Source organism: Poecile atricapillus, chromosome 1 (assembly GCF_030490865.1).
Source record: "Poecile atricapillus isolate bPoeAtr1 chromosome 1, bPoeAtr1.hap1, whole genome shotgun sequence".
In the NCBI taxonomy this organism is placed as follows: domain Eukaryota; kingdom Metazoa; phylum Chordata; class Aves; order Passeriformes; family Paridae; genus Poecile; species Poecile atricapillus.
Genome location: NC_081249.1, coordinates 159459496 through 159521300, shown reverse-complemented (window position 1 = coordinate 159521300; position 61805 = coordinate 159459496). Strand labels below are relative to the sequence as shown.

Below are 61805 nucleotides of genomic sequence, written 5' to 3'. Positions count from 1 at the left end.
AACTTCTCACTGCCCCTAAAGGAAGAATGGCTTCTTTCTGCAGGTGAGTGATCTCACGTGGGTGAACAGTGGTGACTGATTCCAATTTGCAGTTGAACGTACCAGATTTGTAGGCCTCTAGATTCCAGCCATCACCCCGTTACCTGTTCCTCAACAAGAATGAGGCTTTTTTACAACCTGGTGTTTTAATACAGATTTTGTGCTTTGTCTTAAAGCTGCTTCTTAATCTTCTATTTTCTAACCAGTGCAAGTTGCTTCATTTGGCCTTCAATCTCCCATGACTTCCTTTTTATTTTCTTTGGTTTACCCATAAGGTTTCCCAGTCTGTACCATGTCTTCCAACATCAGTCTCCCGAGGTCCATATGCTGAAATCATATGGATTTCATCTTCACTACCTACATCACACCTACCACTGCTGCCTGGTTTACATCTGAGGATTGTGGTTGTACACTTTGGAGTTGTTTTCTAATACACCACCACTAACTGTAACTCTGGCCCATGTAATGCATGCTTTGGGAGTAGAAAGTTTGTGCTTTATAGAATGTGTGTAAGTCTGACAAGCATTATAATTGTCGTAAATTGCTTTTCTATTTTTTTCCTTCTTGCAGTCATTGCTTTATCTCTATATTGCATCCAAAGCCTGTCATCTTGTGCAGCTGACAAAATGTAGTCTTAAGACTTCATTCACCTGACCTATTTTATTCACCATTTATTTTAGGATGAGGTGATTTTGAAGTACCTGGGTTTCTCCATTGACCAGAATGGGAGTTTAGATTATGTGCCTTTATGAAAGCATCTGTGTTGGATCAGCTGTATCACAGCCTGGCAGTGTGCTGGTGCCTTGCAGTGCTTTAGGGACTGTAACTGTTCCTTTACAAGGCAGAGAATAAAAGCAGCTGAGAAGTGGGGAGAATCAGTTAAGATGAGAATGTGAACATGCATTAAGATGATACTTAAGATGATGACAGAAGCAGTGTGGCCAAACAGGACCAAGGCAATGATTGTCCCCTTCTCAGCCCTCACACTTCAAATCCTGTGTTCATTCTCTTGGGATCCCTCACTTCAAGAAAGACATTGAGGTGCTGGAGTGTGTCCAGAGGAGGGCAACAGAGCTGGTGGAGGGTCTGGAGTGCAGCTCTGATTAGAAGCAGCTGATGGAGTTGGGGATGTTTAGCCTGGAGAAGAAGCTCAGGGGGGACTTTATCTTTCTCTACATCTACCTAAAAGGAGGTTGTAGCAAGCTGGGGCTCAGTCTCTGAAGTAACAAGTGACAGATAAGAGGAAATGGCCTCAAGTTGTACCATGCCAGGTTTAGATTGAATATGAGGAAAAATTTCTTCACTCAGAGGGTGGCCAGGCATTGGAACAGGCTGCCCAGCAAAGTGGTGGAATTACCATACCTTAAAGTGTACAAAAAACACTTTAGAACACATAGATGTGACTCCTGGGGACATGGTTTAGTGGTTAACTTAGCAATGCAGTTTGCAGGTGAAAAATTCCTCACTGAACAGGAGAATTATTTTTGACAAAGCCCCAAAGCTGTGATGGCTTAGATGAGGAGGAGAAGGTGTCAAACCAGAAGTGTCCCACACATAGAAGGAATAATATGAGGTTTGCTTTGCTGCCAGATGGCTGAATGGAAAGCTGAAATGGGGGAATGCTGGCACACACCTAACATGAAGGAATGGGTGCAGTAAAATACAAAACCTTTGTTTTAATAAATCATATCGAAAATGCTATTCCTGGGGACAACTGCTGTAGGTGAAACATTTATAAGAGATGGCCTAATCAATAGTGTCAATTTAAATTGCAAGGGGGGAGTGAACAAAGAGAGTTGAGATCAGAGAGAAGAAAATCAATGACCACTTGAGAGACCAGCAGTGCTTCTGAGCATGAAGTCCAGGGGGGAAAGTACAGAGGAGACTCCACAATAAATAAACCATTCTTTTACAAGCTTTCGCCATGATATTTCAGCAGCTGAAGGATGAGCCAGTCCAGAAGCATAAGGACAATTGGAGGAAGATCCGAGATCATGTGCATCACCCCTAGGTAGGACAGAAGCCAGGTAACTCTGCTCACACAATGCTTGCCTCAATGCCAGGCATATTAGCTAGAGTACCATGTAGAGCTAATGGGGCTGGAGAGATTTTTGCTTGCATCCCACCAGATTGTGGTGCACACACCTCCATAGCTGTGTCTTACGACCAAATTCAGCTTGGGTGTCAAGACTGACGTGGTCTTGAACTCACTTTAGTAGCGTGACTTACTGAAGGCAGAGGTTGCTTCTTGGAAGATCAGCCTGCTGGTGTTGGGTTATCGTTGTGCTAGGGAGCCCAAGGTGAATAACATCTGGGGTAAGGTCTGAGCATCTGCAAGTGCCAGACCTGGTTCAACAGCTCCGTGTGATCCCCTTTGACTTTTCTCACCACTTCATGTCCGGTCATCCTAGGACTGTTTTCACCTGCCTGTACAAATGTTCCCTAGCTGGCCACAGGATATTCAAGATAAACGTAGGGATGTCTAGCAAACTGAATTCAAAAGGAGATTTAATTTTGTTCTACTGTTGAATCTTCCCTCTGCCCATCCCTCTCCCCTTAGTCCAGATCCCCACCATGGAGGGTGGTAGTGCTGCCCTGCTCTCTCCACAGTCATGGTGACAGCAAGCAAGCTCTGCAGCTCATTTTAATCATTTTATGGACAAGATTATTACCTCCTTCATCACTTTTGATTCCTGTTATGCAACCGTATTTCGTGACTTGCCTTGCTACTGAGCTGTGCCGCACCATGGCCTGAGGGGGTAGCTTCAGAAGAATTTTGGAAACGTTGTATTTCTGCACCCACCTGAGGATGGGTTGGGAGGGGATGGGAGTCTGGGAATAATCTGTCATAATCTGTGGTTTTGAGACTGGGGACAAGGGGAAACAAAGGGGATTAGCCAAGCCCAGGAGTCTGTATCCTAAGTGAGCAGGCAGCCTGAAGCAGATAGATCAGAGTGTCATTATTCATGAAGACTCACAGATGCAGAATTGTAAATGAGCAGGAGTTCAAAGGGAGATATGGTTTTGTTAGTGCAGCAGCTGGGATGAAAACTGACAGTGCCACAGCAGCATGGGCAAAGCAGTCATCCCTGGGCCAGGCAGATAGTGCCTCCCTGGGCAGGGAGAGTTGTTCTCCAGGTGCTGTGATCCCTGAGTGCTGAGCTGAGCACTGGCATTTGTGAGCTTATTCCTACTTCTGTCACACTGTTTTATGAGATTGGGCAATTTTCTTTCCATGTGGGTAAACTAAGGCACTGAACAAGTAAAGCTGACACTTGGCAAGAGAAGTTAAGAGTGTTGGTACTGCAACTTGAAGTGGATGTAGATTACAATAATGAAATCCACTGCAAACTAAAAACATTATAAAATTGTGTTATCCCACAGTACAAAAGAGCATTATCATCCTCTTTGAATGTCAGTGGATTTCTCTGAAAACCTCCCTTCCCTTTCTTCAAGTGGTCTATAGATTATTTTGGAGCAATCTGTGCTGCTGACCTGGTTGTTCTTCACTCCTGAGAGCTCCAGGGACAGTCTTGCAGAAATCCAAGAGCAGCTCAGAAAAGAGTTGAACTGCCAGGTTAGGTACATGGAGCCAAGGGAGCTGGGAGCCATCACAGGAAACCCTCAGACCATGGAAACTTTTGCAGTGCTCAATCTCTTGCTGAGATTCTCATGCTTGAAGGCTCACAAAACATTTGGAACAAGGAGACAGGTTTTCTTGTTTGCCTCCTTGTACTTTAAATCCTCTCTGGACTTGACTTGTGCTCTCAGCACCTCAGTGCTGACAGCAGGAGAAACTCTGACAACCACATAACTGCAAGGGAGAAGCTGCTTTGCACAAAGACAAGAGCAGAGTCTCTCCCAAACGCTCAGTCTTTTAAATCATTGGCATGGTAGTTTGAACGTTTCTTATCCCTGAGCTCTCTTTGTCTCCCATCTCAAGTCCCTCCTTGCAGCTCCTTCTTCCTGTGCTGGAAGACCTATGCTGTCACAGGGGAAAAAATGCTGGGTTTATTAGGAGAGTGGAGAAGTATCAGTGCTGAAAGCAGCAAAGGGATGGAGTCACTGTTCAGACAGTCAGGGAAGATGGGGAAACTGCTCCTGAATGTATTCTGCCCAGAAGGAGCTGTTGCTGGGGGGCAGGGAAGAGTTCTTGGACTCTGCTGTGTGTCATACCCCTGTGGGGTTTGTGTACCTACACGTGGGTGAGGATATGGCCAGACCATTGCCCCTTTCATCAGTGGAGGGTCATCTTATTTTCCATGAAAGGAAGGCATATCAGGCTCAGCACTCTCAGTGCTGCCCTTACATCTGGTCTGTTCTGACCCTTGTGCCTTGTCTGTGAGTGTTCAGCTGCCACCTGCAGCACAGAGGGAACGTGGAAGGCTCAAGGGGAACATTTTGGATGAGAGCCACCATTTTCTTTTGCCATCACAGCTTCACTGCTATTGTCTGAGACACCCTTTCTATCAGGAACAACAGTTGAGCCTGTACTTTGTTGTTGCCCTGGGATAAGGGTAGGTGATATAGTGCCCTATGAGGACGGGAGGAAAGGTGTCCCACATCCCAACAAATCTTCAGAAACTGATCACTCTTAACTACAACTTGCTTTTGTGGAGTTTCTCTTCCTTCACTATCAGGCAGCTCTGAATGTATTCAGAATGTTGTTAGGCAAATAATCAATCAGCCTTGTTTGCTGCTGTGACTGCACATATGTGCTTCAGCTCTGCTCCTCAGTATCCTGTGGCCTGGGATGACTCCCCCTGCTCCTTTCCAGTACCCTGGCAGCACACCACTGCTCTTCTACCCTTTATTGTTAGCAGGGACAGGCTGAGCTGTCCAGCCAGGCTCTGGTGAAGCTCCACATCAGCGTGGTTGTGACAACTGGCTGAAATGTCAGAGTACCTTGCACTGATGACAAAGGATGACACTTTATGATTGTTGCTGGTTCGATCAGCCACGATAGCTAAAGGTGAATATTTGTGTTGGTGCTGCCAGGCTGGTCTTCTCTGCCCTGCTCAGATTAACCCTGTATTTCCCACTGCTCTCCCAGCTGCCCTTTCAGACTCCTTGCTGCTTCAGCAGTTATCATGGCTGTGACTTATCATCAGCCCTCAGTGTTAATATGCCTTTGGAAACCACACCATCTGACTCCTTAGTCGCATCTGACAGTTCGATTTTATTTATTTATTTATTTTAGTTTGTTGGACTCTTGCTTCAAGTGCCCAACTTTAGGACAGGGTTCTTCAGCTTCCTTTAAGCATGGGGAGCTTTTCCTATGCAGCATCTTGTCTGGTCTGGGCTGAGAACGGGAGGTCTCAAAATCCTGAGAAAACAGGTAATTTTTAACAGATGGCACTTGCAGAGCCATCTCGGGTGGCTTCCTGCTGTCACTGCAGTCAGTGCTGTCACTCCAGCTCTATAGGAGAGAAGCCCCTGGGAGACAAGCTGGGGTTGAGAACACAACACTGAGCCTTTGAACTTGTCTCCTCCCAGGGAATGATTTCAATTCTCCCACAAGAGCCTCCTTTCTGCCTGCACCGAGTCATTTTGCCCCTGGGATGGGTCGGTGTCTTTTCTCCTGATTACCAGAAATAAGTCTGATGTACAGAAACAGAATTTGTAATAAGATCAGCACAATTGTTATTTTGGAGCAGACTGTGATGGTTTCAGAAACAGCTGCATTTTTGTATTGCTCTTGTCCTTCTGAAAACCTTAACTTTCCTGACTTCCCTTGTACTGCTTGAGACCTCATTTGCCTTTTCTTGCTTTGTTTCCTCTGTGCTGCATAAATCCTGGGGCCAAATTAAGCAGTGTCAGAACAGCCAAGAGAATCTGTGCATCCTGAACACATTTGACAAAGATGTCACATCTTCTCATCTGTTATTAACATCTTTGCCTGCTTCAGCTGGCATAATTAGCCTTAAATTAGACACGTACCTTGCATGTCTAGACTGCATCTGCCTGTGGAAATAGCAGGTGGCTGCGTGGCATCCAGAGTCTCAGTGGAAGTGGCCAAGAGCAAGAGGAGGATGCTGTGGAGCATCGCTGAGGCTCTCCCAAGCAAAGTTACACTCAGAGGGAGCTGTGCTGACGGTGACGGAAGGTGGCCAGGTCCCGGTGGTCTCTCCTCGCTGGCACGGCTCTGTTCTGCTGCTTCACTTGTAAAATCAGGACGACGGAAAATGTCAACCGTGAACCAGCTGAACTTTCTGCTCTGGCCCGCAGGCGCGGGATAGGGAAGTTTGGGCATTTCGAATTCCTTTTTCCTTCCTTCCATTCCTCCTTCCTTCCTTCTCCCGAGTGGGAAACGGTGGCTGAGCTGTTCCTTCCCCGGCCGGGGCAGCGGCGGGTGGAGCAGCGGCTCGGCGGTGCGGGCGGAGCGCGGCTGCTGCGGGGCCGCGGGGGCGGGAGCCCGGGGGGCGCGGGGGCAGCTCCGGAGCTCCCCCGGCCAGCGAGGGGCGGGCGGCCGCAGCTCGCCGGCCCCTCCGCCCGCGGAGCCGCGGCACCAGCGCCTCGCCTCGGGCGGCGAGGGGCAGGGCCCCCGGCCCCGCCATGGAGAGCGGGATGCAGCTGTCGGGCGGGCAGCGAGCGCTGATCCGGGAGAGCTGGCAGCGGCTGAGCGGCAGCCCCGTGCAGCACGGCCTCGTCCTCTTCAGCAGGTGAGCGGCGCGATGCGGCCACCGGCACCCGGCCCCGGCCCGCACCCACCCGTGCGGGCGGGATGGACGGGCTCCGCTTCTTCGAGAGAAACGCTCGCCTGTGCTCGAACCCTGTGCCTGAGCCCTGGCCGTGGCTCCTGGCCGGCTCCTCTCCCCTGGCCTCTCTCCCCTCCCGTGGCTGCCGGTCCGCGGGGAGCCGAAGCCGCTCCGCCGCCGAGCCGCGGGTGCCGTGGGGCAGGGCTGGGCTCGCTCCGCCGCCCTGCCTTCCCCTCCCTTGGCGAGTCAGAACTTTGCCACGAGGAGACGGAGAGTGAGAGAGAAGCGGCGGGCAGGTTTTGTGCGTTTCTGCCCGCTGATCCCCTGCCTTGTCACCGCGACTTCTGCCCTCGGAAGGGCTGTGTGTCCGTCGGCTCCGGGCAGGGCGGGGAAGGAGCCGCCCGATCATTCCCTGATCGGGGAGCGCTGTGCAGCCCCGGGCACGGACCTGGCCGCCAGGGAGGGATTCAGTCGCAGGGCAGAAGAAATGGTGTGCCGGGTGGAATGGCTGATACCCAGCTTCTTGCCTGTCCTCAGCACAATAATGTATCAATCATGTGAAGGGAAAAAAGGAAAGATCAATGAAAAGTCGTTTAAAATGGCCAGTTGGAGAGTTGATGAGCAGCTTCTGGAACGAGAGGGATCCAAATCTCCCAGAACAGGAGTAGAGCAGTGAGAACAATGTAGGGGAGAGGGGTGCAGTAGTTTATGTGCAGGATAAGAGAGACTATCTTGCCTGAATTACCAGTGGCCTGTTTTATCTAGCTGGGTGGCTGCTATTGAGTCCCGTATGTGCCTGACATACACTGACAAGGGAGGATGGGGCAGGGGGCGAGGAAATGGGAACTGGTGATGGTGTCAGGGAGTGGGGCATCAGCTGAGTTTGTACATGCTCCTCTTGGTCCACGTGGCTGCTGGAGCTTGGAGGCCTTCCCTGATTTGGGAACTTTTGGATTCAAAGGGATCAAAAAGTGGGAATGGGAATAGTTGAGACAACAGTTGAGACTTTGAAGAGAAGGGCCAGGCTGGGAGAAGCTCCGGAGGGCTGGGACTAGTTCTCAGGTGCCATAAATATGTATCCAAGGGCTAGGGTTATGTGTTAGAGAAACACAAAGGGTTCTGTCTACAGGTAATCTGGATTGCCCCAAACCAAAACTTTTCAGAACTTTTGGATCTTTTACAGATGTCCAGAGATCGGTAGGTGGGAAGAGAGGCAGAAATGAGCTGTGGGTGTGCTGCTGATGAGGTGGGTGGGACTTTATATAAAGCTGAAGAAGTGAGAAGATGGGGTGTTCTTTCTTGCTGTTGCAGGCTGTTTGACTTGGATCCTGACCTGCTGCCCCTTTTCCAGTACAACTGCAAGCAGTTTGCCAGCCCTCAGGAGTGCCTCTCCGCCCCTGAGTTCCTGGATCACATCAGGAAGGTGAGAGAGGGGCTGTGGCATGGCTGGAGCACAGCCTCCATGGAGGAAGAAACGTAGGCAATGATTTGGGACTGTGGTGTGCCTGACCACGGAACACATGGGAAGTCTTCTCCTGAGATGGTAACTGCAGGTGGTTACTCGTGCAGCAGAAGGCCAGGACAAAGTGTCCTACAACAGTGGGGAGAGGATGAGAAGGCAGGTTATGGTGGCTATGAGGCGCCATGCTGATTTCCATGCCCTCATCTGAGAGTGGATTGCTTCCTGTGAAAGCTGAAAGAATCCTTCTCCTACTGTGGAGGTGCCTCAGGGAGCTCACCTGTGTCCAGACGAGGACTGAAGCTCTCTGCGTGGCCACACACTGACCAGGAGGTGGCACAGAGCTGTGCAGTGGGCCAGGCTACCCTGGACCCACTGGTGTGGAGAGGTTGTTGGTGCAGCTGCAGAGCCAGAAGGCACACAGCACCTCTCAGAGAGCCTCTGAGGGAGTGCTGCAGTACAGCTCTCCCCCCGAACAGAGAAAGGAGCAATGCTGAGGAGAGGCTCATGCATGCACATTACACCTGGTGCAGCAGAGACCCTTTGCTGAGCCCTGAAGAGAAGCCACACTGGGACAAAGCACAGCAGATGCCTTCATAAGCTGCCTGGCTCCATCTTTAAACCAGTTTGGTTCTTTGCTTGCCTGTCTTTATTCCTTGTTAAAAGGCTGTTTCAGGACTGAGCTCCTCTGATAGCTGCAAGCTTTTCGTTATTTTTCAGCCTCTCTTTATTGGCAAAGTTAAGATTATTGCCTTGAGCTGAAATAGTTCTTTGCTCTTGTTGGAGATAAATTGCCTGTTGAAATTACAGAGCACAATTCTATCACCTCTCGGCTTTGCCAAGATAACCATGCCTTGGCTTTAATATCTTCTTCTAATTTGTTGTGTCTGTTTCCTTCATCCTTCATTAAATCTTTTCTGTCCTGTTTCCATTTGACTCTTAATGCTCCTGGGAGGCTATGGTATGTGGTTTACCAGACCAGGTCAAGAGACCTGGCTGTACTCTCCATCCCATCTCTTCAAAATACCTTGGCTGATCTTAGAATTGGAGTGGCCTTATTCATAATTGCACCATTTTGGCATTGGAAACTCTAATCCTGGCAACTTGTGGGGCTCCCATGCAGTTGTCCTGGGGTCCTAGGAGTTGTAATGACTGCATCAGCATTAGATCTCAACCTGCAGCTGCTCTGCTGTAGGCTGTGTCCCTCTGAGTGACAGGGTGGTCAGCAGTGCTGCTTGCTGTGCACCTCTGGTAGTGTCCCATGGGAGGATGTGGTGTGTGCTGCTGCCAGCCCCACTGATGTGACACATGGATCACAGGACAGCAAAGGAAAGCTCAGAGGGCATCTGGGCTGGGAGGGGGTCAGGCTGACAAGAGTGAGGTAGAGGGTCAGACACTTGGTTTCCTTTGGGAGTGAAGCTGAACCTTTCTGTTAATGTAATTCTGCCTTTGCTCCTGCCCTAGGTGATGCTGGTGATTGATGCTGCTGTGAGCCACCTGGAGAACTTGTCCTGCCTGGAAGAGTACCTCTGCAACCTTGGCAAGAAGCACCAGGCGGTTGGTGTGAAGGTTGAGTCTTTCTCGGTGAGGTGTTCTCTCTCATCTCGCTGTGGCTGTGTTTGCTCACCCCTGACTGCAACCCTCACTGTCCTCATCCTTCCTCTGGGTTCAGCTGTCTGGAGAGAAAGCTGATGGCTCAGGGCAGCCTGTCCAAGGTGCTGATACCAGTGTAGTGACACTGTCCGTGTGAGGGAAACCTTTGAGCTCCCCTTGTTTTCTGACCTTGCCCAGTAAGCCCATGCAGAAAGGATAGATGGGAGCAAAGCATTTGCACTGTTTGAAGAAGACTGTGGCTTAGAACACTAAAGCAGTCTCTCCTGTGCCACAGGGCTACAGGCTCAGCCTTAGCCCTGGGTCCTTTGCATCTAATGCTCTGGGCAAACCTCACCATGCCTGGAGAAGGGAGCATCCACTTCTCTGTGTCTGCTCTGGGGTGGAGTTGCTGAACCTCAGCCCCTGTTTCCTCCATGCCACTAACAAGCATCTTCCATATTAAACCCTTGATCACTCTCCTGCTATCAATCATGAACAGAAATGCGGTGGGGAAGGGTGGGTTGAAGAAAAGCTTTCTAACCCACACACGGCTCATTCCTGATATTGTTAGCTTTTGTCCTCTTCAGAGGGAGCAGGGTCCCTTCTGTTTGTGGTGGTGGTCCCCACCAGCCCTGCACTCAGTGTGGGAGTGCTCCTGCCTGGGGCTGCTCACAGCTCTGTCAGGAGCAGTGCCTTCTGGAGAAGCCTGAGAGGCACTGAGACATGCCCTAAGCATCCAGCATGGAGTCTGATCCACTCTCCTGACATCAGAGCATTGCTCAGCACTGCTGCTCCACTGCTATGCCAAGGGATAGGGCCAGCTACCTGCACCTGGGAGCCACAGAAATTGGATGTTTACATCTCCCCTGCTGTTACTTGTGCAGTGTCAGCCTGTCTTCTCTGAATTCCACTCTGCACTCATCCATGGTGAGGGCCAGCATAGGGCAGGGGAAGAGGATGACATGGGCTGATTCTGGGCCCCCTTTGATAAGCCAGGGACTGGAGGGGCCTGGTACTTTGTTGGTGGAAGAGGAGCAGATGCCCTGCACTTGGAGAAGTCAAAAAAGGTGGTGAAGTGAGAAAAGAGACTGAATGTCATCCTCTGGTGCTGAGCTTGACACGTCCTTGTTTGGTTTGCAGACTGTTGGCGAGTCCTTGCTGTACATGCTGGAGAAATGCCTTGGTGCTGCCTTCAGCCCAGAGGTGCAGGAAGCTTGGAGCAAACTCTACAATGCTGTGGTGAAAGCCATGCAACGTGGCTGGGAGACCCTCCCAGAAGGGGACTAGATCCTGCCAGCCATCCCTATCCCTGACCATGCGGCTGTCCTGGGCACGGGGAGTCTCACACCACACTCGCTGCCTCTCCCCACCTCTGTCTTTCTGTGTGCACCAGCCCGTGGCTGTCTCTGCCACTCACACGTGCTGCAGGGCTCTCACGTGGTTCCACCCTGCTCCAACACGAGTGTGTCTCTGCCTTTGCTAAGGGCTGGCAGGGCATGTCCCTGCAGCAGAGCCTGGCAGTGCCACAGCACAGGTATGCCACCCTGCCCCAGGTTCCTTCAGGAATACCAACACCCATGTACCTACTCTGGGTTTTAGTCTGGATTTAGCTTGCTCATCTGTCCTCCTCTTGCTACCCACCCTGTAGGTGACAGCTGGCCCTCTTGAGCTTATTTGCCTGAAATCCTATTTGCTTTGCTTTACCTGCTGTGTCTGACACTGCTCGGTCCTCCTGTGCTGCTGTACCTGGTTCTGTGTGACAGATTTGGCTCCATGCAGGTCAAAAGGCAGCAAGAGAGCAAAGCTGGTCACATCATGTGGCTGTTCTCAAACCTTGCAGAGAGTTTTCCCCCCTCTCCCTTTGTCAATATATCACTACCAGGTAGTTAACCCTGGTGCTTTCTTCTGCCTTGCCTCTGACCTAGATGGAAACCCTGGTTTTCCCCTGTGTCAGCTTGGCCACAGCCCAGTAGGCTTCCTATGGATGCTTCAGGCAGTGGTGTCACATTCATCCCAAGGTGAGATTACTTTTGGCAGGGTTGGGCTGCCAGCTGAAAGGCTTTGTGTTGATTTGGCCTTGGAGCCATCTGAAATGCAGCAGCAACAACAGCAGCAGTAGCAATGTCTGTTTACTGCTTTGTGTTAAGGAAAATAAAGCAAATACAAGGAAAAGATGTCTTAAAATAAAAATGAAGGTTGCAATTGTGTCATAGCAACAGCTTCCAGAAATTCTGGCTCTTGGCCAGAGGATGCATAGCTGGAATCTTTCTGCTGCTGTCAGAATCTGGAGCACTTCCCAGCTGCTCGCGGTGCCCATCTGCAGAGTTCCTCACCCTCACAGGAATGAGGAGATAGCATCTGCTAGAAGAAATCCCAGAAAACTGCTGAGAGGCAGCACCTGAGGGCTCTGTGAAGGGGCTGAACTTGAGCACTTTGAGGAGAGTTCATCTTCATGGGGAAGCCACTGTGGAACAAACAAAACCATGTTTCTAGCCACCACTAGCACCAGAGCAAGGACATGGAGAAATTATTCAGTTACAGGCAGCACGCTTTTTTTTGCTTCTTCAGGACAGGAGGAGCTTAGTGTTGAGGTCTGAGATGGTCCTGTTCTGAAGACACATTCCTCCTGTTCTCAGATGCCCTCCACTCTGGGGCAGAAGGCTGAGGTCTCCTAGGCCCATGCCATGGAAGGGATGATGGGGTGCCCTGTGAGATGCCTCTCTAGTGTCCTGCCACCAGGCCTGATGGGAGCCATGGGCTTCCAGCAAGCAAAAAGCCATCCAGTTGTGTTTGGGAGGCAAGCTAATAGGTGTTGTCAAACAGGCGGTGAACACCCCCACGTTCCTTGTCCTCGCCATGGGACCATGTTGTGGTCCTGGCTCTCTCCATTAGCTGGGTCAGGTGAGGTCTCCCCATTCTTGTACCCAGCAGTGAGGGATGGAGCAGCTGGGGCTGGGATGAGTCACTAGCCTTGATGGCACCGTATGGGGCGGGAGGGTTCAGGAATGGGGATGTCCTCTTTGCAACCCTGTTATGGGGCATTATGCCTTCAGCATCGTGGGAGTGGGACACCTTCTGGCTCCATGTGACAAGTAGGCAGCTGTGTGATGGGTGGGGTGTGGGTGTTACTGCCCAAACAATCCCTGCTCCCTCTAGCTTTCTCAGCTCCTTGACTTCTGCTCTTCTGTGCCACATTTCGTGTAACTCCCAAGAGAACTAAACTAGTCTGTGTGCCTCTTATACCCAGCTGTACTGTTTATTAAAAAACAACAGTGAGTCTTAGACATTTTTGATGCCTTGTGTTTATTTTAATATAAAAGGCCCAAGGAGACCAGAAAAAAAGGATGACAGAGAGGGGTTTATTGGTTTCTTATTGATTCTAGCTTGGAGATATTGGTCACTTGGAGCACTTGTGTAGTGCAGCTTGACTGATATGAGAGGGCATCCACCAGCAAAATGTGTTGGGAGTTTTGTGCATGGTAATTGAATGGGTGAGCAGTGGAGGGGCTAAGAGAGACACCCAGCTATTGATTGCTCAGACCCTTCAAGTATAGTAATCTCTAATGGAATCAGAATTTTGAGCAATCAGCCTAAAAATCCCTTTTCTGTTGTTCAGCTGCTGCTTTTGTTTTTTGACATAGCATTGGCTCACCTGGTCACCTGCTGCTGGTCATCTGCAGCAGCAGAGCATGGCCTCATAATGAAGTCTTGTCTGGCTCCATGGTGCATCATCCACCCTGCCAGCTGGATTACGGAGTCATTCCAGCAGCCCTGCCCAGGGAGCAGCTGGTGAGGATGCAGGAGGTTCTGTCCTCTAGCGTGTTCTAGCTTTGACATGATGGGTTCCAGCCCTGTGAGAGTTGGGCACTTGATGCTGAAGAACGGTGCCTGGAGTGGGGAAGCCAGCTAAGGGTTTGTAATAGCATCTCCCAAAGGCTGGAAATCCAGCCGCGTAACAGGTGAGAAGGGAAAACATCCTGGGAGAGCCATGTTGCTCGTTTAGGATGGGTTTGTTCCATAAGGCAATGTATGATGGGCTGTGAAGGGCAAGGGGAGCAGCAGAGATCTGGATGCAAAGAAATACTCCCTTTGGGTAATTGATAAAATAAGTTTTCCAGCTCGTCCTGACCTCAGGACTGGTGGTGGGAGCCCAAACCTGGCACAGCAGGGAAGGGCCAGCATGGCAGCCTCCAGCAGCACTCCCATCTTTGACTGCCTGTGCCAGCAGGGAGGTTTGCCACAGCTCCCACACACTGCCCCTTTGCTGTGGCTGCTGCCCGGCGGGGGCGCTCCTGTCACTGCCTGCTACCAGCTGGCACAGTGGGAGACTCCATGGCATTGCTGGGCCCTGGCTGTGAGGGATGCTGCCTGTGCAGGCTGCAACCTGGGAGCAAGCTCCTGAGCGGCTTTCCAGGCAGAGGTGCAGGGGGATGGGGCTGACACCCCCTCACCAGGCCGTGATGAGCTGCCCACTGTGAGCGCTAGGAAAGCTGCCACCGGGGGCAATTCCAACCCTTGCTCACAGCCAGAGCTCCTGCCCATCTCCCTGGCACAGCAATGCCCTGTGTTAACTCCGTTTACCACTCATTACAAACCACGGGGGGCCTCTGTAGGAGCATAGCGATGGGTTTTAAATTTTCGATGTTTCCACGCAAAGGAAAGCCCTCCTCATGCCTTCTGCCCTGTGCCATAAACCAGTGTGGCAGGGCTCACCCCTGGGAAGCTGTGGAGGAGCCAGCAGGAGGAACCTGCTGAAACCAGATGCAAATCATTCACTTAGGAATTCAGGTAAAAATAGTGTGTATTTTGGGAGGGAGGAGGCCAGAAAAGAGCACTGTTCTCTCAAAATCTAGGACTTCCGAAGTGGTGTTCACCCCCTTCCCTGGGACTTGCTGGTGAGTAGTTCAGCTTTGGAAACATCTGCTCCATCTTCAGATGGGATGGGTCCCTCCTGCCCCAACCTTTGCTGTGGTCCCAGAGCTCCAGGCTACCATGCTGCTACCTTCAAGCAACATCTGCACCTTTGGTGGTGCTCTGAGCCAGCTCTCGAGCAGCTGACTGCTGACAGAAGGTGGGCAAAATAGGTGCACAACTGTCCCAGGACTGCAACTCATCCCCAATGGAAGGATGGTGCCAAGGGCTGTGCCTATCTGAGACACAGTGAGGTGCTCTTCCACTCCTGAAACTTTGCTGCTTCTGCCCACTTGCTGGGGTTTGTTTTTATGGGGATCATAGTGGGCAGTGCCTAGAGGTGGGGGTATGTCCAAGCAGTCTCCTTACCACTGAAGCCTCTGTAGGACATACCCAGACAGGGTCAAAAGCAGCCCACAGGTGGGAAACTGCTCCAGTGGCAAGGGTTGCCCCTAAACCGGTGCCAGGAAAGACGCATGGGTGTGATGACGCCAGGCAGCAGCTGGGTGAAGTAATTTTATTCAAGGCACGGTCATAGCAATAAATCACAAGAAGGTACAGACCTCTGGCACATTCCTACAGTGGGGCAGCCAAGGGCAATCAGACCAGCAGCCCGAGCTCCTGAGGACACAGTGCCACTAGCAGGCACTTGCTTCTACCCTCAGAGAGGCCACCAGCATCCCCGTGCCCTGCCTGGGGCTGCCTCTGGAGCAGGCAGTGAGGGGAGCAGCTGAGCTGTGGGCAGACATGGGGGTACCTGGGCAGGAGGCCACAGATCCCTCAGGGAACTTTTTGGGATTGGAAGGGTGCATCTGAGCTCAAGGCTCTCCCGAGGCAACCACTTTGTGACTAGTGTGCTGCAGCCACCGCCCCAGCATGCAGGAGCGTGGGTGGGACGGGGACCATGGGACTGCCAGCCGGCTGAGCTGAGACCCACTAGCGCCACAGGAATGTCCTAAGGGCCCCCTTGATGCTCTCACTGCTGGGCTGCCTTTTAACCTCCCCTCCAGCCCAGAACTGGCACACTGTCCCTCCTCCAGTGGCACTTCTAATGCTAACCAGTGCCATGGCTGAGCACCTGCCTTTGCACAACAGCACTTCCCATGACAGCAGCCCTGGTGCTGGCAGAGCTTCACGTTCCTCCCTTCCCTCCCTGCACTGCCCTGGGACGGTGCAACTCTAGTTGCTCTGAAGTTAGCAGGAGAATCAGGGACAGGAAAATCAGCCCTGAGGCCAAAGCAGGGCTGAGTGAGGAGCCAGCATGCCCAGGTGGGCTATGGTGGGAGAGGAGCTGAGCAGGATGAGGATAAACCCTCATCCCCAGGGGCCACCACAGCTGCTCTGGATGAGCTGGAAAACTCTAGGGATGCTGTCTGGGCAGGTAATGGTGCATTAACACTAATCACAGCAGGACTCACACTTGAGAGGCAGTGTGGCTACTGGGGGAGCATTCCACAGCTGCAGCTTGTGGACAAGGGCAGGCAGGATGTGGTGGACCAGGAGAACCTGGAAGTCTAGGTTCTGCCAGCCTACACCTACCCCCCCTGTTCCGTTGCATTAGGACAGAGCTATTCTTGGTCCCATGGGCAGATAATCACCCCAGTGAGAGCATGAGTACGATAGGGTGCTGCCAGGGAAGAGGAGTGACAAGGAGCTGTCCTCAAAGCCATTAAACACACTTGTCTCTTGCCCTCTTACTTCTCTCCAAGAGCCCAAGGGCACAGGCATTGTGCAGCAAGATGGGGGGACTGGGTTGAGGAAGAGCTGGGCTTGCATTTGATGCCTGCCTTGGTGCAGGGCTGTAGGGGGTCTGCTGGCAGATATAGGGACACTCACCTCCTCCACCAAAGCACACACATGTCAGCAGTCCCTGCTAAAATGGGCAAAGCAGGAGCAGCAGGCCAGCAGCAGGGGAGCCAGCAGGACAGCTGCCTGAGCAGTGGCTGGATGGGGTGAGTGCAAGGGTTAGGGGTGGCCGTCCCCTGACACTGAGGACCCAGAGGACAGAGTGGTGGCAGGCACATTCATCTAGGCTGTCTGGGCTGCTCCCTCTTCTCAGAGGGGTCAGGGCATCCCTCCTGCCCCCAAAAGCATGGCCTCTCAGAGAGACCCTCCCCCCACACTGCTGCACCCCCTCTTCCCCACTGTGTGCTGGAAGAGGCAGGCGGGGACAGGGGCACATTAGGGGGCTCAGCCAGTGCAGGCAGCGGGAGGGACCATCTGAGCCTCCTGCCACTGCCCATGCAATGGGGTCTCCCTCACATCAGTCCTGTCATCCCCTGCCCCATTAGCAAGGTAGCCCCCAGCAGTGCAGGGAAGGCTCCTTCCTGCCCCATGGCACATTCTCCGCTCTCAGCACAGTCTGTTCTCAGCCTGTGGCGGGGATGTTCACTGGTAGCGAGCCTGGCTCTCTATCACGGGGCCGCTCCTGTACTCGCCCTCCACTGTCTCCAGCTCTGTCTCGAAGCTCTGCAGCCCCCCATCCTCCCCATCCTCCGCAGGCTCCAGGTGGTTGCCCATGGTGCCATACGACTGGTGTGCCGGAGAGGCTGCCGGTGTCAGGCTCAGCTCAGGCTCCTGCAGGACAGTGGCCACAAAGAGCTGCCCCGGGGGGCAGTGGGCCATCAGGACCCAGCAGAGCAGGAGGCCACAGCAGGGCTGCAGAGGGATACTCACATTGGAGTTTGGGGTGGAGGAAATGCTGCTCCGCTCCACGTCATTGAATGCGCCCTCTGACTGGTCAGACATCTAAGGAGAAGGAAGCCATGAGGAAATCATGGTTTGGGGTACTAGCTTTGGCTAGGGACAGCCAGGTGCCATCTCAGATTCCCCATGGAAAGCAAGGAGGGGATGCACTGGGGTGAAGGAACAGGAGGTGGCTGTCTGCGCCCACCTGGTAGCTAGATGGTTTCCGTGGCTGCAGCTTCTTCAGGCAGAGGCCAAAGAAGGAGAAGATGATGCAGGAAAGGAGGACCACAAAGGTGAAGAGGGTGACAGGCCGGGTGGGACCTAGAGCACAGAGACACTGGGGCAGCACATAAGCTTCCAAGAACCTGCTATATGTCCAGCTGAGCCCCAGGCTGGTGCCTACTTTGGGTTTTAGAAACTCTCAACTCTCTTCCCAAAACACAAGCTGACACCTCCTTCATCTGCCAGGTGTTCACAACACCTTGTCCGTTACCACCCTCCACACCATGCCTAATTCAAGGGTGACACCAGTGGCTCATCACCCCCAAACATCAGACAGGACCCCTCGGCAGTGGCAGAGCACAGCCCCAAGCTCTCCCTACCGAGACGCAGGACGGAGAAGAAGAGCAGCCAGAACATGCAGAGGATGGGGGCCACCACGACCTGGCTGATGGCGGCGACGTGGAGGCGCTGGTTCAGTTTGGTGGGGATGTACACGTAATAAATGTTGTACCGGTCAACCATGTGCTTGAGCAGCATGTACAGCAACCCTGGTGGGACAAGAGGAGCCATTTGGGTGGAGGGCAATGGGGACAGCCAGGACATAGGGACAGCAGGGCAGGCCCTGAGGACGATGCCCAAGGTGCCCTCCTATGCCATGCAGGAAGCCTGCACTCCCATGCTGCTGCTGGTGGCTGGGACAGCCTTGTTCTTGGCATGGCTGGGACCATGGGCATGGGATCATACTCACCAAAGGGGACGATGATGGGGCAGGTGATGCTGTAGGTCATGACAACAGAGAAGATACAGCAGGTCCAGGCGTACTCTAGTCCAAACTGGAACTGGTATGCTTGGCTCTGGGGCACAACCAACAGTGTCATTGCTGCCTCTGTCACTGTAAAGCCTGCACTTGCCTTTGCACTTGCCTTTGCACCCACAGGACTGCCTCACCCCCACTAGCCCCCACGAGGCCTAAAGAAGTCCCCACAAGCATCCCCACAGAACCACAACAGCCTGAGTTTCCATGAGTGCATCTCTGCTGTGTTGGGAGTCACAAAGGCTCATGGATGGCCAGAGCCACGTACCCGCTTGACATGGAGCCGCTCGGGTTCAGACTTGGCAAAGCAGAGGCGAGCAGTATAGACCAGGAGGCCTGGGATGCGCAGCAGCTCCATGGCCGTCCCAATCAGGCTGGAGGTGACCACATAGTTGACAAAGAAGGCGCCATTGTCTGGGAGGAAAACGCACCTGCCCCAGGGACAGAGAGGTGAGACAGTGAGAGTGAGAGGATGCTCAGGCAGGAGCTGCAAGAGCTGCTGGCAGTGGACAACAGGTGCTCCCGCTTGCCTGGGAAGTTTGGGAGCTTCCTGCTACTCACTGGAACTTGATTTCAGCCTCATCCAGGAAGTGGGTGTCAAAGAGCCAGCGGAAAAACAGGTCCAGGCTGGAGGGAACAGAAGAGGAGCAGCTCAGACAGGGGAAGCTACAGAGTGATGTGAGACACCCAGCAGGCATGTGCTTTTCCCTGTCCTGTGTGTGGCAAGACCTTCTGCACCCTACGCTACCAGAACAGTTCCTACAGCCACACAAGACCACTGTGGAGTGTGTGCTTGCCTCCTGGATGGCCAGGATTGCTGGAGCTGGAGCTATGAAGATACCTGACCAGGTTGTTTCAGGGTATGCTGAAATCAAGCAGCAGCTGATCACTGCCACCAGCCCTCTTGGGTCAGCTGTGGCAGCCTGGTAAACTGCTCTGCTCCACTCCTCTGCAGGGAAGGTTTCCATCTGTGACCATGTGTGAGTGGCTCAGCACTGCTAAAGAATATTTTCCTCCCCAAAGATTGCTGTGTTTCAGAGGCAATGGGATCTTAGCCCTCTGGGGCTGGATTGTCAGGGTGAGGGGCCTGGGTGCGATCCTGCCAGCTCATGAGCAGGGAGAGCAGCATGGCAGGGTGGTCCATACCTGCTCAGACCCAGAGAGGGCAGGATGATAACCATGAACACCAGGAAGAAGAAGCACTTGTGCATGGTGATCTGATTTTCACTTGACCTGCAGAGAGGGAAGACAAGAAAAGAACATTGCACTTTTTTGGGAAAGAGCAGCAGGTGGGGTGAAGGGCTGGGCCTGGTCTCGCTCTTCACCAAGGAGTTACTCCCTGTCCCACAAAACTGTGTGCATTTGATCTGTGCATCCACTGGAGTCCTGCAAAGCCTCTCCAAGACTAAGGTATGTTACCATGAGGAATCTGCTGTAGTGAAAGCTCTCACCTCCTTCATCTTTGCCCTCTCCTACCATCCTTTTTGGTATAGACACCCAACAAGAGGCAGATGGGTGTCTAGTATGAGTCCATGACCTCCAGTTTCTCTCAGAAAAAGGAAGGGAGGTGGTGACAAAGCTCCTGTAAAGATTTATCAGACTAGGCACAGGGCTTGGGGCTGATGGAAGGTCAAGACAGAGAGAGCACATTGTAGGAGCTGGGCAGTTTCCTCTACTTTAAGTATCCTGAACCCATATCTCTGCCTTGGAGGACTGAAAGCATGCCTGGGATGCCCCTGCTGCTGCCAGTCCACCATCACACCATCCCTCTTACAAACTTCTTCAGATCCATCTTAAAACCACCTGACTTTGTCAGTAGCCTGGAAGTGTTCAGGACTATGGGAAGCAAACGGCTGCTTTGAGCATGGCCTTGGGGCTCTTTCTATGGAGAGAAACACTCAGGGGGCTCTGCTCCACTGTGGGGATCTACTGCTCACTGCCTGCCTCCCTGCAGGGTGGGTTCCCCTTCCTCTGCAGTTCCTCCCATCTATGGCAGCCCTGGGGTCTGTGGGGGCCAGCCCCATTACCTTGTCCAGTGAGACTCGAAGAATGCTGAGTAGTAGACAAGGAAGGGCAAGAAGACTGAGAAGGCCCAGAGCAGCAGCGTGGGGAAAAACTGGGTGATGATGGGGTTCTGCAAGAAGAGAGATGCCGAACACCCCCTCAGCAACCCACCACAGCACAGACATGCTGGAGACAGAACATGATGGTGCATGCAGCAGGTGGGCTGGAGCATCCCCTCCCTGAGCAGGAGCATTTTTTCTAGGAGATAAGAACTTGAGGCCAGCCAAAGGCACCATGGCCGTGTTCTGAACCCCAGTGTTCACCCAAAAGCTCATAGGTCAATGAGTAAGAAGGAGCTGTGCTGCTGGCAGCTCGTAACAACTCCTGAGCTCTTTCCAGACCTTTCTTCTTGAATGGACAGCAACCTGCCTGCCTCCATGGACACCAGCACCAAAGCTTAGGTGCTGCCCCAGGGCTCTGCCACTGGAAACACAAGGAGAAAGGGGGTGGACAGCAAGCAGAGACATGACCTCATCAATGACCTTGTTTCTCATCAAAGCCCATCCTAGTGATGGCTTATCTTCTTAGGACAGTGTAGAGCTGGTGCCCCCGCCCCCCATCACAGATAAGCCTGGAAACTGGCATGGGTTAGGGACTACCTTAAGACTCTCCACAGGGTGTGTGACATTGAACATGTCCATAGTGTTGACAATGATGGCTGGCGTAGTGAGGAAGAAGAGAAGGACGAACAGGCAGATATTAAGCAGAATGAATCGCACCCACCATGATGTGCCACGGACTGATAAATTTTCCCTGTAAGAGGAAAACACAACTTGAACATGATAACGAGGAAAATCACTGTGTCCTGGGCCTCCCACCATAGCTTCATGAAGCTCTGCCTCCACCTATCTGCACCAACCATCTTGGCAGACATTGTTCTGAGCTTGCCCTTTTCCTGTCCCAAACTGCTTTGCTGTCACATGCAGAGCCCCCTGGACCAGAGAATAGCCACAGTGGAGATCCATACGACTGGGAGGCTTTGGAATCAGGCTGGAGAAGTAAGTCTGGCAATCACCCCCAGTCTAAGCTGGTTGGGCCCTGACACCCTTGGGGTGATCACCACAATCACCCCTGCTGACTTCTGCTATGGCAATACAAGGGATTTTCAGCCCCCATCACCCTAGGAAAGTGTCCTACAGATAGAGACACAGGTTCCCTATAGCTATGGGCATAGCCTCCTTATAGCTGTGTACATGGGCTCCTTATGGGTATGGACATGGGCTTCCCCTTGTCTGCTTGTTCCCCCTTCCTCCCTCCCTTCTGCCGTGGGGGTTCACCAGATGATATCGCTGGGTGCAGGGGCATAGCGAACACCCCAGTGGTGTGACTTGACCACAGTGGTGACAGAGGACTGCTGGGGGTGCTTGCGGCAGTGGATGTGGCTGTAGTCCTTCAAAATCCTGCAGGAAGAGGGAGCCAGGGGTCAGGTCTCACTTCTTGTGAGACCCTTCCCACAGCCCCAACAGGACAGCCAACTCCGCAGATGGCAGAGGCATAGAAGAGACCGACCCACTGCCTGACTTTGGTTGGAAAAGCTGGCAAGGTGCCCCAGTTCCCCCCATGGCAGTGGTGGCCAACAGGCTGAGGGACATCCCCATGGCCATTGCATGAGGGGCACTCACACAGCTGTCATCCGCTCATCCTGGAAGGTGACGAAGGCCATATCAAGCCGCTTGAGTGTGATGCGGTTGCGCTCCGCATTGAACTCATCTGTGAGCTTCTCCTCCAGCTCCCCGTAGTACTGCTCAGCATCCACCTATGGGAGCAGCCAGGGCTGTGCTGAACACCAGGCTGGGGCAGGGGCAAGGTGCTGTGCTCTGCCTTGCCCACAGTGCAGGTGTGCTGCCTGCAGCCCTGCCTGCGCCCCTCCTACCTCATCAAAGCCACAGAAGTGGCAGCAGAAGATGCGGGCGCAGGGGTGAGTTTTGATCATGATCTTCCCCTCTTTCTGTGCCTTGGTGGTGAAGTAAAGCCGCCCCTTCATTGCTTTGCGCCTGCCAGGAAGCCAATAGCAAAGGTCATTTGGGGAGCACCAGACATACAGACATAAACACAGACTGGGTGCCTTGATGTGGTGGGCAGGAGCAGTACAGCCTCCCACAGAGGCAACGTGGACGTGCATGCACTCACCTCTCTGCATCCAGCTTCATCAGCTTGCGCACGTCGAAGCAGAACTGGACGTTGGTGACGGTGCAGCTGGGATAAGCCTCGCTGCAAGCACAGGGGCATGGTGGCACCAGGAGCCAGGGGACAGGGACAGTCCCTGCCACCTGCCTGCCACTCACCCAGCAAGGCTGTGGCACATGGCTACTCACTGGAAATGCTTGATGATAAGTGAAGGGTCTGTGATCTCCTTGGGGATGTGGGTAACCATCAGTGTCCGGGCGATCTAGGGGAAGAGAAGAGGCAAAGGGATCTGCAGGATGGGCAGCGATCTGCAGGATGTAATGCTGCCACCCTGTCCACCCAGCAGTGAGCTGGGGCACCAGCTGCCACCCCGGAGCCAAGTAAGCACAGACCTCCCTAATGCCCAGTCCCAAACCCTGAGGGCACAGCCAGACAATGCCATACCCCAGACAGATGGATACAGCAGAGCTTCAATCTCAAGAAAGAAGACAGCAAGAGAGAGACATTTGCCTCCAGGCTGTCACTTTATCCAGAAGCTGATCAAAATCAGGCATACCTTTTCCTGCCAGCCCAGTTCCAGGCTGTTCCTAAAGACCTCTGTACCTATCGGGATCAGCATTTGTGCAAAGCAAGATGTTGTCCATTGAACAAGGCAGGGTTGGAGACGGGGTGGTTTCTCACCTTCTCATTCTCTCTGTATTCCAGGTGGACAGAGTGGTGAGCCATGCAAAGGATGGTGAAGATAAAATAGAGGAGGGCAAAGATGCTGTGCAGCCACAGGAGACGGTCTCTGGAAGAGCGGAAGTGGGGATCAATGAGCAATGTGGTGAGCATGTGGCATGGGGATGAGCCTGGCACTCAGGATCTCACCCATGGCCACCCCTTCCACCCAGCAGGACCTTCCTGTGCCAGCTGTCAGACACTCACCCCAGGAACTAGAGGGGCAGCACCCAGGCTGTTGACTGAGATACCACAGAAATGAGGTCACACAACATCCCCAAGAGAATTTCTGCCAGCAGTGGGGTGCAAAGAGCAATGCCACTGGGTTGGCTGCTCTGACTGTGCCCATGTAGTACAGAGAAACAGGAGAGCTACTGTGAGCAGTGTGCTGCTCACGTGGATCTGTCCCTGTCCCCAGCACAGGACTGTGCTGAGCTCTGTTCCTAGGTGCTCCCAGCAGTGCCCACCACAGTGGCAGCACACACAGCCCCCCCGCCTGTGGGAGCACCTACTGAGTTGGGATGTTTGCGATGGTTGTCCGGCCAAAGTGGGTGGGATTGTGTCCTGCAGAGGAAGAGAAGCAGAAGGTTAAGGGAACCCAGTACAGTGTGCATGTCCATATTGCAGTTATTGGCTCTGGTCTTTGCTCCCTTCTTTTCCATCTCCCAGGTCCTCACCAAGTCCCCACTGCCCTGATTTCCCAGCCTCTTATGTTCCTCTGTTAGCCAGCTGATGGTGGGCTCCTGCTCTCATGGGGGCTTCTGAGAGAGGGATTTTTTTGCCTTCTTTCCCAGAGGCACAGTACTTGCTCAAGGGCTTGGAAGTTTGCATGGCACTCCTGAGTCAACCTGTGACTAGCAAAGCACCTACCCAGGAGGTCCCCTGAGAAGTTGACAGGCAGGATGACAGCCACGGAGAGCACACAAACCAGCATCAGCAGGACCAGGAGGTGCCGCTGGAAGGAGAGGTAGGTGGTGGCATCGATCCCACACTTGCTCTGAATCTCCTCATCCCTGGAGAGAGGCAGGTGGGGATCAGTGCTGGTGGTTCCTCCCCACCACCTCCCACCATGGGGACAGTGGCTTGCTCCAGTCTCCCACAACCCACACCAATTCATCACATCCTGACTGTGGCACAAATGATTTCAGCACAGAGGGAATGAGGGACCCAAGCAACCCTCCAGCTGCCATCTCATTACAGGATTGGTTCCTATCAGGAGAGGTTGAAGCCCTTTTCTTTGGGATAGGATCTAGGGGGCAGGAGGAAATGCAGAGGTGAGCTCTCCACTCTCTTCAGAGTGGATGTTTAAAGAAGGCTCTCCTCTGCTGCTGGTCCCAGCAGCTTCTGGTGATGGGCCAATACCTGTGGGCACCAGCTCCTCATGGGTGGGCAGCAGTGGGGCATGACCATGATGCCAAGAACACACACTTACTTCATCTGGTAGATAGAAAGAAGCCAGGAACAGAATCCCTAGAAGGAAAAAGAGTCAGGATGAGACAAGGGCAATCACCCCCACCTCCCTGGTGAGGGACTGGGTCACAACATATGATGAGGAAACATGCAGAGGTGGTGCAGTGCCTATGGCCAGGGGGTTGAGCAAATGGAGACAGTGCCCAAGGCAGCCTAGCAATGCTCAGCCCAGTGGCAAAGGCAGCTGCCTCAGGAGAAGCAAGGAAAACACACTCCAAAGAGCTGAAGGGAAGCTGAGCACAACCTCTCTTCCAGGTGGCGAAAGCCCTGAGGGCCCATGTGACCTTCCTGAAAGTAGTGGTAAGAAAATTTCTGTGAGTGGGAACAAGGAGTCTGCTGGGGCAGGGGTATAAAGGGATAGGGAAGTCACTCCACAAGCATCAACCATCCTGATGGATGTCAGGTGCATATTCTTGGCCACAGAAGGATTTGCAGAGGAAGCTGAGGTCAAGCACTAACCAACTGTTTCAGGCTCCTGCTTCCAGAGCTCCCTCCTCTTCCCCTTCCATGACAGTTCCTAACATTCAGCGTGCTTTCTTTACCACTATCAAGTGCTGAGGTGGCACTGCTGTAGAGTGCTACAAGACAACCTCAGTTCTTGTGCACTAACTAGCTTATTCCCTGTCACTGTGTACACACAGGGGTTTTCAGACTTCCCCCTGGTGAAGGAGGATTGGGTTAGAAAACACCCAGGCAGAACTGACATCCACAAGTCCATGGGCCCTGACAGGATGCATCCATAACTGCTGAGAGAGCTGGTGCACACCACAGCAGGGCAGCTCATGATCATCTTTGAAAGGTCATCAGGAAAGGTGCCTGAGGACTAGGAGAAAACACCATGAACTGGAACAGACTGCCCAGAGAGGTTGTGGAGTCTCCTTCACCGGAGATACTAAAGATACAATCTTGTGCCGTGTACTGTAGGATGACTCTGCTTGAACAAGGAGGTTGGACCAGATGGCCCATGTTTGTTCCTTTCAACTCTAGTCATTCTGTGATTTTCTGATTCTGGGCTTTTTATGCTCTCTACAAATTTCTCCTCAAAACTGCTCTTCTCCCCTCTTAGTGTATTTTACACCTAATCTGGCAGAGTTGAGGTTTTCCTCATTTGTGAACAGTTTGACTTTTTAAAGGATGTCTTCTTCTAATAATCCCCTTTAATCTGCTCTTTAGTGTGCTGGCTTTCCCTGTAGTCTTTCTCACTTATTTTTTGATGAGCAATATACATTTCATACAATGCCTAGAGCATCTGGTACAGAGCCTTTAAACAGGCCTCCTGCCACCTGCAAGGATTTTGCTTCTTTTGCTCTTTCCTACTTAGATTTTTTTAATAAGTCATGACATTTTTTCATAGTCGTACCAGTGACTGATTTTTGAGCTTTTGTTGCCAAAAAGAAATAGAAAGAGGCAGCAGAATGTGTCCGTCTGTGTTTGTTTCCAGCAAAGCCCGCTGTGGTAGAGAAACAAAAAAATTACTTTAAAGCCCCACCATGCTGGCAGAAGAGGAAATGTGGTGTGGGGGACTTTATCCTGAGGGGTGGGAAAGATCCTTGCAGACAAGCAGCCAGGCTGTGGCCATGCACCATACCAGGTCCCCACAGCTGCAAGGACAGCTATGCAGCTGTGAGACGCTTGCCAACAGGAGCATCCCCTCCAAACTGCCATTCAAAATAGATGCCTCAAAGAATCCAGGACAAAAAACCCTCCAGCTTCCAGGAATTCCTCACTGCTGAAGGGTATTGAGCAGGAGATTTAATTTCTCACACTTCTGACCTGGGTTTCTGATGAAGAACAGGACAGGCTGGGCCAGGACAAGCCCAGCCCAGGTTCCCACTGCCACAGCCACTGGCACTCACCACATCCTTGTTGTCAGCATCCAGAGGGCTGCTCTCTGACGGGGACTTCTCCTTCTCGCTCTGCTCTCCATAGAAAAGCGATGTCAGGCTTTGCAGTGAGGGGAGGAGCGGAGGAGGGAGGCAGAAGAGAAGCAGCAGACATGAGAGGATAAGCACCCTTGGAGAAGTCTCTCCTAAGACAGCAGCCCAAGAAATGCTTGCCCCCCTCCCTGCATCCTACATGGGGGTTGGAACAGTGATTACTGCTGGGCTTGGGACAAAGGGGTTGCATCTTTCTGCCTCTGCACCAACAAGTCTTCCCAGCTTTTATGTGGCCCTGACCCATGATGGGCTCATGGAGATGTAGCATTAGCTTCATTACAAGGGACTGTTGAACTAGATATTTTCTATTCCACTGTTTTCAGATGTCTCAAATGGTTTTACAGTAAAAAGGAATGTAATCAGAGCTTGCATTTTTAATCTTGATTGCCCTTTGATCTCACTGGAGAAGGGAAAACATCACATATTCATCACCAGACTCAGCTCCAGATTCAGAAGCCAAGAGGAACTGGAGGGGAGAAGGCAGAAGAGGGACTTAAACAAAGCTTACTCTTGTGGGCTGCCCAGCCTTGCACAGCCCCCTCCTGTGTGCACCAGCCTGTGCAAAGAAAGATGCTTTGTTGCCTAGGGTGAGCTGTGCTTTGGCAGGCAAGCTGTTGTGGGCAGCAGAGCCCACCTGGAAATATGGTCTGGGCTCTACTTTTACCAGAACACTGCTTATTTTTGTGGAATTCTGGCCCAAATGATGGGCCAGGCAAGTTGTTGTGGTGACATGAGGAACAGTGTTATTGCTGTGCGTCTCCCTCTGCCTCCTCCACCAGCCAGTCCTGCTCATTCCAAGAGAATGGCAGGAGAAGAGGCAGCAGCACAGTCCCCACTGAAAAACAGTTCTTTGTCCTTCCCAAGAGTGCCCGCAATGACACCAAGAACACTGTCACTAAATGCTAGACGGAATGAAAGCTGGCCTGGGCTTTCCCTCTCCCTGCAGCAGATGGTGACTATGTCTCCATGGGAAAGGGGGCCACCAGGCCATTCCCAGTGGGAAGAAGGGACAGGAACACCTGCTGAACTCTGTGTCATGCCACAGTGCTGGCCTTCCTTCCAGCCCTCTTTAGAATGGAGCCACCACCTGCAGCACCTTTGCATCCTCCTCACCTATCATTGTCCATCAGCAGTGCCAGGCGCCCGTAGTCCCAAGCTGCTTTCCGAAGACATGAGAAGACCAGAAGGAGAAGCTGGAAGAATAAGAAAGAGAAGTGTTTGCTGCAAGGTCTCACCCCATGGGATCTTCTCATATCCCTCCTTTCTGCCTTCTCACTCATGAGCCCAAGCTCATGCAAAACTCTTAATCCAAACTATTCCTGCTCCGTCATCTCACTACTGCTGCCCAAGTGTCCTTTGATGCCCACCATGACATGAGCAAAGCCCTTGGACCCCTGCACTCATCCCTGTTCCCCCATCAGCCAGGTGCACCGCTGCACAGGCTGCACTTGTGTGTGGCTGTCAGTGCATGCAGGGGCTGCAGAGCCCATAGAAAGGCACCCTCCTGGCCCGCTCACCAGCCACAGGATGAAGTTGATGGCGAGCACGGTGGGCACGCCACCGAAGGGCAGCCCCTCCAGGACAGTGCTGCGGGAGCGGGCGCTGAAGCACTGCTCCTCCGTGCTGTTCACCGGGGCGTCCAGGAAGATGAGCACATCCAGCGAGGTGAGGCCAGCACCATCAGGTGCCGGCTCCATTGAGTACGTGCTTTCCATCAGCACCGTTGTGGGGTCTCACCCTGCAACACAGAGGCAGGAGTGTGGATGGAGAAGCCTTTGCTTGAAAAGGGGCCATGGCTCTTCCAGGTCTCGTTCATCAAGGTCTGAGGAGCTCAATAAGGGTAGGGAGGGGAGAAGACTGGCTGGTGACCTCAGTCCCAGTTTCTCTCAGGGAGAGGTTTCTGGACACAAGGCAGAGGATGTTGCTGAAGAAATCTCACAGCTACTTTCTGCTCCCAGCTACGTCCTGCTCCCCACCCCATTAAACCCAATGCTATTTGGTTGTCTCTGTCGTACCTGAGACAGATCTCTCATCACCTCTGCCCCTCAGTCCTCGAAGCTGGGTTGAGTCATGGCCACCCTGGTGTTGTCAGCAGGCAGGAATAAGAAGCTGAAGCATTTGTTTGAATTTCTGAAAAAAACAGCAGTGATAATGACAACTGGGCTCTGGGGCTGCACTTGCTTCTGTCCCCACAGCCAGATATCTACTGCCTATGGAATATCCCTAAGCCTGCTGTCCTACTCCAGCATCATGATCTGTGTGACTCAGGAGTTAGAGGACATCCCTTTCATCCTTCCACCTAAGCAGAATTGCTCCTTCCAAGAGATCTTGATCTCTTCAGAAGAGTTAGCATCTCAAAACCCCTAAATGTCGGGCTTCCCACCACCTTCCCCAGGAGCTGATACCATACAGTCCTCACTGGCAGGAGACACTTAAAGGCCATTAATAGCCAAGACTGTGGCTTGTTCCCAAAGCCTTTCCTACCACCATGCTTTAGGTAGGAGAGGATCCTCTCCAAATCTGCAGTGCCTGGAACCCCAGGAAACAAGCACCCTAGAGCAGCCAGCATGGCTGTTTCTCATGGGGATGCCACAGGACAGTACCAAATGGCTGCTCCCCTCACCATACAAAGATGAGGAGAGGGAACCAGCACAGCAAACACTAACAAACACAGGGTGGGGACAAGGGGGCCAGAGTCTCTTGTCTTCATGTGTCCTGCCTCTGTGCTTTGGAGTCACTCTCAACACCTTTAGCCAGCTGCTTCTCGTGCCTGAAGAAGAACAGCTATGTCTGTGGTGAGACGATCCAGTCTTTGGAGGCCTTGAGCAGCCAAACATAATTTTGAAGCTGGCCCTGAGCAAGGGCTTTTATCAGATGACCTCAAATGGGGCCCTTCCAACTGCAATTATTCTACATTATTATTCTCAGGAACTTGTGATCCTGACAAGAACATTTTCAGGCCTGCCTGAAGTTTATAAGGAGCTATATAAGTGCCTTGCCCTGCAGACACGATAGGCACAGTATATTGAGGTCAGTGTACTGCGACCAGTGCAAAGTCTATGTGAAAACTCAAGAGGGGTTTGTAACATGTACTCCTGGGAGCTTTGCATTCAAGCCACTGAGCATTTATTCCTCTCCTTCCTTTTAATCTATATTCCAGCCATAACTGAGACCCTGCTACAGCCCCTGCAGTCACCCAGCACCAGGTAACCCCTGCTGGAGGATATTCAAAACTCACATGAACAGGGTGGAAAAAGAGAAGCAGGACCCATGGTTTTATTAAGCAGTGGAGCAGAATGAAAAGAGACATATGGGACCTCCAGGGATATGGAGACACAGTGTTTATGGCAGCTTCTGCCACCAAGACCAAATAAGATGAAATCTTCTTCAATACCAAAGGAAACCTAATTGAGAGGTCCTTGGGGAGCACAGAGACAGCACATAGAAAATGACTTGGCTTAGAAAGGGTATATTCCTAAACTCTACACAGATTTGCTTTTGTTAGGAAACATATACTTGTGCTGTGTCAGTGTGATATATGCAGGACTACAGTAGCACCTGATTTTATATGCATGGCTGTGGCCTCAGCCTCTCTCTCTTAGACCATGCAGTTTGCTGCTGGAGGAGTCCTTTCCTCAAGTTCACGAGGAGGAGGAGATTAGTCCTGTCCTAAAGTTCCTGAGGAGCCCAGACATGCCCAATCCACAGCTGACCAGAGCAGGCAGGACAAGAGTGCTGGTGCAGGAGCTGACATATGTTACATGCCTGAGAGACTGACTCTCTTTGACCTCCTCATCCAGGGAAAGAAAAAGCTGAGGAGAAGGGAGGTTTTCAAACACAAGACTTGACAAAAAAAAAAAAGAAGAAAGTCTGACAACCTGGACACTGAGGATTCCCAAGGGATTGTCAACCCAAGCTCTCCAGAGGGTTAAAGAATTTAAGAACTACTCTTGGTGCCTGCAGTTCCCAAATTAAATACACACACAAAAAAAGATGGTGACTTGCTATTTTCTTCATTTCTGAAGCAAAAATTCCATCCCAAAGAAAAATCTCCACTGGAAGCCTAAGTGTGGCTGGGATGATTGGACCAAGGCTATGAGTCCAGAAGAGCTTGAGTCTCACTCACCCCACTGCAAGATTAGGCTGGCATCTGACTACCTGAATAGATGCCTTGAAGGGATGTCAGAAGCTGCTGATCTGCAGGCACCAAGCTCCCCAGGACATGCAGACACACGGCAGTCCCTTTTCCTGTGCATATGGTGCAACGTCACCTGAGCCATGGGCTTCAGTGTATGCTACAGACCTGCCCACACTGCATCTTCAGCTCTCCTCTGAGGTCCCTGTCCACATACACATCCATCTGTCCAGACTATGATGTCTGGAGACATCACTGCCCAAGCTAGGACAGCTGAACGCTAGTGTGACTCTCAAAAGAATTGCCAGGTCACTTGAGATATGCCGATACTTCCCCAAAGGGCCTCCCAGTAGACTTGGGGCTGACACTTGCACCCGTGGATGTGATGGATCCATGATGGATGATGGCTGGCAAAGTGTCCCTGCAGTGCCCTCAGTCACAGCCTGTCTCCCAGCCCTGGTTGGGAGTCCTGTACTTTAAGGGCCAGCATGGCCCCATCAGGATAATGGGACCTCCAGACAAGGGACCTCCAGAAGAGGTGGTTGAGGGGGCTACTCTGGCAAGCAGAAGCTGTTTGCCCTGGCTCGCCTGCCTCTTGCTTGCCACCTGTATCACCAGGACCTCTAGCCAGGGTCTGCTCTTTGCTGTGGAAATGCTCTCAATCTGTTCCTCACCATGTGCATGTCTCTCTCTCTCCCCTCCTCCTGTAAGCAGCAGTGCTACTGCCATCTGGCATTTTCAGCTGCTAAATAATTCACTGCCTTTTTGTTAACAAGGAGAGTGTGCCTTTGATCGAGGGAGCTGTTAGACCATCAGCAAACAAACAAGGAGACCCTCAGCAACCTCCAAGTCCCTTCTCCATCACCACCACTCCACCACACAGCAATAAGATCCTGCAGCTTGTTTCTATGCACCGGCTTCACGCTTGTAGGAGGAACATCCTGTCAGGGATGGCAGGTTGAGGGGGATTTTCACAGGGATCTATACAAGGTGTGTTTCTCTATCAAGTCCTTGTTGCTATCCCTTTCTCCCCCATATCAGATATTTTGCTCCTGGTGGCCAAAAACAATGGGTGCCTCCTGGAGGCCAAAAACAATGGGTTCCTCCTGGAGATAGTGCTCCTCTATACTCCAGCTCTCCTGCCCAGAAACCTCCCAAATGCAAGCCTTCACCCTTCCAGCCCAACCAGCTCATTCTCTCCACACAGTACTGCCAGTACAATGCCAGACGGCACAAAGGAATTTCAGAAGATACCTGAAGAACCAGTCCAGCTCTGTCCCCTCTCTCTTAAGCACCTCCAACTCCAAAGGAGTCCAAAGGAGCCATCATGTCATGCTCACTCCTGTAAAAACAGCCTTTGCAGTGTATCACAGCTCCTCTGAGCCTGATCTCAAGCCACTCTCCTGCCCTTTTGCTGCTCCTTTCATCACTAGATAGCCACAGAAACTCTCCTCCAAATACCCAAATCACTACTTTTCTAGACCATTTGTTCCAGCTAGTCTCACCTTTTATGGCACTGCTCTCAGAAAAACTTATGCAAATTATATAGCTGCAGTGTTACCATTAAAATAACTATTGGGGGCAACCAGCTAAAAGTAAATCATGTTTATGTTCTAGGAACAGCATGCAGCAGAAACAGTGAGAGGAGATTTCTGCTCACATGCATCAAGAACAGCTTAAACTGAGACCTGTAGAACATGTTCAAACTCCCTCTGGATGGAGAGCTGTTTTTGATATACAGAATGAGAAATCACAGGGACACCACAGGTCACACTTAAAGTCATTGTTGAAATGCCTAAGTTAAATTTTCACATCACAGAAATGAGAAAATTCAGCATTTTGCAATATTCCATTGATGGCACTCTGCAATAGTATCTGAAAGGTTCAACAAAACCCACAGTATCACCAAACCAGTTCCTGTTCTCTACTATGCCACTGCCATTGTGCTTTTCCCAATCTTTAGAGGCCAAAGGAACAAATACTGTTGTGAACAACAGAGCTGGATGAGTGTCACCTCCTGAAAGTGTCAGGACAGCTTCCCATTAGTTGTGTATGAGGCAGGGCCTTTAGATGCCAACCACAGACAGATGTCCTCCAGAGCAGCCGCTGTCCTGGAGAAGTGACAGCAATGGATTAGTCCAGAAACAAGGGGGTGTACAGGGTTGCAGGTGGAAAAATGAAGCAATAACGTAAAGGCAGAAATTTTAATATATGGTCTACCCATTGTAAGTCTTAGAGGGAAGATACTAAAACAGGGTCAGAAAAAAAGTCAGAAAACATGCAGAGAAAAATTATTTTTCCTTTTTGTGGCCTGTGAATGCATGAGATTTGCCATTGAAACTGATTTGCTGGATAATTTCTATGAAGCATTTTCAGTGTGTGTAAGCTTTGCCTTGAATATTCAGTGCCCTCTTTGTTTTGTTGATACATCAGCATATGTTTCTTCTCTCTGGTTGGGTGGGCACTAATCCAGAGAATCAGATTTCCAATTAAAAAGAAGGCATGTCTTTTATGCGAATGCAATTTCTCATAATTTGTCTTTCCCTTGAAGCATCCTGCCAGCAAACTCATTTGCTAGGGGATTCACGGACAGCTGGAGTAGCAAAACATCAAAACAGTCTTGGGAGCATTGAGATGACTAAGCTGGGGTTCCCAGTATGCCTACACTCATCCAGCCTTAGCATCCCACTCTGGCACAGGTGGGATTACTGACTTCAGCTGGCCAGAGGGCAGCCAGGGCATGGGGCTGTTGATGGAGCAGCCTGTGGCCACACAGAAGATGCAGGCTGAGGACCTAGACCTAGAAAACAAGCATCTATGCTACCTGACTGCCTCTACATCCTTCTTCCATTACAAGTAGATCATGGCCAGGCTGTGGAAGGGAAAATCAAGGATTGCTGTAACAGGGAGATGAGGTTCATGCCCTGGTGTGCACAGGATCAGGCAGGCAGGCAAACCTCCAGCATCCCACCCTGCAGGACTGCAGTGACCGACCTTGCAGGACTGCAGTGACAGGGAGGGCAGGAAACCCGAGCCACTGCCACTTACTCAGCATGGTTAACCAAGAACCTCAGGATGGGAAAAGGCTCATCAACAGCCTGCACTGAGCTCAGCACACACCCCGGCAGTTTTGGCACCACAGGGCATGGTGACCTCTCCATTTCTGTCATGTGTGTGCATGGGAGAACAAGCACACCATGGGCCATCTGTCCCCAAGGGGTATGAGCACAGAGGGGATGGGACCAGAGACCCATCCCTCCAAAACTCCACAGAGGTCCAAGGCATTCCTCCCTGGCTCTCCCTTCAACCTTCCCTCTTAAGATTAATGGCATTGAGGTCCAAAAAGCAAAGAGAGGATCTGGCTGCTCATGGTCTGTGAGGTGAGCACCTGCGGGGCAGCAGCCTCTCCAGGCAAGGCTTATTGACACTGGTGTGAGTGCTGTGCCCACACCCTCTCAGACAACCCACCAGCAGAACACCCCATCCTATCACCAGCAGGACATGGGACATAAATCAGCCTGTTCTGTTAGCCTGTTGCAAATCAGACGCATATTTCAAACAAGGAGAACCATACCACAAGCAGCAGCATGGCTTGTGGGCTATGGAGGCTGGGGTTAGTAAGGTTTGGAGGCAAAGGACCACTCTGCAGCAACAGATGACCCCTATCAGGCAAAAAACACCTGCTCGAATATTAGTTTTGTCATTGCCAATGAAGATATGGTCACTCAGAGAGGTCATGAGGACTCATGTTTCATTGATCCTACTCCAGCTCCCACACACACCTACCACTCAATGAGAAAATGAATGTGAGTGCATGACTGCTTAAAAAAAACCTGCTTAAAAATGTTATAAACTTCATCTTCCCTACCAGTAAGTTCTGGCACTGCTCTCTCAAAGCCAGGCTCACTGTCAGCCAGGGCAGGAAGAAGCCAACCCATGAGCCCACCCAGGCCCTGGGGATGGAAACCCCACCGTGCTTCCCCTCAGTGGTGAGCCTGTGGCACTGCTGCTCCTACCCCCAGTCCTTCACCATTCCCAACCTGCCTTGCCAACACTGCTCACCTAATAATGTAACCCACTAGGAAGCTGAGACTGACCCCATTTTGGGGAGCTAAGAAGTTTATCTGCACTCAGGATTGGCAGGCTGCCACTACCTTCTGGAAACCCTGTGCAGGATCATGCTGCCCCAGGGACTCACCTGTAACCAATACATACCCCTCTCCTGCTGTGTGTCCCTGTGGTGGCTGCCACATCACCCACAGCTCCCTGCCCTCCCCTTCTTCCCCAGCATCACCACACAGGGTGGGTTTTTGGCACTTGCACAGACTAAATTCCATGAAGTTTTTGAATGAGAAGGCATCCCAGTCCCCCCTGAGACTCTCTGCAGGACAATGGTTGTGGCCTTCCAAACAGCCACCTGCATAAGCCCCTTCTCCTGCAGGTATGCTGTGGACTGAGCAGACCAACGCTGACTTGCTGCAGTGTTCCTTGGCAGAATAAAGCCAAATCCCAGGCAACCAAGAGCAAACAGTGCTTACAATGAGATCTACAGCCAGGGAGATTTGTTTGGGCCAGTGCGTGGGAGTTGCTGTGCAGAGAGCAGCTCTTCTCCAGCCTCCTCCACACATGTGCGAGCCAGCGGCTGCTGGAGCCAGCACACTGAGCCTGGGAAGGAAGAATCGGAGCGGAATTTATTTATTCCACCCCCAGCCATTTTTGCTACATTTGACTATGCTGCCAGTGCAGGTTGGCTCTAACCCATGTTTGGTTTGCATTTCACTCTCCCGCTGTGCACACAGCCCCTCACACCACACTTTGTGTGTGCAGTGCACCAAGCAAACATGAGCAAATGGGGCTGCAAGCTCCCCAGAGTATCATGCACCCTTGTCCTCTGATAAAACTTAAATCAACACCCTTCAGCACAAAGGATTACCTGGACCAGGACCAACCCAAGCAGAGAGCAGGGTGCTGCTGGGCTGCTGGTAGGTGATGGCTGGGAGCAGAGAGAAAGGAAAGGGGCCTTAAAATAAAGATGAGAATAGACTTTTTTTTAGACCTTGTAGTGACATAATTTTAAACTAAAAGAAGGTAGATTCAGACTAGATATAAGAAAGAAATTTTCAAGTTGAGGATGGTGAAACATTGCCATAAGTTGTAGATGCCCCATCCCTGGAAACATTCAAGGTCAGGCTGGACAGGGCCATGGGCAAACTCATCAAATTAAAGATGTCCATGCTCATTGCAGGGGCATTGGGCTAGAAAACATTTAAACGTCCTTTTCAACCCAAACTTTTGTATGATACTACGACAAAGCCAGGGTTAACTTCAAGGAATGGAGACCCAGGTAGCTCACATATGGGAAAGGGGAAGGTATCATCCCTACCTATAAACATGCATACACACACATTCATTCAAAAAACAGTATTTCAGGAAAACAGTAAAGAGACACCCTGGTGCCATCAGATCCCTGCTCCAAGCTGGGCTGCTGCATGCTGTTCACAGTCCCCAGAGCAACCCCTGCACTTGCAATTAATTAATGATGATACATGCAGATGAGAACAACTCTCAGCCCCTGCTGCCTGTGTGACTGAGGGACATGGCAGCAGCTGGACCAAGGGAAGGGCTTGAACTTCCCTGCAAAGGATATTTTAGGGCTCCTTATTGCCTGCCAGCTCCAAGGCCACAGCTTGTGCCCTTAAGCACAGCCTGCTTTGCAGAGGGAGCTCCCATTTGGCACTGAAGACCAAGGAAGACACCTCTCAGCAAGGCTGCAGCTGTGGTGGGATGTCAGGCAATTACAGGCAGTTTGCTTCTTCTCCCACCCAGGTTACAGTGCTCACACAGAGGATTTTGAGGTCTTTGTGAAGAAAAGTGCCACCTTCACTGGGAAAAACACTCCCTTGTGGAAATCTGTACAGAAAACAGAAGTAGCTATGCCTTGGTCAGGGCCCAAACCAAAGCTGACACCATAAGTCACAGGCATCTTTCACAATGCCACAAGGTGCCAGGTGCACTTTGGTTCCTGGAGATGGGGAACAAGACAGGATGGAAACAGGGACAAGGCAGTTCTTTCTTCCCCAAGTCCCTTCCACTGTTTGGGGAGCATGGAGCTGAGGGAGGTTTATCTGATGACTTTTATAAAGCAACCTGTTACAGAGACTGTTAGCCATGGGAGAAGCCAGCCTAGCTGGAGCCATCACAAGGGAACTCTACCTGAGGGAAGAGGGAAGGAGACTGGCAAGGAGAGGAGTTGGGCTGTGCATGGTAGGGATGAAGACTGGGAAGCCCAGCATCACACTGTTAGAGCCAGGCAATTCTGGTGGCTTGGCATCCCAGTGTCCTGCCTGGCCAGGACAGCATGACACAGCTGGGGATGTCAGGGACCTCACTGTTGAGTTGGTGGAGAAAGGAGGCACATTTCAAGCCCTTGTGCAGCAGCTCTCAGCTGCTGAGCTCCAGCCAGCCCTCCTCACGGCTGATGCCCATCAGCCTGCTGTGCAGTGTGGAGTGAGCACACATGGAGGGCTACCAGAGGCCTGGCACTCATGCTGCTGGGGACAGATCTGCTCCATTCCAGCCTGCTGCTTCCTGACAGGAACTTGGGAGCACCCTCCCACCAAGCACCCTCATCCCACACCTTCCTAGGGGCCAATGGGCAGTGCTATGGTTATCCTGTTGATCCCCTTCTCCTGGGTCCAGATGTGCACTGCTCTGGGGGATGCCCTGGAGCCTGGCTGCCACCTGCCTCTCCATCCTTCACCCCTGCCCATCTTCAAGCAGTCATAACATCCTCCACAGCTGACTGCTGCAGAAGCAAAGAAACATTCCTGCCCTGCCCAGCTCCCCTCTCTGCAAGCACAGAAGCTTCTTCCTGAGAGCAGTGGATTACAACACTACACACACGCGCACACACACACACAAAATATTATTTTAGAGCATCTAAAATCTAGAGCAGAGCTAGAACATTTCTATTGCCTGTACTTGGTGCCAAGAGCAGAGTGAGGGCTGGACTGCAACAGGAGTCCATAAGCATAATCACTCACCAATCCTGGCCTTGACAAGGCTTTCCTCCCACCTCTGCCCAGCTTCCAAGCAGACTTGGGTGACACCATATGACTGGGATGAATCACACTGCCCTGGGAGCATGGGAGCTGGCAGCAGTGGGTTGCACAAGTGGGGATGGCCCTAGCAGCTGCCAGTCACATCCAGCCATGCTCATTGCATCCAACTGTGCCAGAGGGATTAGCACTCAGCACACTGGTTTGATTCAACAGTGCATCAAAGGGAAGGGAAAGCTTTTGATGGCGTACACCATGCAGGGCAATCCTGGAGCTGCTTTTCACTGGGGAGGTGGAGGGAGCAGGTAGTCTCTCCTCTGGTCGCTGGGGCACTCATCCAGCTGTCTCTGCAGCCCACACAGCTTTTAGGGGAGATGAGAGGAAAACTGCTGCTGCAGCCAGGAAGGAAGGCAGCTCTCCCAGGCACACGTGGAGCTGCAGACATGTGGCTCTGCAAAGCATGACTGTTTCGACCTCCTTCCAAAACAGATACTCATGTATGGTGACAAGACTTGCCCCCATCATTTGCATCATTCCCAGGAATTCCCCTTGCCCACAACACCCAAGCACAGCTACAGTCATGTACCTGCTGCAGGGCACAGCAGAGCCAAGCAGAGCAGAGCAGACAGCCCATCACACCCACCAGCCTGCTCTCATCTCCTCCAAGGAAAGGATTTGGGGAGTCAAATGGCCCTGGAGCACCAGGGATAAGAAGGAAATCATCGGACTTTTGGGAAAAGAACTGGGGTTCATGATCCCTCCCTCCACCACCAATCCAAAACCCCGATCCAAACCCTAACCCTAACCTATCACAGGCAGGTGGCCCAGCACAAGGGAGGAATGGGACACAGATGGTCAGCAAACAGACTCTGTTGTGCCAGTGCTGCAGGCTGGCACTGCCTGCACCCACTGCGCTGCTGTCCTGCCCCCTTCTGCCTATACCCACGGGCCAGCAGCTGCCCACACCAGCGCAGGGGCCGTCGGGAGTGATGGAGAAAAACACAAGAATTTTTTTTTTTCCCTTCAGGCAGAGAAGGAAGTGTCACATCTGGACATGTACAGCAGCCAGGCTGGGAAAGGGACAAGGCACTGGGAGAAGAGAAGCCGTGGGCTGGGAGGCTCAGCATCGCCCAGAGGATGTGAGACAGATGGCAGATTTGGCAGCAGGGTGGTCACAGAGCGACCTGCAAGCTTTTTCTACTGCAAGGGCACACAACATAACACTGTGTAGGGGCTGCCAGCCCAGCCTGGCAGGTTTGCTGAGGGGGTTGCATCCTTTCAAACCTGCTGCATCCAAAATGCTGCATCAGAGATGCTTCATGCAATTCAACCTTGGAAAAAGACTGTCTAGGATCAGGGGGAAAATGGGAGGGAAGGCAGAGAGATTGTCCCTGGCTTCTCTTTACAAGCCTACCTTCCCTGCACAGGGCCACACAGGCAGCTCAGAGAAGGGCCGGCAGCCCTTGTGCTGCTAGATGCCCCATATTTGCCCACTCTGCCAGAAACACAGAGTCCTCAGGCAGCCACTCCCTGCCCTCCACATAAACACTGCTCAAGTGGAACAGAAAAGACTGGGAAATTAAACAGGAGAACTGCAGAAGATGGCTGCAAAACGAACCTCCCCACGTTCACATGTCCTTGTCCTTCCAGGGCAGTTTGGGTACAGCAGAGCCAGCACTAACAACACAGCTGGCTGATGATATTTGGGGACCCAGTGTCAGCAGGATGTTATCTCTCTCTGATCCCACCCCTACCCCCCCACCCCGCAGGGATCAGTGTCCCAGCAAGAGCCACTGCAAGCCTCTCCACAGCCCAGCAGCTACTGAAGCCTTACCCCAATTAGAAGGAATCAGACAGGCTCTGTGTCCAGTTTGGAAGAGATGTTTTGGGATGCAGCATTGATATGGAGGTGCTTGTGGAATGGCTGGGTATCCTGTCCCAGTCCCAGACCAGGCTCCTGCTTTATGCTTCTCATTTCCTACATCCCAATGTTCTCATTTCCTGCATCCCCACCCAGTACATCCCAAATTGTGTCCTGTGGCTCTGAACTGAGCACCCTGAGAACCTGATCCCAACATTTGGCCTCTGCAGCACTAGCAAGTCATTTACTAAATGAGTGAGGGTCTCCAACTCCTCATGCACTGTGTGATTGACGTAAGGGGCAGTTTGGTGCTCACTGTGCTTCATGGCTGCTGTCCCAGCTCTGGGAAGCATCTCTCCACCTGGAAACACCTCCAGCCAGTTTAGGAAAACGCAAGGTGTGAATGTGTGAGACCTCAGCACAGCTGCCACCTCCCAGACTGGCTCCCTGGGGCAGCCACCACTTTCAGTAAAGCATGGACACATCCTGCAGTGAAATACTCCTCTGCTTCACTATTGGCAGCAGCACACCTGCGCTCACTAGAGACAAAAATCTGTACAACCACAGATGTTATGGAGGTTCTGGCCTGTCCCAACATCCTGGTGCCAACCACAGCTCTGGGAGGGTGAGCAGAACAGGCAGCCCAGAGTGGTGGGCACTAACATTTAAGTGAAGCTGAATCCCACACTGCTGCTTTTTCCCCAGGGATACACCGATACCTGCAGGACACACTGGTCTCCAAACCCTGCCCAGCTGCTTTCCATGCTTCTCCTGGCAGCACAGCTCTGTCACAGAGCACATGAATGTTGTGCTGGAGGGAAGGGACCAAGGAGTAACAAAAGCCAGGTGTGAGGAGCCACAGGAGGACGCTGGAAAGGCTCCTCCTAATGCTCACCATGTCATGGAGAGAGCCAGTGTAAAATGAGCTGCAGGACCAGACTGAACCCAAGAGCTCCCACAGCACTGCTGCTGTGCAGAGCACCAGGCTGGCCACACACAGGACATGGCCACAGAACCCATCTACCCAGCTCAGCTCTGCTCAGCTGAGGGGAGATACCTGCTGACACAAACGAGGTGCACTCTGAGGAACGGAGAGCTTTCCCCAGGGTGTTCAGGGAGCACACCAGCCTGCAGCACTGAGAGCAGGACTGGAGACAAGGGTCAGCAGAGTCACATGAAATACCTGTGCAGCTCTTCTCCTGCCCCAGGGGATGGGGAGAACACAGCACTGGCACAGAGGGCTCCCATGGGCAGCTGGGGAGGTGGATGGATATCCCTGAGTACCACTCCCAGCTTGGACTTTTAGGGCTACATATGTACAGAAATGTATGTTGCCTCCAGGATACCTTCCATAAAACAAAAACAAAACAAACAAAACACAAAACAACAACAAAAACCAAACACCCCAAAACAAAACAAAAATCCACAAAAAAATCCCACCAAAATACCCCCAAAAAGCATAAAAAACAAGGCCCAAAGAAATGTGGAGTGGCATCTCTTCTCTGCTGAAACAAACTGCCAATGCCTTTTAAGAGGATTGGAAATTCATCTTCTCATTATAGGGGGAAAGAAATCCCTGAAGTTTAGCTCTGTGCAGGGACTATCCAAAAAAACAGCTGGTCCTTCAGACATAGCTGCCAGGATGAAGGAATCCTGAAACCTGGAGCACACATAAAGCTATTCTCCTCAAAGTCTATGTATGTATCTAAGAGAAGACTTAGGGCATGGTCATAGTTTCTCTAAGCTTGGTTACTGAAGTTTTCCACAGCTAGCTTTTTCCAGTCCAATGTGTAGGATATCAGAGGACTGTATTAGCAAAGACATCCATCCTCTGACTCCTGAAATGACTGAACAAAACATGAAAGTCTTTAAAATCCACAATTCTCAGGAGGCTACACAGCCAATAGCACAATTACTATCAATATTCTCTTTGTTTGGGGTTACTTTGTTCCTTAAAGAAGGAAGAAATTGATGAAATTTCATGGAAGACAATATAAGAAATTAAAAACCTGGATAAAAGGAAATTAACCTTGATGAAAACCTCCCAGCAGAAAAATCAAATGAAACTGCTTGATGAGAAGATTAGCAACAGTAATATGAAAGGAAAAAGCAATAAAGAGGACTTGGAACCAGAACAAGTAAAAGAATTATGACTCTTGGAAACATACACCTGACAGAAAAGTAATCAGATTTTTCTGAACTAAACACTTTTTAAATTAAAAAGACAGCCACTTTAAAACTGGAAATTCTTAAAACCTACATGATAAGACCTCAGATCCCTCTCATCAGTGAAAAATAAGTCACTAGAAATATATGCAGTATGTCCTTGCTGCCAGATCTGCTCTGTGTTTGAGAACCTGGAGCTAAAGCCTGATGAACTGCAAAAGTGGCTCTGACAGCAGCAACCTTTTTTGAAAGTAGAGGGGGAAAAATGTTTCCATTAACTTAGAACATGGATTAGTTTAGTAAAAGTTCTGAAAAATTACTGCAGGTTAATGCAGGAAAGCCTGGTTCCCTTTCAAAGCCTAATGAAGATGAACTGTAAGAGGATAATCTCTATTAGTTCTGAATTCTTAAATGTCAAAAATAATCAGGTTATATCACCGGCTATATTTTGTATCTCCTATAACAAAATTTTGTTCCTATAATATAGTATTATAATAATACAATATAGGATAGCAGCATAGTATTGTTAAATTCATTACTTATATAAATAATGTCTTCATAAAACTATTCTCTTTTCTGGATTCATACATTTTAAGCAGTTTTATTTAAACAACTAGAAACAACCGTTTAAATGCTCACATTCTGCATTATCACTTGGACTTCACTTTCCATTGAAATACAGATGGACTAAATTTATAATAAATAATTGATATCTAGTAAGAAATGCATCACTCACCATTCTGTAATGCAAGAAATACAGATATTAAGTATCTCAAAAACCAAATGTTAGCTATAAACCCCACTCACTTAAGCACAGTGCAGCCTCCTTCTCAGCCCTAAGCATCACATCATGCTCATCACTGAGAAACAACTTGTCCTTAGGAAAAGAGCAGAAGTGTACAAACAGTGAGATTGAAAACAGGTGCTTAGGTCGTGGCTTTCTCATCATTAACTTAAGTCCTGACTTTAATTCATCCATCCTATTCAGCAGCAGGTCAAGAGCCAAACAAGGCACAGACCAAGTTTACTCTGAAGTCTGTAAGGTTTGGTTCCTTTTTCTGTCCTCTTTGCCATTATACTTCCACAGTTCTGCCCTCCCTGAGAAAAGCAGCCCAGAAACACAATGAATAGTGCATGTCCCAAGTCCTGGCAGTCTCCTAGTCTTGTAGAGACCTCCAGAATGCTGCTTGCAGACAAAGGGAAGCAAGGCAAACTTCAGCTTCTGATCATTTCTCTAATGCTGCCTTGGGGATTACCCCATGGTGACTGAATTTGTCAGAAGACAGGACAAATAATCTCAGAAGCACTGAGGCTGAAGGGAAGTCCTGTAGTCCCACCTTCCTTCTCAAAGTAGTGTCAGCTAGAATAGGTTCCTCAGGGCTGTGTCCAGGCAGGTTTTGAATACCTCAAAGTATGAACATTCTACTCCAAACCCCAGCCGTGCCAAGAAGACCATCCCAATCTGCTGTAGGAACCAGATTCTCCAGCCAGGTGTGTCCCAAACCCCACATTACTAGAGGCTGTCCCAATGCTGGCTGGGATCCTAGCTGCACAGGTGCCTGTGGTCCATGGCCAGCCACTTCCATGCCTCAAGAGCCACCCCCCAGCTTGCCAGCCCTCACACCATCTCAGCACCTCAGCCTGTGCCACTTCCCTGCTGTGCCACCTTAGTGTGGACCACCCTGCTGCATGGGTAGCACAGCAAGAGGATTCCTCTGACAGGGTCACCTTGGCTTGGCCAGTACAGAGCCCCCAGACCTTGCCTCAGGATAGCACAGGCTCACTGTGGGCACCAGCTGGGAGCCACTCCCCAGCTACATTTCCGAAACTTGTTTCCCCTAAGTCCCGCACACCCAGCTTCTCTGAATTTTGGTCTCCCCTTGCCCATCCAACACAGCACATTAAGGGGCTCATTGTCTCAATATCCCTCACCTCCTGCCACCAACTCTCAGCTAATTACAAAGTGTTCTCCAATGCAGCAGGGCCACAGCACTTTCCTATCTCTGGTAGGGGAACTCAAAATTACATTATGATATATTCTTCCACCTCTCACAAGCTGCCTTTTAGCACTTGGGGGTGCAGTGGAGCTTGTCTTTGTTCAGATCCTGTCCTCGTCTCTGTTCACCCACAAATCTGTGGATGACAAGACACAAGGCTGTGGTGCTGGGGAGTATGGAATCAGGTCACCCGAAGTTTTCACATGCTCCCACTGAACAGGAGCACTGAATCTCTCTGCTCCAGTACTCCATTTTAAACACATCTTTATTTAAGATCAAACTATGACTGCAAGGAGCCCCTCCTTGGTCAAAATGGTAACCCCAGCTTCTCATGGGGACTCATCACTGATTCCAGTATTGAAATGTTTCTGTACAATGGTGTTCATGCTCCTCGGAGCCTGGACAACATTGTGTTAGGCAAGGGTGACACAGGGACCAGGGCAGCAGGCTGGGAGAGGCAAGTCTGTGCCCCTCTCCAAGCAGAGAGACCCAGGGGGACTTGCCGTGCCCTTTCTCACCCATTAACCAGCAACAATAGTGCCCCGGGTGATGGGAAGGGCTGTGCACCGCTCTCTGTCTGTCCCATTGTTGCAGTAATAGTGTGAGCAAACTGCTGATATTGTCCCCACCTAATAACAAGGTGTGATCACTGTCTAATTACCAGTCTCAGACACATTTGAAGCAGTAACTTCAAACGAGCCGTGAAGGCATATTTAGGCACCTTAAAGTGCAGGTACATGCCAAGCGGGACCTTTTAAAGCTCTAAGTTCTCTTGTAACAGCTGGTTAGGGACTGAATGTGCTCAAGCCGTGGCTGAAGGAAATGAGGACTGGAGCTGCTTCTCCTGAAATAATCTCAAAGCAAACCTGCTTTTGCTGTGAGCACAGCGCATCAACAATTCAGTGTTTTCTTCAAACTTGGGGCTAAGTACACAAAATATATTTACAGCAGCTAAAGTAAGTAAGAAACACAGGAGTGACAACAGTAGAAGGCTTTGGTGTTTGTAAGACTCGTGGAGGAGTCAGCATTTGCACAGCACACTGATGTTTGCCAAGGAGTTTAGGTGATTGATTAGTTTAATATCAATTGAATTCACTTGTGGGTGTTACAAACATCTCTCCCTCTTTGTGTATTCAGAAAGCTCTCGAAGTCTCTTAAGATGAGAGTATTTCCTGCAAGGAATATTTTAAAGCAGTGACATCCTTTTACAATTCTGCAGATGCAGGCTCTTAAGCTGTGCTGAAATCTACCTTATGTCCCCATGGGCCAGAAGTCTCTGCATGCAAGGAGGACAGTATTTACTGGCAAGGGTCTACACACACCCCTGATCTGCATCCCCAGCAAGCACCGCTATTTCTTCCCTGCAGAGGACCACCCAGGCTTACCATTGGCAGCAGCCACCAAACCAGAGATGAAATAGTTAACCTCAGGGAAAGCTTTGAAGAGGAGAGTCATTACAGTGCAATTCAAATGTTATCATGAAAAAAAAAAATTTAAAAATTAAAAAATAGAGCTGAAAGGCATTGGAATGGAGTGTCAGGAGCCAGGATGGAGCCATGCGAAGAAGGCAGAGGTTTAAGCTCACAGGGAAGCCAGAAAAGCCCATATGTGCTATGGAGTCAGAGGCTGCAGGGGTGCTGGTGGCCTCCCTGCTTTTATTTATTACTTATTTGTTTGCCAGTGGCTCTTCGCCAGGATACTTTCAACAAACGCTTCCTGAAAGAGCTGCTTCTGCCTCCCTCTCCATCTGTTGCCCAGCCTTTGACCACACTTTGCAGGGAAGCAAGGAAAGCAGTGAGGCCAAGGCTCTGGTCTGGTATAAGAGTCACTTTCCTATTTTTCCCACTTTCTCCCCCCTCCCCTCTGAATAAATACTGCAAACCACTACAAAAGCACCTTTTCTCCCAAATGGCATATTTTGTTGTCTCTCTTCTGCTCAGACAGGCAGCCTGACCAGTCCTACAGAATTGCAAATTTCCACATGGGCAAAGTGCTTTCTCATACCTTGTTTCCCCACCCAGTTTTCCCTTCATACGCTGCTCCCCTGTGAACTCTCTGAAAGGGGCTGGCATATACATCAGTCCTGGAGGTGGTGGCTAAACAGTTAAAAGGAAAAAGATGTTCATGCAGAAATAATATCTGTCAGCCAGACAAAGGTCTCTCTTTCATTCTCCTGGAAAACACTCTGTTCAGAAGGTTTCTGAATAGCAAACTAACTGTGCAGCACTGCTGCTGCTAGTGAGGATGGGGAAGCAAGCAAGGGAGAAGGCAGGGCTTTCATCCATGGACAAATCTGGATGAAGTCGTAAAGTGGGGGAGAGAATCTTGGCCAGAGCATTAGATTGCCCTGACCTACCAGCCCTCCCAAAATCATCAGTGTAACAAAACTGGAGGGAAAAATGGGGAGAGGTTCCCTCTCCTCTTCCCTCCCAGCACAAAGCATATCTAACACCCTCAGGTGTAGCTCCCAGAAGGAGGATCCTGTGGCCAGGGTGACGTGGGGACTGAGCACAAGCCATGACACGACACAGCGGTGGGGTGACATTTTATGTCACATCACAGGCCAGTGGCGTAGGCCAGTGCATGTGCACTGTGAGAGGAGGACACTGAGGGGCTGGGGCTCGCTCCCTCCTTCTGCCATCAACTTGCTCCAGCAGTGCAGGGAAGCCCCTGTGCCTTGCTGGGCCGCAGCCACCCATCAGGCGGGCAGACGCAAGCATTAGTTATAAACATTTTGGTACACGGTCCAAGATGAAGGCGGGCAAACAGTGTCTAAACAGAGCCAAGTACCCAGAAATCTCCCACAACACCGACCCAAACCCGTCCGTGCCTCCCGGCCCCGCAGAAGGGCCCTGGCGAGCTGTCCCAGGGCTGCCCGAGGAGATGCTGCCTTACCCGCCCAGCGAGCATCCCCCGCCGCAGTCGCACCCGCCAGGCGCAGCTCGGCGTGGGCGGGCCGGGCTCGGTCCCACGCACGCTTCCTCCCCACCCCAAGCACCAGGTCGTGCCCCCGGGTCCGCCCTGCACCCCGGGGCACCCCAATCCCGCTGGCTGGAGCCCCGCTGCCCGCCGGGCCCCCGGCCCGCTGCCGCTCCCGCCGAGCCCCGCAGCCCGGCTCCCGTCCTGCCGCCGCCTCCCACCCCGCACTGACCTGCTGGGGGCCCCGGCCCCGCTCGCTCCGGGCCCTGCGCCCTCCGCCTCCCTCCTCCCCTCCCCGCGCTCGCCTCGGGCTGCCCGGCAGCGGCCCGGGCCCGGCACCGGCGGGGGAAGGGCCCGGGGCCGCCGCCGCCCCGCCCCCCGCCCGCCCCGCTGCGGCGGCGAGGCCGCGGTGCTCGGGCTGCTCCCCCCGCCTCACCGGCGCTGGGCCGGGGCCTTCGCCGCCGGAGCTCCGCGCCCCGCCTGGGGAGCCGCAGCCGCCTCCCGGCCCGCGGCGGGGTCGGGCAGCCCCCGGCGCTCTGCCTACCGTGCGGGCCGTGGCATCCGTGAGGGGAGGAGGGGGCGAGGCGGCGGCGCTCGGAGCGGGGAGCTGCCGGCAGAACGCCTGGGTGCGGGCTCTGCGCGTCTCAGGCTATTTCTGGGCGTGAGGCTGTGCCCGCCGCATCCGCCGCTCCGAGGAGCTTCGGCGGCGCTCGGGCTCCTCGGGCTGGCTGCCCGGCGTGTGCCCCGGCGGCGAGCGGAACCGGCCTCCGGGGCCATCAGCCACGGCGGGGGGACACGCGGGGGTCAGTCCCCACCGTGCTAGGGGCAGGTGGCTGCGTACATCTGAGACCTCAACACCGTTTGCAAAACCTCTCCCCTTGATGAAGTGCTGCTCAGATGCTTGGCAGGGGTGGCAACAGGGGTGGTAGCTAGGAAACTGCCTAGGAATCTTGTTCCTGCAGAAGGTCTCTGCCTTCATCAGGAATGACCAGCAGGACAGAGAGGAGCCTGACCCACCAAGTGCAAAGGGGCACTGAAAGCCTTGTTTTCCGTAAGCATCCCAGCCTGCTCCCCGTTTCTCCAGTCCGTGAGAATGCAGGCAGTGCACTCTGTGCTGGAGAAACCCCTGGCAGCACCCTCAGGGCTGCAATACCGGATGTCTTGCACAGCCAGCACTGTTCCCAAGTGATGGTCATAGACACATCTGCAGGTGGGCTACCGGGGAACAGTCACTAGAATGTGACTGAAGTCTCACCGATATGCCAAGTGCTTCATTGTTCCCACCTCGTATGGGGGACCTGGGGTCCCACATCTATGACTTCTCCAGATGCTGACTAAATAGTGCTGTTCTGCAGCATCCTCTGAAGGCTTGTTTTGGCTCATTTCATCTATTTTGGGCTGAAGAAGCACAGTCCAGTGATTAAACGCCACCCATTTAAGTAAAGGACCTCACAAGCACAACTATGAAAATCACCAGAAGCATCAGGGAATGAACATAATCTAACAGCTGCCAGCAAAGAATCTTTATTCATACTGCTAGTGGAAATGGCTGGCACAGCTCACACATCATGAGGAAGCAAGGGGTGGAAGCCCACTGTCCCCTATAGTGTCTTTCTTTTTTTAGGTTCCCCAGGGCTGAGGTAGCTCTCAGCTGACTTCTGGTCTGCTGGAGCATGGTGCAGAGAACAGGTTGGCTACAACATGATGTCTTTTGATAAAACTTCTGTTTCATGTAAATGAGTCTCATATAAATGAGATCTTTATCTCCAACCAGGAATTACCATAGCCCAAACAACACATGCCTAAAACTTTAGGGAACGGCTGGATAAAAAAAATATTTCCAAATCTCTTTCACTGCTGTCTTTTTTAGCCATATGTATGATGAGCAGAAACCACACAGCTTGCCCTCTCCCTCCAGACAAGCCAATGCTAGTCCTACAGCACCACTGAGGCTTGGAGACCTTGACTGCTGCCATGCATCAGGGCACGCTCTCTACCTCAGGAGAGAGCACAGACAACCGTGCCAGCTTAGCAATGGGAGCTTGTGGGAGAAAAATATCCATGGGGATTTTCTAAAATGCCTCATGATTCCCCTACTTCTGAGCAAGTAAAAACTGCTTTTCATAAGTCGTGGCTTCCCTGACTTCCTAAACTGGCAGCCAACATGTTTGATCACTTAAATTGGAAAACACTGCTGGGAATTGTTGACTTCTGAGCAGATCTGGCAACCTTGCTGCTGCTGAGCTGCCCCAGTCCCAAAGGAACACCCTCTCCTCTTCCTTTGGCCTGCCAAGACATCAGGGATCACACGAAGCTGGACAAACCTAGCTTGTATGTAAGTAATTTCCTGGAGATACTTGTTTCTTCCTGCCTTTGGCCCAGACGGTGCCTAGCTGGAATGGAATGGAATGGAATGGAATGGAATGGAATGGAATGGAATGGAATGGAATGGAATGGAATGGAATGGAATGGAATGGAATGGAAAGGAGTGGAATGGAATGGAACGGAATGGAGTATAATATAATAATAATAATAATAATAATAATAATAATAATAATATAAATAATAATAAAATAATAATAATACAGAGCAGCTCCAAAAGGGAGGAAAGATACCTTCATTTTCTGCTATGTACTGGGCCTCAGTGACCATGATTTTGGCCCAAGAAGAGCCTTACAGATGCAGTCTCACAAGGGCTCAGGCATCCCATGGTTTTTAGGTCCTCCACATGCCTGAGAAGCATGAGCAGCCTGTGGCTCAGCTCCAGCTCTGTGTGTAAAGGAGCACAATACCTCCTTCCTGCGTCACTTATAACCCTGCAGCAGTGCAGGAGAGACATGGAGTTGCATCCAGAGGCAGCAGGAAGATGAGACACAGGGAGCTGCTTGGCAGCTGGGACTGTAGCACTGCATCCTGCTATCTGTATGAATCTCCCAATTGTAATTCCTCTTTTCCATCATTTATGGTTTTAATATTTACACTGAATTTCTCCAGGCAGACTGAGGCTGAATTTGTCTAGACACATTTGAGCAAGATGGTGTAACTGTTCCTGAGAATGGCATCTGTGGGTATTGTGTCTGTTTTTTAAAAAGGCTGTTGGTTTACCCTTGGGCAGCACCAGTCTCTGAGCTCCAGAGCCAAAGGTGTGGCCTTTAGCTGGAGATGTGCCTTTGAATACCCCCATGGAGCTGATGATTGTGAAACTGGAAAACTACAATTTGTTCAGACCAACAGCAAACTTGAAGGGTCAGGGAATGAAAACACCCTTTAGTCCTTGATCCCTGCACCTGGAGCCAGCTAGACCGTGTTTGTATCCCTGGCTGACAGCCCAGCTTGGCATGGCACATGGCACTGCCAGGATATCCCCATGCTGGCTGCTCCCCACCAGGATCAGTGGGCCAGCTGGAGTGTGGTGAGGACAGCACACGAGCCCGTGGCAAATGGTTGCCTGTAGGCAAACGTCGAAGAGAGCCCTGACCTCCCTGTGCAGGGGTGGGAGCCAGTGCAGGGCTCCATGGGGCTCTGCAGCATGGGCAGGCCTGGATACAGAACCTGGGAAGCTTGAAATGGGCAAAAGAGCAAAATGACATAGCACAGCCCTGCATGTGGTCCTGGACTTTGTTGTCTGCAGACTGCTTCTAGGACAGAATTACTTATTTCCTTGGAGGGCTGATGGAACCATCACATTATTTTCCTGCTGCAAAAGAAGGAATGAATTTCTTCTCATCCCTGGAAAAGTGGGGGGTTACCCCCTGGGAAGAGATGGAAGCTCACACCTGCGGAGGTCGGAGCTGGTTGGATTCCTCCTGGCACGGCACTGCAGCCCTGCTGTGCCCACTCCAGCCCCGGCATTCCTTCGATCTGGGCTCCGGGGCGGCGGGCGGACACCCGGGACACGGAGTCCGGGCAGTTCAGACTCGCTGGACGGGAGTGGTGAAACCCGGGCCCCTCGCAGGGCTGGCTCCCCCCAGACCTGCCGGCCTTTCCTAGCGCTGCCTGCCTCCTTCCCGGAATATCTCCTGCCTGCCGTAACTAAGGAAACGGAGCTCCTGTCGGCAGCAGCTCCTCGCGGTGCGCACATCGGAGGGCGGGGGAGCTGCGGTACCACCCCGGGCTGAGGCAGGGAACGCCGGGCTGCCCCACAGCCCGCTCCCAGAGCCCGAATGAGAGGCAGCACCTCCCCACACACCCCCTGACATCGGGCAGAGGCGGCTGCCGCTCAGCCGCAGCCCCTGCGCCCGGGAGGGCTCCGTGCCCTCCACTGGGGGCTGCCTGGAGGAGACCCCCGGCCCCAAGCAAGGCGCTTCTCCCTTCCCGCAGGAGACCATGGGACTTAGGCCGTGCAAAAGCTAGAAGAGCTGCAGCAGAGGCTGAGCCACCATCACACCAGACACCTCAGTTCCGTTAATTAAAAAAGTTAATTTCTTAATTTTCAAGTGCTCACCCCAGACCTTCTCAGGGCTCTCTGAAGGCAACTTGCCATTGGGAATAGCTGAGAAACTGGGGCCGCAGCTACTACACTGGGAAATCGTCTCTCCCCCATGCCAGCTCCCTCGTGGTTTGGTGTCTACATGTTTATAATTTCAAATCTGCTTCAAAAGTCACCCACCACCCAGGCTGTGTGACCATGCACTAATCAGTTGCATTAAAATATGCTAATTGGCTCTTCCCAATTGCCAGTCAGGTGGGACAGTGTAGTTCAGTACTTGCAGGCACAGGATTTCTCTGATTCTGTATCTCTGTTCTTTGGCTGGCCTAGGTAAGATATTCCCATGGTGCTGCCCAGACACCACCAGCACTGCTCCAAAAGACACCATAGCTGGGCCCTCAGCACAGGCAGCTCAAGTTGTCCAAGTCCCCAGGGCAGCCTAAACTCAACATTCTCATCTTCACAAATACCATCCCCAGCCCTCCTGGCTGTCAGCCACTGCCTGCAGCAGCGTCTCTGTGGATGCTCTCACCTGTGGATGCTCCTGCATCACCACAAGCAAATGGTGCAACTTCTTGCTTGGGACTTTCCGCTCTTCACCCCAGCATGCAGCCACCAATCAAATGTTCCTCCACTTTACCCTACCCTGATACGACCTTAGCAACATGGAACACTTCACTCACCTCCTTGAAGAAGAACCCAGTGGAGAGCTAAACATTCAGGCTTGCACTTGATAGCCCCAATCCAGCTTTTGTTCATCAAACATGCTTGCATTATTCTGCAACTAGGTAGTTACACCTCCCCAGAGGTCAGCCCTCTGCTCACCTGCCCTCAATACCAGACATTCTGACGTGGCCCCTCATGTCTGCTCTCAAAGCCTAGGACGTACTGTGTTACTTCCTTGTGGAGATGGATGCAGAAAGGAGCATGGGTTCATTTACTCTGAAAAATACATCTGCCTCTCTTAGACAAATTCGTATGAAAGAGAAACAAAGTAAATACATGGTTATATGGAGCTTGAAATGGAGGTCATGGATCAGAGTGAAATGTTTTCTGGAAATCTCAGGAAAATGACCCCTCTGCTTCAAGAGGTGCAGCTGATAATTCCTGATGTAGGAGAAAAGATCCAGGCTGAGCACTTGACCTTCTGAAGCAGTAAATGGCATTTTTTATGATGTTTAGAGCAATGAAAGACTGATTGCAGATAGACAAGGGAAAAGTGATGGTAGTTTTAATGAGAATGACAGTGGATTATAAGGGAAAGATGTAAGCTAGCAGGCTGACCTGGAGAGGCAGTGAGGAAGATGCACATCATGTAATGAACCATACTGTTCTGGCCAAATGCGGGGCTCTGCATGCAGGCTGTGTCTCTGCCCACATGCCAGCCTTCCTGGGAGCAAACATTCAATGCACTGATGTTCTCCCTGGCTAAAACAGTTGCCAGCAGTGCAGCTAGCTAATGCACAGTGGCACAGCCCTTTGTGAAAGTCATTAACTCTAAATAAATTGTCTCATAAACAAAATATTCCACAAAAACTTCTTTTCTATGTAGCTCATTGGCCCTTTTTCTATGTAAAGAATAGCACTAGAATAAAAAAAACAAACCCACAAAACAAAAACAACCGAAACAAACAAAAAAACCCCCCCGAGCCCCCAGCAAAAAGAAAGGGCTGGTTTAGGTCAGAGAACAGGTTTGTGTAGGCTACCATTCTGTTTCTGGAAGGGCTGGCAGCAGCCACCTTGAAAAGAGCATAAGAACAGACCGGGTGGATTTTGTTCCTTTAGTGTCCTCTCTCCCATTCACCAGCAAACACATTGTTCTTCAAAGAGATTCAGAAGCATATCAAATGTGGACATCCACAGAACTTTGCAGCAAGATGCTCCCTGTGAAGCCACACATTGTATGAAGGACACAATGTCTCCTTGTGTCTCTTCTAAACCACTGATGAGTTACTTTCACCTATTTCTCTGCCTGGAACACAACATCCACATTTGAGCCTAGTCAACAACAAAGAACTATTTATTAATTTCCCTGCTCATGCTGCTGGCTTTACCTATGTTTTTACTGTGTGTATAATTTATCACATTCAACTTCATTTATTTTCTGTGAAGGTGGGCTGAGAGAATTGGAATTGTTCAGACTGGAGAAGAGAAGGTTTCAGGGAGAGCTTATAGCAACCTTCTTAGTACCTAAAGGCAGTGTACAAGAGAGTTGGAAAGGGGCATGTAGTGATAGGGCAAGAGGCAGTGGCTTCAAGCTGAAAGAAAGTAGGTTTAGATTAAATATTAGGAAGAAATTCTTTACTCATTACTCTTTGAGAGTAATGAGGCACTGGCCAAGTTGATCAGAGAAACTGTGGCGGCCCCATCTCTGAAAATGCTCAAGACCAAGACTGGATGGGGCTTTGACCAACCTGTTCTAGTAGATGTCCCTGCTGATGGCAGGACATTGCAACTAGGTGATCTAGGAAGTTCCTACCAAGCCAGACCACTCTGATTCTATGGTTCTATTCTTTGCACCTCCTTTATGCCTCCCTTCCTTTCTACATGCACTGAATTGAAGGCAGCACTCAGTTGGAGATAATATGGAGTTTATCAGGCTGGAGTTACATCTTGCACAAGCTGGGAATGCTCAACTGAACTGAAACCAGAAGGGAAATGTGAGTGAATGACAAAGTATTTATGGCTAATAATGCCACCCCACGACAAGCAGAGTCCTAAAACACTGGTGTTCACTGCTGATCACAGCCCTACATCTATCTGGTCCCTCACCCACCTTCCCAGGTAGCTCAGCAGCTGGCAGCTCTGCCACTGCTTCAGCAGACCTCCCAGTGCCGCAGGGAGACCTCCACCGTACTGAGACACGGCAGATGCAGCAGCTCTTTTGCTCCCTGTTGGTGACCAATGAAATATGTGGCATAAAAAGCAAGGAAAAAGCACTGCACCTCTCAGGCAAAAGCTCAGAGGAGTCCTGGAACATATTTAGTCATGTTGCAAAAGTGCATCGCACTGCAGCGGGTAGGATTCACACATGATGCATCTTTTATCCTCCTGTACTGAGGACTGCAGTCCTCACCAGTGGCAATCTGGGGAGCTGTGGCTGGGGGATGCTGCTCTGCATGTGGGTCCTGCTAGGGAAGAAAGCGCTGCCCTCCCAAGGTTGATGACAGCTGCAGCGCTGGGGGTTCCCCGGAGGAGCTGGAGAGGGAGACAGGGCAGAGATCTCTCTTGGGTGGCGATGTTGGCTTCCAGCCCACATCCACAAAGGTCCTCGCCCGGGGAGACCGCGGGCAGGCCATGCACTCCTCCCCTCCCCTCCGCGCACCTTCTTCCTCCGCTCCCGCCTCCCGCAGCTCCCGGCGGGTTCCCGGCGCCATCTGCCGGCCCGGCCCGGCATCCCTGCCACGCCCAGAGCCCATCCGGGCCGGTCCGGACCCATCCGGGCCGCTCTGGGCCGGGCCGGGGGGGCTGTGTCCCTCCATGTGCCAGCCCATCCCCAGCACCGCGCCGCTCGCTCCTCGGGATGGGACAGGCTCACCTGTCACGAGTGGCTCTGCAGCTCGGAGGTGGCGGAGAGGGGACAGCAGCAGCTGGAAAGCCGGGCAGGGAGCGGCTGCCCGAGGAGGTTTCACGAGAAAGCCCGGCGCCAGAAGGGTGCCTGGGAAGCCAGTGCCCCCTGACCCTCTTATCCCGGAGATCACCCCAGCTTCCCGGCTGGATCTTTCTGACCCCAGCCACCCTTGTTCTTTCCAGTTTTCATATCCCACCGAAATCCCCTCCATCTTCTCATCTTCATCTCTTCCGTTCTTGTTTCCCAGGTCCTTTACATCCTGTCCTCCACATCATGCCAGAATTCTCTCTGCCTGAGCTCTCCACAGGGCTCTTCTTGGCCCTGGTCCCGTTGAACCACTGAAAGTGACCTTGTCCTTGCTGTCCGCTATACGTCCACTGCTCCCTCTGCTCCCAGAGCACAAGGTGCCTGCTACCCCTCCAATTCTATGGGCTAGCTCCCTTTCCCAAGCTGTGAGTGAAGCAGATTCTGGCTTCTGCTTCTGGCAGGCATTTTGGAAACCCAGCAACTGGCTGTGCTTACCCCAAATCCACCAGACAGGAATCTGAGAGAAGCAAGTCTGGAGAAAGTCCAAGTCTCACTGCTATGGAACTTCTCCCTTATTCCTCACTTCTTCCTCATTTTTCTGTTTCCTCCCTTAGCTCATCAGTGGGTCTTCAGATGGGTATAATTCACCCTTCTTTTCGCTATTTACACTGTGGTCCTCGGTAGTTATGCCCTAGAGTCCTCCTCTGAGGAGAACCACTGCTTCTCCTGTGTAGTCCTCTGGTTTTCCTCGCTCAGTCACTACCCCTGCAAGGAGGGAGAAGGAAACACCGCAGTGGCTCTGTAGTCCTTGGGCTACCACTGGCCTTTGGAGGTGCCCAGAAGCTAGGGGGTAAGGGAAATTACCACCTGACACATGCATGCTCTTTCTTCTGGCAGACTCATGTGTAGCTCACCTTGATTCAGTGCCATGAGCTTAACCTTAGTCTTACTCAAAGCAGTGCTAAGGTCTTCATTTGTTTGACAGTGAATACATCTGGTGATTCCTGGAAACTGGCAAACAGCTACCCATGATCAAATCATGGCTTTTTTTCCCTACAGCTGAGAAAAGAAGTAGCATCTCAATTGTTTTTCCTTGGCTCACCAAGAGAGTTGATATCCCAAGAGCAAGGTTTTCCCTTCAGCCTGCCTAGCCCAGAGGCGGTATTGGCCCCAGGGGCCTGGGCTTTGCTCCCAATATTTGTAGGGATACCTTGCCCAGACCCACCCCCACCCTTCTGGCACAGAGAAAGAGTGGCCTTCCCTGAAAGTCCAGGTCACATGGGGGCTGGGAAAAGGTGAGCATGGGGCTGCCTCCAGCCTCCTGAGAAGAGGACATAGTTCTGCCTCTTCTTCTAAAACAGTATTTCGAATTTCTTCTGTTAAAGCAAGCCAGATTGGCTCCAGGAAAAGATGCTGTTCCTCACCAGTAGGGCCAGAGAGCTGCCCAGAGGATGCCCTGGCTGATGATGGTGCTGAACAGGTGTCTAGCTCAGAGCTGCACAGAATGCACCTTGACTAAGAGTGTGGGAATCTACTCCATATGGGCACCTGACTGGCAGAGATAATAGCCCTTCTTCTGCACCAAATCTGGGGCTTAAGTGTGTACTTGGAAAGTGAAGTGCCTGGACTTAAGGTCTTCCTAAATCTGCCACTGTTTGAGCCCAGTGTCTTTCATACCTGAGGATGGGATAGGATGGGATGGGGTGGGACCATCTCCTTCAGCAAAGCTGGGCAAGCTTATGTGGTGCACATGGGGACAAAGAAAGGCAAGAAGCAAGATGGTTTGACTTGGCATTGAGCGACTGAGGGCCTGGTCTCTGCTCCCAGTGCTGTTAGTGCATCTTATGTAAGAGATCATAAATGAAAACTGCAGCCACTGGGATGGTTGGAAATGAGGAAGGCAGAGTCTGGCTCTCCGTGTAGCAACAGTTAAAATCAGTCAGTTAAAATTATTGCCACCTGCAATGTGGCTGGGTGCTGGTCATGTGCAGTACATGTACTACATTGGCTGATAGCTAGCATTTTTGAAGAGCAAAAATAATGTAAGAACTGCTTTTACAGACCCAGTGGAGGGACATCTTGATAGCAGAGGCAGCAGCCATGTGACAGTGGGGAGAGAGATTGCTTCTCCCAGAGCACTGCTGCAGCAGGCAGGAGGATTAATCCAAATCTATTTTCTGGAATTGATTTAACATTGTGTTCGTTTATCTGCAGCTTCTGCTGAAACATTTCATATTTCAGATCTGAATGTTTCCAGGGCTGAAAGGCTTTATTCTCTAGGGAGTAGCAGTTCTACAAGAGAACAACAAGTAGGAGCCCTGGGGAAGCAGCAGAGGGAAGGAATATTTTATCTTTATTAACTGGTCATTTCCATTTTGGAGGCAGTGAAAGAAGAACCATCTGGTGTGTGCTGAATATTCACTACCTAAACAATGACTTGGTTATGAATATGTGCATGTGTTATTGTTATTTATTATTTATAGGATTCCCTAGGTGTGCTTGACACTTCACAAGCAGAAAGGAAGACCAGGGCTCCTGCATCCTGATGTTCCCAATATAAATTTGACACAATGCTCTAAGTATCCAACAATGGCAGATGAGGGCTCGACGGGCAGCTGGGGGTGAGAAGGAAGATGCGAGACCCATGAAAAAGGGAAGTGCACAATTTCTGGAGCAGTGGCTGCTTCTACTGACAGAAGATTGCTTCGGATGACTATCCTCACATATCCTTGCCTATTAATTTGGGTTTAATTTTCCATTGCAATAAACACCATTTGCATTTATTAGTTAAATTTTCCACTCCTTAAGAGCTATGTTCCTGCAATGTCCTGCCTGGAAATGATGCAGAATGTCAGGAACCTTGCTCTAATAACTTTCCCTGATAGTCATTTGGGAGTGATGGGTCTGCTCAGTTGGCTTGAGCTTTATGGCTCAGGAGCTCCAAATCAGTCAGCTGAGACAAAAGTTTTTAGAGATGTTTTATTGTGTACTTTACCTGATAGTCAAAGTATCTTGAAAGCAAGGAGAAGAGTCCCATCAAGTGGTAGCATGACGCCTTGTCAGGATGTATTGTCTGGTACTGAAAACTGCTGGGGATGACGGGAATTCAAGAGCACCCAGACACCTGCAGAGGATGCTCAGAGCTTTGCAGGAACAAAATGACTGCAGTACTTCCCCTTCTCTTGTTGTTCTTTTACTTTTCACTACTGGAGCTTTTCCACAGGGGGTTTTGCCGCAACATTCGGCCATTCCTCTGGTGCTGAGACAGGATTATGGGCAGGGTTTGATGAAGGGAGCAGCTGTAGGCACTGGAAGGTAGGAATCTTGAATCTCTTAGGGGAAAAATTCCCACACCATTATGAGGACAGAGCTCAAGGGCATTTGCAATTTTCAGGGCCAGGGGGATGGAAGAGAGAGGGGACCACAGACAGGGACAACAACCCTGGCCTGAGCTCGGGCCCAAGAGTGCCTTCCCTCCACAACACTCCCTTCCCACCTATCATCAATATTTTCTCTTCCTGCTGTTATGCTCTGACACACTGAAATTTATCTGACTGCAGAAGTTTGTTTCCTGACACCACCAACAAGCAGCAAATAAGTGAAATGCTGATTTTTGCAACAGCTTTCCTGACACAGCAGGGCACACTATGAATTGTGGCCTGTTGCTCCATTGCGTGGGTGGGCTAGAATGGACCAGAGCATCATGAACAATGTGATATTCCAACTCCTTGGAAACGTGTTACAGTCTTGTCCCTTGTTAATAAACATCCTCCTCATCAAAGCCCTCAGCACAACTGAAGCAGCACAACGGGAAATCTACATCGTTTAAAACCCAGCTGCCTAAAACCATACTGTCAGTCTGCCTGCCCTCCGTGCTGGATGCCCCTCTCAGGTGCTTGTACAACAGGAACAATATCCCAGGACCCTCTTTCTTTCAGAGGTTTCTGAACACGTTCCAAGAGGTAGTATTAAAGGGCTTGGATGGCTTCATTTCGGGAAGACATGGTAGCCACTTTCAATTATGTAAAAGACTGCTGTGAGGAAAGGATTTATCATTCTCTGAATCCGCTGGGATAAAGACACCTTAGACTGCTGCAAGGAGTGCCATATTATGCATGAAATATTCTGAATGAATAACAAGTAGCTGAATGGATAGCCTGGAGTTGGTGGAGAATCTCCGTCACCTGGGATCTTCAGGACTTTATCAGACTTTTGTCTGCAAAGGACAGGTAATCTTGGAACAAGGGTATGGAAAATTGGGAAAGATGGTTGAGTTGGCATCTGAAGGCCATTTCTCACTGTGAGTAGATTTGTGTTTACAGAAGATCAGGTCCTGACAAACTATGTAGTATAACCTTGAACTGAATGAGGAAAGGACTGAGCACCCTTTTGCTCTCAGTATTCATGCCTCCACCTAGGCAGATTTATAGCTGATCAGCATAAAGGCATGCAGCTCAGCCACATTATATTTATTTTGTTGCTAAACTGAAGACATTAGGCAATCTCTGTTACTTCTCTTGGCCATTCAGCTTTACCTAATCAAACAGAAAACTTCTCCAGACATTGTGGGTGTTTAACTTGTGAAGGCTAACTACACAGAAAAAGAAAAATCAAATCAAACCAAACCAAACCAGAAACCACTTCATAAAACTCATAGTTAAGTAATAATTTAAATCAAGCAGCACCTGGTTTACCACAGAGAGCATTCATTTATTTAAAAATGTCACAGCAAATAGAAGAGGTTAAATTACTCATTCCAGAGAAAAATCACCGTCAGACCGTATCTTGAACAGTGAACTAATGGTGTGGGCTAAGGCAATGCACATTTGGAGATGGAAGAAATTATACATGATTTGGGATGCAATTTAAAGTGAAACCTTCAAAGGTATTGGGCAGGCTGTATCGGAGCATGGCATTGACTGGAACAGCATTTTATTCTGTTTGAAATCTCTGAGCACAAAGAATTAAAAGATTTGGGGATAAAGTTACAAAAACTTCCATTTGCCAAACATTATCAAATGTAGCCCAGAGGACTGAATGAGAGGATGGAATCACCAGCTGGCTGACAACTGTATAGATTATGTCAGTGGTTTCCTACTCTGCTTGCTAAAGGGACGTATTGGGAAAGAGTCCATACTAAGACGAGTCCCTGCACACAATTGGCCAGGAGGGAAGAGTGGAGTGGCAACACAGAATCATCAAGGCTGAGGTGAGAGAGGGACTGGCTGCAGTATGCTGTGCTAATTTCTGGACAACATCTGCACAGTAGGTAATGAGAACAATAAATTGCTCTTACGTGTGTTTCTTATATCCAGCTGCCAAGTTCTTCCAGACAAAGGCAGATAGCATAATCCTTGCTATACTCAAAAGACAAAAAAACCTTGACACATGAGCAAAGTGATTTTACTTATGGTTGAAAAGCAGAATGGGGAAATACTCTATCTCCTGGGTCACAACCAGACTCAGAGAATAAAAAGGCAGAAAATATTTCTAAGTGTCACACACCCAATTTGTCTCAAGATGTTGATTTTACAGCAGGAGAAAACCCAATGCATGCAGTAAATGTTGTTACTTTTTAATGCTTGCGTGAAATTAACTACTGTTCCCATTTTTTGCTTACTGTGCAGATCTCCTTATTTACCCATCTCTCTCTTATATACACATGCATATACATAGGTAAATTCATCTCCAGTCAATTTCTGCCCCATCCTGCAAACAGCTCATAATATCAACACAACAGCACTGAAAGAGGATTTTTTTTCTATATTGTAAAATATGGATCCACTAATTTGACAATGACAAATCATAAGCATCAATGTGCAGGAGCATTTTAATGAGAATGTGGGGGAAAATCTGCCTCACCAATCTTCCATTGAAGTGGAAACCAATTTTCCCCATCCCCTTCCCTTCCCTTCCCTTCCCTTCCCTTCCCTTCCCTTCCCTTCCCTTCCCTTCCCTTCCCTTCCCTTCCCTTCCCTTCCCTTCCCTTCCCTTCCCTTCCCTTCCCTTCCCTTCCCTTCCCTTCCCTTCCCTTCCCTTCCCTTCCCTTCCCTTCCCTTCCCTTCCCTTCCCTTCCCGCACCTTCCCTTCCCTTCCCTTCCCTTCCCTTCCCTTCCCTTCCCTTCCCGCACCTTCCCTTCCCTTCCCTTCCCTTCCCGCACCTTCCCTTCCCTTCCCTTCCCGCACCTTCCCTTCCCGCACCTTCCCTTCCCGCACCTTCCCTTCCCGCACCTTCCCTTCCCGCACCTTCCCTTCCCGCACCTTCCCTTCCCGCACCTTCCCTTCCCTTCCCTTCCCTTCCCTTCCCTTCCCTTCCCTTCCCTTCCCTTCCCTTCCCTTCCCTTCCCTTCCCTTCCCTTCCCTTCCCTTCCCTTCCCTTCCCTTCCCTTCCCTTCCCTTCCCTTCCCTTCCCTTCCCTTCCCTTCCCTTCCCTTCCCTTCCCTTCCCTTCCCTTCCCTTCCCTTCCCTTCCCTTCCCTTCCCTTCCCTTCCCTTCCCTTCCCTTCCCTTCCCTTCCCTTCCCTTCCCTTCCCTTCCCTTCCCTTCCCTTCCCTTCCCTTCCCTTCCCTTCCCTTCCCTTCCCTTCCCTTCCCTTCCCTTCCCTTCCCTTCCCTTCCCTTCCCTTCCCTTCCCTTCCCTTCCCCTCCTCCCCCTGCTTTGGCTACAGCTTTTGATGTTCCCTGTGCAGCAGGCTTAATGTCTTTCATGAGATGCAGTCCCCTCAGTCGAGAGTCTTTCATGACATGAAAAGATTTCTCTGTAGTTTTTTTTTTTATTATTATTTTGGTGTAAGCTGTTAAAATATGGAGAAAACACTGTCTGATTATTTAAAGATAAAACCTAGACTGGGTCATGTATCTCTATTGCAAGGCTCAGTCTACTTTAAATTGATGAGTTGAGG

General features: G+C 51.1%; 3 protein-coding genes across 9 annotated transcripts in view; 1 reads left to right on the top strand and 2 right to left on the bottom strand.

The window, feature by feature from the left end:
• The first annotated feature begins 6594 nt into the window (after nt 1-6594).
• NGB (neuroglobin) lies at nt 6595-13030 on the top strand. Its single transcript, XM_058829807.1, has 4 exons — nt 6595-6701; nt 8049-8160; nt 9661-9780; nt 10930-13030. The coding sequence occupies exons 1-4, from the start codon at nt 6595-6597 to the stop codon at nt 11074-11076; spliced, it is 486 nt and encodes a 161-aa protein (XP_058685790.1). The 3' UTR covers nt 11077-13030.
• Nucleotides 13031-15203: 2173 nt separating this feature from the next.
• On the bottom strand, nt 15204-47596 carry TMEM63C (transmembrane protein 63C). 7 transcript variants are annotated; one of them, XM_058863398.1, is made up of 25 exons: nt 39770-39855; nt 38522-38628; nt 28758-28872; nt 28260-28480; nt 27856-27935; nt 26662-26749; nt 24768-24805; nt 24206-24348; nt 23848-23899; nt 23297-23405; nt 22804-22877; nt 22619-22699; nt 22362-22482; nt 22111-22244; nt 21766-21888; nt 21088-21241; nt 20452-20558; nt 19571-19657; nt 18986-19051; nt 18693-18855; nt 18359-18464; nt 17991-18158; nt 17594-17709; nt 17377-17448; nt 15204-17301 (listed from the first exon to the last, which is right to left on the bottom strand). In XM_058863398.1, the coding sequence occupies exons 4-25, from the start codon at nt 28455-28457 to the stop codon at nt 17089-17091; spliced, it is 2493 nt and encodes an 830-aa protein (XP_058719381.1). In that variant the 5' UTR covers nt 28458-28480; nt 28758-28872; nt 38522-38628; nt 39770-39855; the 3' UTR covers nt 15204-17088. The 7 variants fall into 7 exon arrangements, with proteins under 7 accessions (XP_058719381.1, XP_058719377.1, XP_058719372.1 ...); XM_058863394.1 differs by lacking the exons at nt 38522-38628; nt 39770-39855 and adding an exon at nt 47423-47596; XM_058863389.1 differs by lacking the exons at nt 38522-38628; nt 39770-39855 and adding an exon at nt 47111-47237.
• Nucleotides 47597-61674: 14078 nt separating this feature from the next.
• LOC131585499 (uncharacterized) overlaps nt 61675-61805 on the bottom strand; it is a 2464-nt gene continuing 2333 nt past the window's right edge. The window contains exon 3 of the mRNA XM_058851766.1: nt 61675-61805. This exon is cut by the window's right edge and continues 573 nt beyond it. Within this exon, the coding sequence (XP_058707749.1) occupies nt 61782-61805 (24 nt within the window). The 3' untranslated portion in view covers nt 61675-61781.

Bases quoted from the DNA above. Each gene is read 5' to 3' on its own strand.
- NGB (XM_058829807.1), top strand. From the start codon at position 6,595: ATGGAGAGCGGGATGCAGCTGTCGGGCGGGCAGCGAGCGCTGATCCGG. The intron at 8,161-9,660 runs GTGAGAGAGGGG...CTCCTGCCCTAG, and splicing joins TCCTGGATCACATCAGGAAG to GTGATGCTGGTGATTGATGC. The intron at 9,781-10,929 runs GTGAGGTGTTCT...TTTGGTTTGCAG, and splicing joins TGAAGGTTGAGTCTTTCTCG to ACTGTTGGCGAGTCCTTGCT.
- TMEM63C (XM_058863394.1), bottom strand. From the start codon at position 28,457: ATGGAAAGCACGTACTCAATGGAGCCGGCACCTGATGGTGCTGGCCTC. The intron at 24,806-26,661 runs GTGAGTGCCAGT...TTTTCCTTCTAG, and splicing joins ATGCTGACAACAAGGATGTG to GGATTCTGTTCCTGGCTTCT. The intron at 22,700-22,803 runs GTGAGTAGCCAT...CTGTGCTTGCAG, and splicing joins CTTATCATCAAGCATTTCCA to CGAGGCTTATCCCAGCTGCA.